Raw genomic sequence first — 61,879 nt, forward strand, 5'->3', positions numbered from 1 at the left:
GGACTGGTCCAAGGGCTACTGCGTGAACAATCTCCCGTTTAATTTGTTCAAAGGCTTGTTGTCGCTCAGGGCCCCATTTAAAATCATTCTTCTTCCGGGTCACTTGATAGAGAGGGCTTACAATCAGACTGTAATTTGGAACATGCATTCTCCAAAACCCCACGACACCTAAGAAGGCCTGTGTTTCCTTTTTATTAGTTGGTGGAGACATAGCTGCTATTTTGTTAATCACGTCCATTGGGATCTGACGACGCCCATCTTGCCATTTTATTCCTAAAAACTGGATCTCCCGTGCAGGTCCCTTGACCTTCCTTTCTTTTATGGCAAAACCAGCTTTCAGAAGGATTTGGATTATTTTCTTCCCTTTCTCAAAGACTTCTTCTGCCGTGTTGCCCCATACGATGATGTCATCAATGTATTGCAGGTGTTCCAGAGCTTCACCTTTTTCCAGTGCAGTCTGGATTAGTCCATGGCAAATGGTGGGGCTGTGTTTCCACCCCTGGGGCAATCGATTCCAAGTGTACTGGACACCCCTCCAAGTAAAGGCAAATTGTGGACGGCACTCTGCTGCCAGAGGGATTGAGAAAAACGCATTAGCAATGTCAGTTGTAGCATACCACTTGGCTGCCTTTGACTCTAGTTCGTATTGAAGTTCTAGCATATCTGGAACGGCAGCAGTCAGCGGTGGCGTAACTTCATTCAGGCCGCGATAGTCAACTGTTAGTCTCCACTCCCCATTAGACTTTCGCACGGGCAATATGGGGCTATTAAAAGGTGAGTGAGTCTTGCTGATCACTCCTTGGCTCTCCAATTGGCAAATCAACTTGTGGATGGGAATCAGAGAGTCTCGGTTGCTGCGATATTGGCGCCGGTGCACCGTCGTGGTAGCAATTGGCACTTGTTGTTCTTCAACCCTCAGCAACCCCACAATCGAAGGGTCTTGAGAGAGACCAGGCAGGGTAGACAGCTGTTCCGTGCCCTCCATCTCCAAGGCAGCTATACCAAAAGCCCATCGATACCCCTTTGGGTCCTTGAAATACCCTCTCCTGAGATAGTCTATGCCAAGGATGCATGGAGCCTCTGGGCCAGTCACAAGGGGGTGTTTCTGCCATTCATTCCCAGTTAGGCTTACTTCAGCTTCCAATACAGTTAACTCTTGGGATCCCCCTGTCACACCAGAAATAGAAATGGGTTCTGCCCCTTCATAACTTGAAGGCATTAGAGTACACTGTGCGCCGGTGTCTACTAGAGCCTTATACTCCTGTGGGTCTAACGTGCCAGGCCATCGAATCCACACAGTCCAATAGACCCGGTTATCCCTTTCCTCCACCTGGCTGGAGGCAGGGCCCCTCTAATTCTGGTCAGAGTATCCAGTACTCTGAGACTTCTCGTAAAATTGGCTCAGAAGTCCCTTCAAGAGGATCAGAAATAAGATCAGCCCTTCTACTCTGTTTGGAAACCGGAGCGGCATTTTTCCTGGTAGAATCCCTTTTTGTGGTGTTTTTTCCTCGCAGCTCACGTACCCGTGCATTTAGGACCGAGGTGGGTTTTCCATCCCATTTCCTCATGTCCTCTCCATGATCACATAAGTAAAACCACAGGGCACCTTGCGGTGTGTACCTTCTATATTCTCTCTCTTGGGCAGAGGAACACTCACTCCTAATAGCTGAGACATTGGTCCTTACAGGTGGGCAACAGGACATCTCCTCTTTGAATTGCTGGAAATCCTCAGACAGCTTCTCCACAGCCGAAATGCAGGCTTGTAGGGAGGAGGAGAGATTTTCTTCGTATTGACGGAGTTGGCGAGCCACTTCATCCACTGTCGGTGCCTCTTCGTCTTTCCAGGTCATTATTGCCAGTGAGTTGGCATAGGACGATGGTGCGCTCCGTACAAACTTCCGCCACATGGGTCGTGTGCATTGGACTTCGTCTGGATCTTTGGGTAATTGTGGGTTGTCTGGATCATGATGAATTGTCTCTAGCACAGCTAATTCCCTCAGGTATTGGATACCTTTTTCCATGGTTGTCCACTTGCTTGATTGACATATAACATCTTCCTTAAAGGGGTACCTTTCCTTCACACTTGACAGGAGTCGCCTCCAGAGGCTGATGGCTTGTGTCCCTCTTCCAATTGCCTTGTCAATGCCACCTTCCCTGGCAAGCGATCCCAGCTGCTTGGCTTCCCTACCTTCTAATTCCAAGCTATTAGCCCCATTGTCCCAGCATCGGAGGAGCCAGGTGATAATATGCTCACCTATACGGCGGCCAAAATCTTTTCGCATATCCCGCAGCTCACTCAAGGATAGGGAACGGGTTATTACCTCTGGTTCTGCCTCTTCTTCCTGTTCCCGTGATGACCCTGGTTCGCCTTCATCCTTCGCTAAGCGAACTGATTTTTTTGTATATTTCTTTTTCTGTACGGGGGCAACTGATACTGGTGCAGGTTGGTCCACTGGTTCAGTTGCAGTACCGCTCGCCGGGTCTTGGATAACCGCAGTGTCTGTTGCCAAGGTTTGGGTAGCTGCTGTGCTCGTTGCTGGGGCTGGAGGGACCTCAGTGCCCGTTGCCGAGGTTTGAGTGACCGCAGTGCTCATCGTTTTGTTGTTAGGTCCAGAGACCTTCTCTTCCCCTTGAGGGTGCTGAGTGGTGTCGAACAGGGCTCGATAGGCATGGGCCAGGCCCCAGCACGTTGCAGTAATTTGTATCTCTCTGGAGCTGCCGGGGTGACAGCATACCTTTTCCAAATATTTTACTAGTTCTTCTGGATTCTGCACTTGTTCAGGGGTGAATTTCCAAAACATTGGAGGTGCCCACTTTTCTAGGTACTTGCCCATACTACCCCACACACCCTGCCACTCATAATTATCCAGCCTTGGGGCAGATCTCTGGGTGATTTTCTTAAATAGTTGTTTAACCTTAAATGAGAGCTGAACCACATTCAGAAGCATGCCAATTCCTAGCAGTAGGGCTAGGACCATGCTGGTCCCAACATCCCAAGAGTATTCAAATTTTTCAAAATTCTCAAACACCATTGTAACTGGGCTGAAGGAGAAAGGAGAAGGGAAGAAAGGTATCCCACCCATAGACTGGTTTTCCAAGGAGGAAAGGTAAATGGTATAATTATTAATAGTTTCCCACAGATGGCTCCCACAGTATAAAGGTGACAATGCTGAGTGCAAGTACCAGATTAATCCCACATCCGACGACTTTATCATACCATAAACCAGTGTTATACAATACATCAGAGCGAAAACCTTAATCCACCTCCCACGGATGATAAGCAGCAGAAGAGGGCCTACATACAGCAAGCGAGGTGATACATAACAGAACTTTAAAAACCAGAGCAACAACTCTAAGAACACATAAATCAACATAATGACCAGCGACTATTAGACCGATATAATGAATGCTTATAACAAATTTGTTTTAACAAGCTCTGGTCAGGTTTGTCGTTATCTCAACCCTTCAGGCCCCACGTTGGGCGCCAAAAAGGACTGTCGTGGTTTAACCCCAGCCAGCAACTAAACACCACGCAGCCGCTCAATCACTCCCCCCCACCCAGTGGGATGGGGGAGAAAATCGGGAAAAGAAGCAAAACCCGTGGGTTGAGATAAGAACGGTTTAATAGAACAGAAAAGAAGAAGCTAATAATGATAATGATAACACTAATAAAATGACAACAGCAATAATGAAAGGATTGGAATGTACAAATGATGCGCAGTGCAATTGCTCACCACCCGCCGACCGACACCCAGCCAGTCCCCCGAGCGGCGAAATCCCTGCCCCCACTTCCCCGTTCCTATACTGGATGGGACGTCCCATGGTATGGAATACACCGTTGGCCAGTTTGGGTCAGCTGCCCTGGCTGTGTCCTGTGCCAACTTCTTGTGCCCCTCCAGCTTTCTCGCTGGCTGGGCATGAGAAGCTGAAAAATCCTTGACATTAGTCTAAACACTACTGAGCAACAACTGAAAACATCAGTGTTATCAACATTCTTCACATAATGAACTCAAAACATAGCACTGTACCAGCTACTAGGAAGACAGTTAACTCTATCCCAGCTGAAACCAGGATAAACACGAATAATTTGAAAATCCAGTGTATCCACATATCCCATGTTCTTTTAGTAGTAGTAAGTCCAAAGCTAACCAATTTTTTAATGCCATTTTACTAGTAGCCTGTACTTGTGCATTGAGTTCGTTTAGCCCAGTTTGAGTAGCATTAGCTAATGTTTCTACTTGGAGTGAAAGATTGTGGAGACTAATTTTATTTTGAAGAGTTGTTAACTGTGGTAAGAATATAGATTCCAATACCCATCCTATTTTGGTTCCAGTACTTGGTGATTGCCAGGAATCATCTTCTCGTTTTACTCGATTCTACCATCGGGGCCGTAAAGGGGATTTCTTCCAGAGAGGGCATAAGGTTAGTAAGCCTAAAGTCCATTGTTTATTCTTGTCCTTCATGGGAAGGTGAGTGGACCAGGTACCATCACTACTCACCCAAACAGTTAGTCCTAAACTTTCCACCTGTCCTTTAATACAGTCAATTCCAGGCTAAATTCTCCTTCCATTATTAAGAGGGGGCCAAGTATCATTTAAAACATTACTATAATTTCTACAAGCACATCCCCATCTTAGAGCTTTAGCTACTGGATAAAGTCTTTGAACTTCTGGGTCAGAAGAATTACAAGTATAGACTTTCATACAGTTCCATTTAGGATGTGTGATTTTCTCTCTTTGTCTAGTCCAATCCAAATTCCCATAGACAGTTCTGGCTCTGGGTGGATCTAATAAGGGCCCTGTAACTCCAGTAAATTCCAAACACCATTCTGTAATTTGAATATGATCCCAAGTTCCTCTCTGCACTTGTCTCCATGGTTTTGGCAATTGGCAGTCCCAAGGGGTGTTTGTACAAGTTTCTCCTGAAGGACGATAAATTAATTCTTTTGCCCATGAGGTGGATGGTTTGGTAATGTTACAATTCAGAATGCTATAATTCCTCCTTTCAAAGTTTAAAGAATAATTGCCATCCAAATCCATCCAATTTAATCTGCTAAACTGATTCTCATTGTCCCACATCTTTTCCCAAGTTTTGGTTAGATTCAATGTCAATATTCCCCATGGAACTGGATTTTCAGCTGACTTTGGAATCAGAAGGCAGGCTGTTATTGAGGTTAAATTTTGTACCTTCGCAAAACCTTGAATCAATTGCAAAATTAGATTGTCTTTTACCAAAATCACAGGGATGACTAATATCAGGATTAGTAATTCAGACAATAATCACTTAATTTTGTTTGTCTTATACTACAGATTCTCTTATCATGTCAATTCATGATTCTGCCTTTGTAATTTTACATCTGCTATTATTTATCTTATGTTTAGAACAACTTAAAAGAAAATATTTAAAACCTATAACACACAAAAAGATTACTGCCCCGACAATATCCCTAATAACAACCCCAATATTATGAGCTTTACACAATTGTTCTCCCAAGTACATAGCATGAAACTTATTTATAAATTTTCAATTTCAAAGGACCAATTTCTTGAGACTTCCAACTCCCTGTTGGTGCTTTCTTTAGTCTTGAATAGTGAAGCCAAGGTCCTTTTCCCCAAACCTTTACTGCTGTATATGTTGTTAAAATTACTTGATACGGTCCTTTCCACTTCTCAGCTAGTGGTTCTGAAGTCCACGATTTTACATACACCCAATCTCCTGGTTGGAAGGGATGCGCTGCTGTGTCCAATTCTAAGGGTCCAGCTGTGGAGACATACTGACGAAGTTCTTGTAAAGTGTTTCCTAAAGAAATCATAACACCCTTTAAAGACATATCCCCAAAAGCGCTCAAGGTATTTGGAACATAGGACCCTTGATATGGTCTCCCATATAACATTTCATAAGGACTTAAATTTCCTTTCCCTTTTGGCTGTACTCTGATTCTTAATAGAGCCATGGGTAATGCTTTAACCCATGTAAGTGAGGTTTCCTGACAAATTTTACTCAGCTGTTGCTTGAGAGTGTAGTTCATTCTTTCTGCTTTCCCACTTGCTTGTGGTCTATATGGGGTGTGATAGTCCCAATCTATAGACAATACCTTCCTTAACTGTCTTACAATCTTTGCTATAAAATGAGGGCCATTGTCAGATGAGATTCCTACGGGGACCCCAAATCTTGGTATTATCTCTTTGAGTAAGATTTTAACTACTTCTCTTGCTTTGTTGGTACGACAAGGGAAAGCCTCAGGCCACCCAGTGAAAGTATCAACTAGAACTAGGATATATTGATATCCTTCTTTTCGAGGCAATTTTGTAAAATCAATTTGCCAATATTCTCCTGGATAATTTCCTTGTTTTGTAATTCCAAAAGTAATTTTATTACTGGTTTTGGGATTATTGCATACACAAATTTCACATCCCATTGTAATTGTTCGAATAATCTTTGTCATATCTCTACTCAAAATACACTTTTGTAAATGCTTAACAAGGTTTTCTGTTCCCCAATGTACTTTGTTATGTTTAGCCCGGGCAATTTCTCTCATTATTGTGGGTGGGACTATTATTTGACCTGTTGGTGTTACAGCCCATCCTGTTTCATTTTTATTAGCCTGCAATTTGATAATTAATTCTTCATCCTTTTCATTATAATTTGGAGCATCTTTAGGTAAATTTACACTTTTCTCTGGAACTAGTGTTAGGATGCCTTTTTCTGCAGCCTCTTTAGCAGCTCTATCAGCCAATCGGTTACCTGTTTCAGGGACAGTCCTACCTGAGTGATGTGCTTTACAGTGCATTATTGCGACTGCTGTTGGCTTTTGAATGGCTTCTAACAATTTCAGTATTTGTTCTGCATGCTGAATGGTGGTTCCTTGTGTAGATAACAGTCCTCTTTCTTTCCATATTGCTCCATGTGCATGTACTACTCCAAAAGCATACCTTGAGTCTGTCCAAATGTTGACTCACTTCCCTTGACTTAGTTCCAGTGCTCGAGTAAGAGCTATCAATTCAGCCTTTTGGGCAGACACTTTTGAAGGTAAAGCTCATGATTCAATTACCTTCTCAGTAGTGGTTACCGTATATCCTGATAAGCATTTTCCTTCACGGATGAAACTGCTTCCATCGGTATATAGTTCCCAATCCGTTTCTTCCAATGGCGCATCTCGGAGATCCGGTTGGCTGGAGTAGACTTCTTCAATTGTCTGCAGGCGGTCATGTTCCAGTTCTCCTTCAACTTGATCAGTTGTTAAAAACACAGCAGGGTTAACAATTGTAGTAGTTTTTAAGTAAACATCATCTTGCTCCAACAACACCACTTGATATTTCAGCATTCTACTAGGGGATAACCAATGCCCCCCTTTCTGTTCGAGCACAGTGATCACCATGTGGGGAACATACACTGTAATTCTCTGTCCTAGGGTGAACTTGCGAGCTTCTTGGATCTATAGCACAGTTGCAGCGACGGTGCTCAGACAACCAGGCCATCCCAGACTCACATTGTCTAATTGCTTCGAGAAGTAGGCCACAGCTCGCCGACTTGGTCCCAGATATTGGGCGAGGACACCCAGAGCTATACCTTTTCTTTCATGAGTAAAGAGTTCAAATGTCTTTGTGAGATCTGGCAGGCCTAGGGCTGGCGGCTTCATTAAAGCCTGTTTTAGTTGTTTAAAAGCAGCTTTCCCAGCATCAGTCCAACCTATAAATCCATTGAGGTTTTGAGCTGCTCATATAAAGGTCGGACCAGCAAGCCATAATTTGCAATCCACAGGCGACACCACCCAACCATTCCCAGAAATGCTCGCAATTCTTTTAGAGTCTTAGGCTCAGGGAGACAACAAATTGCCTCCTTTCTCTCAGTTCCTAATTGTCTCTGTCCTTTCAGGATTTCAAACCCAAATAGGTTACTTCTCTCTGGGTTATTTGGACTTCTTCTTTTGACACTCGATATCCACTGATTCCCAAAAAGTTCAAAAGGCTAATAGTTAACTTTGTGCATTGTTCTTCCGTCTCAGCTGCAATTAACAGATCATCCACATATTGTAACAGGATTCCTTGATTATTTTCTTTCTTCCAAATCTCTAATTCTCGTGCCAATTGATTTCCAAAAATGGTAGGGCTGTTCTTAAAGCCTTGAGGCAAGACTGTCCATGTATATTGTGTTTTTCTCCCAGTCTCAGGATTTTCCCATTCAAAAGCAAAAAGCTCTTGACTATTGGGATCCAAGGGTGTGATGGGTTAACCCTGGCTGGATGCCAGGTGCCCACCAGAGCTGTTCTATCACTCCCCCTCCTTCTCAACTGGACAGGGGAGAGAAAATATAACAAAGAGCTTGTGGGTCGAGATAAGGATAGGAGAGATCACTCACCAATTACCGTCACGGGCAAAACAGACTCAGTTTGGGGAAAAATTAACTTGATTTATTACAAATCAACCGGAGTAGGGTAATGAGAAATAAAACCAAATCTCAGAACACCTTCCCTCCACCCCTCCCTTCTTCCCGGGCACAACTTCACTCCCGGATTCTCTACCACCCCCCCCCAGCGGCACAGGGGGACGGGGATGGGGTTTACGGTCAGTTCATCACACGTTATTTTCTGCCGCTTCATCCTCCTCAGGGGGAGGACTCATCACACTCTTCCCCTGCTCCAGCGTGGGGTCCCACCCACGGGAGACAGTCCTCCACGAACTTCTCCAACGTGGGTCCTTCCCACGGGCTGCAGTTCTTCACGAACTGCTCCAGCATGGGTCCTTTCCACGGCGTGCAGTCCTTCAGGCACAGACTGCTCCAGCGTGGGCCCCCCACGGGGTCACAAGTCCTGCCAGAAAACCTGCTCTGTGGGCTCCTCTCTCCACAGATCCGCAGGTCCTGCCAGGAGCCTGCTCCAGCGCGGGGTTCCCACGGGGTCACAGCCTCCTTCGGGAACCCACCTGCTCCGGCGTGGGGTCCTCCACGGGCTGCAGGTGGATATCTGCTCCACTGTGGACCTCCATGGACTGCAGGGGGACAGCCTGCCTCACCATGGTCTTCCCCACGGGCTGCAGGGGAATCTCTGCTCCGGCACCTGGAGCATCTCCTCCCCCTCCTTCTTCACTGACCTTGGTGTCCGCAGGGTTGTTTCTCTTACATGTTCTCACTCCTCTCTCCGGCTGCCGAATACCGCCGTCCCAACTTTTTTTCCTTCTTAAAAATGTTATCACAGAGGCGTTACCACTATCGCTGATTGGTTTGGCCTTGGCTGGCAGCGGGTCTGTCTTAGAGCCGGCTGGTATGGGCTCTGTCGAACACAGGGGAAGCTTCCAGCAGCTTCTTACAGAAGCCACCCCTGTAACCCCACCCGCTACCAAAACCTTGCCACACAAAACCAATACAGAAAAAGGCATCTTTTAAGTCTAACACTGTGAACCATTCTTGTTTCTCTGTTAGGGTTGTTAACAAAGTATAAGGATTTGCCACTACCGGATGAATATCTTGTACTATTTGATTTATTGTTCTGAGGTCTTGAACCAGCCTGTAATCTTTTCCATTAGCCTTTTTAACAGGCAAGATTGGGGTATTATATTTGGATTCACATTCTATTAACAATTTGTACTTTAGAAATTTTTGTATTATCGGTACTAACCCTTTCCAGCTTTCCAGTTTTAGGGGGTATTGTTTAATTCTTACCGGACTCGATCCTGGCTTTAAATCAATTCTCACAGGCTCTGCTCTTTTGGATTTACCGGGAACTTCCCCAGCCCAGACGATTGGAATTACAGCATTATTTACTTCGACTGGTATGATCCTCTGCTTTCGGTGACTGTCCTGTAACAACAAAGCCACTGCTTCGATATGTTTAGTTTCTGGAATTAGAATTTTAATCTCACCATTTTTAAATTTAATTTCTGCTTCCAATTTCTCAAGTAGGTCTCTCCCTAACAGGGGTTTAGGAGAATTTGGCAAATACAGAAACTGATGAGTGACCCATTGCTCTCCTAATTTCATTGTCAAAGGTTTAAAGAAGGGTCTAGTCTCTCGTTCACCTGTCGCACCAACAACACTAATTTCTTCAGAACTCAATTCCCCCTTTAAGGTATTTAAAACTGAAAAGGTGGCTTCAGTGTCAACTAAAAATTCAATTTTCTGTTCTCCCAGGTTAGCTGTAACCAGAGGTTCTGCTGGGAGACTCCCCTCCGGTCCCCATCAGCTACTTTCACTCAACTTTCCCAAGAAAGGGGGAACTTGCTGAGATTGTGTGGTCGAAATTGGGATCACTTGTGACCTTGTAGGTCTCAGGGGACATTCCCCTTTCCAGTGTCCTTCTTGTTTACAGTATGCACACTGATTCGGTCCCAGGGGCTGGTTTAATCCCACTGATGACCCCAATCCAGTTCCTCTCCCTTATCCCATTCTTCGACCGCATCCCCTTCCTCGAGGAATAACTCCTCTGCCTCGTCCCACACCAGCTCCTACTTCCAGAGCAGCTACTAACCTTGCATTCATTTTACTCTGTAATTCATCTCTATTTCTATATGCCACCCAAGCAACTTCTAATAATTTTCCCCAATCTCGAGAATCTGCTCCTTGTAATTTTTGTAATTTCCTTCTGATATCATCAGAGGATTGTCCTATAAATAAAGGAGCCAATTGAGCTTTTCCTTCTTCAGACTCAGGATCCAGATTAGTATATTTCCTAGCAGCATCTTTTAATCTGCTTAGAAATTCAGTGGGAGACTCTTTTCTGTCTTGTTTAATTTCATATAATTTAGACATGTTAATTGCCTTAGGCATAGCATTTCTGATTCCGAATAAAACCCATTTTTGATATTGATCCAGCAGTCTTCTCTGAGCCAAATTATTAGGATCCCATTTGGGATCAGTAGATGGAAAATTTTGTTCCACCGTTCCCTGTAATACTCCAGAAGCCACTTGTGCTTCTACCTGGGTTTTAGCAGCCCTCCGGATCATATCTCTTTCTGCACTATCAAAAAGTACATCCATTGTTACTTGTATGTCTTTCCAATCAGGATCCTGAGACTGAATCATTGTTTCAAAAGCGTGGGCTGTTTAATCAGGGTTTTCCCGATAGCTCCCAGCTGCTATTGTCCAATTATTTAAATCCACAATAGAAAAGGGTACTTTAATAGTTGCCACACCCTCAGTCCCAAGCGCCTGATGAAGAGGAGCTTGAATAACTTTGCTCTGTTTGTTTAGCTCTTGTTCGCCCTGCGACAGGACTATTCATGGGCTCTCTTTCATCACTATTTCTGGGAGCAGCTCTAGGTGGGGCCCTTTGAGATCCAATTATCATTTCAGTATCATCCTCTCGTTCTTGCTCGTATAACTTTAAACATCTTTGCCCAATACTACATGCAGAACAACACCTTTTGAGCTTATTATCACCCTTTTTGTTTCCTTCTTTTTCTAAAGATAGCACAAAAGGATCGCTGGGTGGCATATTAATTCCACAATCCTTTTGCCACTCAGGATGATTCTTTAAGGTAAAGAACAAATCACAATACATAACTTCATCCTATTTCTGCTCATGTCTCAAAAATAACATAAGTTGTAACATGGTGTTATAATTTAGTGTCCCATTCACAGGCCACTTTTCCCCTTCATCAAGCTTATACAGAGGCCACCAATGATTACAATTAAAAAATTTAGGGAGTTCACTTGACTGTCCTGTTCCCATTATCAATACCTTCAATATACAAAAATCAAAATCGGAAAATCAAATATCAAAGCCTAAGTCAAAATACCAAACAGAATCAATCAGAGATCTAAGATCAAGTCAAAAATCAATAGTCAAATCCCAAAGCCTTAATCAAAGTACCGAGACCAAACCAAATGAGTATCTCTGCCTTCAATCAGCGAGACGAATACCCTTTAGCAGAGAAGTACTTCTACCAGAATACCAGATTTTTAAGGATCCTTTTATATCTCTTCCTTGCTGACCTCTCTTAGCCAGGCTTACAGGTAAGAGTACCAGACCAGAATACCAGAACCAGGTTAATCAAAAGAATGCCTTTAAATAAAATCTTATCAGTGGCCTTGGCTTGTGAGCCCGGGGAACGGGGATCAAGGGTCTCCCCAAGAAATCTTGGTGCCGGCTGGAGGTCCTGCGATCCCACATCCGTCGAGTCTCAGAAGCCGTGTCCCATCTGGGTCGCCAAAATGATACCGAAAAGCCGGTCGAAGAAACTCTCTAAGACTCGTTTTGGAGTTTTAGAAAGCAGGCATTCTTTATTGCAGCACTGGATGCACGGGGGATAGTTCCACCTAGCGTGCATGCCACAGCTTTAGCACTAACAGGTTATATAGAATAACGAATTGCATATTAATCAGGTTAGTATACATATACATACAAATGATTGCAACTGATTATCGTAGTACTGCCTACATCCGATCATGCGCAATGAAGGATCCATTTGAGTCAAAGGGCTGCTTTTGTGACCACTGACCCATTTGAAGTTCTTGTTGGCTGTCCTTGAAGTCTTTGTTCTTGTCCTTGTTCTTTGATCTTGAAGCTTAATGCAGTTTCAATCACATGTGGTCAGTTTCAACATTGTTCTCATCTAGCGTACGGGAACATCTAGTCATAAGAGCCAAGAACTGCCAAACTTAGGAGTAACTACCTCTACTAGTTAATTGCTTGGCTATACTTTTGTCTATTGTTTCAATCATAGTGTTAGGATAAGATTTCTAATAATTATTTACCAAATCTCACTTTTACAGTCACCTAGCAGCAAACCAGTTACCACAGCTGGTACAAAATATTAAAACCATCAAAATATTTAGACATACCATACAGAATGTATGGAAATATGCTATCACTTGTGAGCCTCTTCTATAGTGGTGGAGGCATTGTAGATGGTGATACAGCATTGCCCTTCTGTCACATTTAACATTCCACATACTCCATGTTCTTTCAACAGTAGCATATCTAAGGCTACTCGATTTTGCAAGGTCATCTTTGACACTTGTTGGACTTGTACATTCATTTCCCCAAAAGCACGCCTTGTCCAATTACTCAGGACATGCATCTGCCAAGTAATATTTTCTAATACAAATTGGTGTCTTTTAAGGGTTACATAAGGAGTAAATATATTTTCCAACATCAGAGATGTTGTCATGCCCCAAGTGTAATAATCAGGTACTTGGACTCCATGTATCACCCATTCAGGTCGCGCCTGAGGGCTGCCAGCATCCTGGCACCTTCGACCCCAAAGGGATGTTGAGAAATTAAACACCCTATTTGGACACATCATTGGAATGCCAATTCCACATTTTAGACCAGCATGTTGTACTACATTAAGATGAGAATATAGTTTCCCATCTGAGCATCGCCACGCCATGCCCCTAGGGGCTGCATATAGTGTGGTCTGACATGTATTGATATCATCCCCCGGAACTCGAGTGGCCTGTATTGTTCTGTTCCATTCCCGTCTCAAGTCCAGATGGTGGTTATTCCACAATCCATCCAGGTTTGAGTATTATTGGTCATCTGATTACACAAGGGGTCCTGGATTAAATATTCATACTTGGGATAACCCTAGCAAGTACACATGTCCCTAATCAAGGTTCTGATTTTTGGTATCCACCATGTTTCCATTGGATTCCCTGCTCCAGTGGAGCAATTGATTATATGAGTACAATTTAACAACATAGAATCTTCCCAATTAGAGGTTTTTACAAATGTCTTATTTAATAACGGGAGCGGGTGGCCCAATAACATTTATTTCACTGACCATCCCCAGGCTAAGGACTTTCTCTCTAGGGATGAATATGTTCCCTTTCTATTGGGGAGTAATATACACCATGTAGGAGTCCATTTTTCAGTATATTGCAGTTCAAAAGGGGTTGTTTCTGGTGAGGCTGACCAGAATGGGACTTGACTGCAAGATATGTTGTGATAAGAGGGATAACCAGTTATGCTCCATCTTGTTTTTTGTAGACCCAATTCATTGTAGGCCTGTTCAAACCCTTGTGGGCAGGCCTGATTTGTTGTGTTTAGTACATTTGCAGAGGAGACTTCCAATCATCTCCATCACTTACATGTATCATTATAAGTGGGGGTGATACTTGATGGGACCTCATAGAAGGCTGCCTCGTCCCTTCATCCACCATAGCTTGCAAAATTGTTGTTAGGCTGATATTCAAAAGGAGATTTCAACATAAACCTCATCCCATTCTGTTCAGTCTGCAGGGAGTTCACCCAGATGGTTAAATTTACTGGTATAAGGGTAAACTTAATATCCTGGCTTGGGGCTTTTGGAACTGGAATACATATACCTTGGTCAGTGTGATTCCAAATATACATAAAACCATGATTTAATTCCTATGCTAAATTTGGGGATTTCTCTCCTCGAGTCCCACCAAGAGCAGTGAAGAGGAGAAAGACACAAACTTTCCAAAACATTTTATAATAATACAAACAACTTAACCTTAAGGCAAAGGGTCAATATCAGACATACCAAAACATCTTTATTTAAACATAAATAGAAAAAAGCTGAGATTAAACAAATAACACACACAATTATCAACACAGTCAACGTTAACATAGGTCCCACGTTGTTTTCTTTTCCTCCTCTTTAGATCTAAAATGTATAAAAAAAAGAAACAGAATAAAATAGGAAAATGTCAGAATGACGGGACAATCCACCTAGTGTGCATTTGATAATCCCTTCCATGGGCATCAGTAGCCATCTGTGGAATGATTGCTGGAGGTGGCTTATCGATATGACACCCCCCCCCCCTCCTCAAGGGAAGGTGAAACTCCAGGGTGGAATGCAATGGACACGAAAAGAATCGGTTCCATGGTAGTTCCCTAAGCAACATAACCTGCAACTTTAGATGTTAGCAACACCAGGGGAACTTGGTGTGCTGGCTCTGAAAAGTAACACAGAGGGTGGAGTGGAGTGGAGTGGAGACACCGCAGCCAGGCTCTGTGATTGCAGGGATAGGGAACTGGAACAATAGGAACAAGAATGGTTGGTCCCTGCATTGAATCCACTGAAGCAAGGAGGTAAAATAATGGGGGTGCTGTTGACCTACTGCACTACTTCTGATTTATATCACACGTGCCCAGTTCTGGGGTACTGACATGTAACACCATGTCCTTTGGGTGAACTTTGCTCATTATAATCTCATTATAATACCAAAACATACCTCCATCCCAAAAGTTATCCACCTCCAAGGTGCAACCACTCCCCCACGGAGCATGCGCTCTGAATTTTTTCTAGCATATACCTTTAAAAGCAAAGCAAGAGAACTTTATACCAATCAAAGTAAAGGTATGTATGACTAGAGTCACTCAAGCTCCACCTAAAAGGAAAAATAGGATAAAAAGACCCAAAAAGAGGAAGACTATTAGGGAAGATACCATCATAGACAAGTCAGGAGGACATTGCTGACTTCTGGGATCAGTTGACGGGCTGAGCCTCTCTTTCCCCCTATAGGGATGCCTATTGGGTGAGATTCGAACACTTGGTTGTACCGAGTGCTTCCCCGGGATACTTAGAATTCTTTAGAGCTCTTTTCTTTCATAATTTAATGCGCTTGTAGTTGACTGTATTATCATTTGCATGTGCTTTGCAGACAGTGTATTTATCACCGGCAATCCAAAAGAACCTGTACTGTTGCTTTAATAAACTGCGCTACTCATTAATCTAGTGTATTGGCTTTGTGTGGCAAGGCTTTGGTAGCAGGGGGGTTACAGGGGTGGCTTCTGTGAGAAGCTGCTGGAAGCTTCCCCTGTGTCTGACAGAGCCAATACCAGCCGGCTCTAAGATGGACCCGCCGCTGGCCAAGGCCAAGCCAATCAGCGATAGTGGTAGCGCCTCTATGATAACATATTTAAGAAGGAAAAAAGTTGCTGGGGCACACAGAAATGGCAGCCGGAGAGAGGAGTGAGAACATGTAAGAGAAACAACCCTGCAGACACCAAGGTCAGTGAAGAAGGAGGGGGAGGAGATGCTCCAGGCGCCAGAGCAGAGATTCCCCTGCAGCCCGTGGGGAAGACCATGGTGAGGCAGGCTGTCCCCCTGCAGCCCATGGAGGTCCACAGTGGAGCAGATCTCCACCTGCAGCCCGTGGAGGACCCCACGCCGGAGCAGGTGGATGTGCCCTGAAGGAAGCTGGACCCCATGGGAAGCCCACGCTGGAGCGGGTTCCTGGCAGGACCTGCGGATCTGTGGAGAGAGGAGCCCACGTTGGAGCAGGTTTTCTGGCAGGACTTGTGACCCCGTGGGGGACCCATGCTGGAGCAGGGGAAGAGTGTGAGGAGTCCTGCCCCTGAAGAGGATGAAGCAGCAGAAATAATGTGTGATGAACTGACTGTAAACCCCATTCCCCATCCCCCTGTGCCACTGGGGGGGTAGGTCGAGAATCTGGGAGTGAAGCTGTGCCCGGGAAGAAGGGAGGGGTGGAGGGAAGGTGTTTTGAGATTTGGTTTTATTTCTCATTACCCTACTCTGGTTGATTTGTAATAAATTGAGTTAATTTTCCCCAAGTTGAGTCTGTTTTGCCTGTGACAGTAATTGCTTGAGTGATCTCTCCTGTCCTTATCTCGACCCACAAGCCCTTTATTATATTTTCTCTCCCTTGTGCAGCTGAGGAGGGGGAGTGATAGAACAGCTTTGGTGGGCACCTGGCATCCAGCCAGGGTCAACCTACCACATCTAGTCATGATAGTTCATTAACACAACCAAACTCCCTAAGTCTGGTAATTCTTGTGTGTTGAATGCAGCTAAGCCAAGAGTGCAGTGTGCTATTAAGTGCATCCGTTATCATGATAGTTACGCGACCGGACTTATAGCGCTGAATTGGACATTACTCAGAAACTAAACCTAGCCGCCCCCAGCCCCTCTGACATCTGAGGATAAGCTGGAACGCAAGGGGGTTTATTTTATGCCAAATTCCATTACCCTTTAACGCAACACTGTCCACGCACGCACATTGACAGGGGCCTTCAAAGTCAGTGGTACTGGTCCCACAGTGGGTAAATCCACCAGGACTGGCTGCCCCGGGTAATGGAGGGGATTCACAGGGTCCTTGGTTTTCTTCTTCCCGCGAAGTATAGACGGAGCCTTGGGACAGAAGGCTGTGAGCCGTGGGCAACCATTGATTCCCCACTGGCTGTTTACTCTCATTACTGTGTCCGGCAACTGTTGTAGCCATCCTGGTCCATGGGTTTTTAGGGCCTGCTTTAGAAGCCTGTTGGTACGCTCCACAATCCCATTCGCTTGGGAGTAGTATGGGGCATGGAAAACCCACTGGATTCCTTAGTCCCGAGCCCACTCCTGAACCACCATGGCAGTAAAGTGGCTTCCATTGTCCGATTGGATCGATTTGGGTTTAGTTAAGCAGCTAAACCATTGTTTTAACCCCTTCACCGTACTTTCCCCTGTTGCCTGAGATGATACAGCTTCTGCTTGGGTTAGGCCCGATACTATTTCAACCCCCACCAATACATAGCGTTTTCTCTTGGAAACCCAGAAAGGACCAATATAATCTACCTGCCAGGCGTCCCATAGTCCCTTATTGTCCCTTAGGTGTAGGGGTTGGCCCTTAAGAGGGTTCTGTTCTACTAGCAGAGTACAGCATAGACCACATGTTGAAATAATGGTTTTGCACAATTTCCTGGTTACAGACCATCCCCTGCTTACTGCCTCTTTAAACAAATCTTTGCTCCGAGTGGCCTCGTTTTACATGCAACTATTCCAATAAGTGTTCCTATTTTTCGTCTTCACCCTCTACAGTCAACCTTGCTAAGCACGTCAACGAATCCACCTAATTATTCAAAAGGTGAGCTGCATGGTCTCCTGTCTGGTGCGCAGTAACCCATCCTACTAAAAAGGATTTCCATTTGGTGATGTTCAAGATTTCCTACTGACCTGGTTTCGGCCAGGATAGAGTTAATTGTCTTCCTAGTAGCTGGTGCAGTGCTGTTTTGGGTTCAGTATGAGAAGAATGTTGATAACACTGATGTTTTCAGTTGTTGCTAAGTAATTTTTAGTCTAAAGTCAAGGATTTTTCAGCTTCTCGTGCCCAGCCAGCAAGGAGGCTGGAGGGGCACAAGAAGTTGGCACAGGACACAGCCAGGGCAGCTGACCCAAAGTGGCCAACGGGGTATTCCATACCATGTGACGTCCCATCTAGTATATAAACTGGGGGGAGTGGGGGTGGGGGAATCGCCACTCAGGAACTAACTGGGCATCAGTCGGCAGGTGGTGAGCAATTGCATTGCGCATCACTTGTTTTGTATATTCCAATCCTTTTATTATTACTAATGTCATTTTATTATTGTTATCATAATCATTATTAGTCTCTTCTTTTGTGTTCTATTAAACTGCTCTTATCTCAACCCATGACTTTTACTTTTTTTTTTCTGATTGTCTCCCCCATCCCACTGGGTGGAGGGGGAGTGAGTGAGCGGCTGCGTGGTGCTTAGCTTCTGGATGGGGTTAAACCATGACAGTCCTTTTTGGCGCTTAACATGAGGCCCAAAGGGTTGAGAGAACAACAGATCTGACCAGAGCGTGTTAAAACAAATTTGTTACAAGCATTCATTATACTGGTTGAATAGCCACTGGTCACAATGTTGATTTAGGAGCTCTTAGAGTTGCGGTGCTTGTTTTTAGAGTTCTGTTATGTATCACCTCACTTGCTGTATGTAGTCCCTGTGCTGCTGCTTATCATGCGTGGGAGATGGATTAAGGTTTTCGCTTTGATGTATTGTGTAATACTGGCTTATGGTATGATAAAATTATCAGTCGTGGGACTAATCCGGTATTTGCACTCAGCATTGTCGTCACTTCTATACTTCGGGAGCCATCTGTGGGAAACTATTAATAATTACACCATTTACCTTTCCTCCTTGGAGACCCAATCTATGGGCGAGACACCTTTCCTCCCTTTTCCCTTCTCCTCCAGTCTAGTTACAATGGCGTTTGAGAATTTTCAAATATTTGAATACCCTTGGGATGTTGAAACCAGCACGGTCCTAGCCCTACTGCTAGGAATTAGCATGCTCCTGAATGTGGTTCAGCTCTTGTTTAAGGTTAAACAACTATTTAAGAAGATCACCCAGAGATCTGCCCCGAGGCTGGATAATTATGAGTGGCAGCATGTGTGGGGTAGTATGGGCAAGTACCTAGAAAAGTGGGTGTAGGGAAATTCCATGCGGGGATGGACGACAGCACACCAGTATGATGATCAAAGTCGCCAGTTTATTGAGCATAGCAGATCATTCTTATACAATTCTCTAAGTTCCTTAAAAGCTCTGATTGGTTGCCGCATGCAAGCATATAGTGTCCACGCGCATAAACATAAGACATAGGACATAATTGGTTATATCAACTAAAACATGCGAAACTTGTCTCAGTCTAATTGGTCAAGATAAACTGCCGAATTGAGGTTCTTTGTGCCAAGTTCCCTTTATCGTGGAATGCGCACCTGTGTTCTTCTAATCGGCATCTTTCTTTTTTCGTCTTCTTGTTTATTCTGTTCAAGGCCTTCTAAAGGCATCTGGAATGCTCTTGCGACCGTTAGCTAAATATGTGTCCGCAACAATTCCCCCTTTTTTGTTTTACATCAATTAACACAGCCTTACTTGATCTATCAATTAATTTTTAAACACATTGTAACATACAAGGCACACAAATTAAAATACAAAAAAACACTACGAGATAAATCAAAACTATCTTAATTAATGATTTAAGAGCAGCTCTATTTTGTAAGGTTGTGTGTCCAATACTATCTACATTTAACAGTAAATCAGATAATACCACACCAATCTGTATTCAGGGACCCCAGAATTTGTGATTCCTGGGGTGGCAATGAGGGTGAATGCCCGATCCGTGGAAACCAGGCATTCCCATCCATTGAGTCCATGACCTGCTGCACAGGAGTCTCCATCAATAAGTTCTTAAACTTCGTTGATGCCAGCGGAACCCCCTATTAAACATGTGGAAAAGGGATTGCTTGGTGTTGCTGTATGGAGGCATAAGCAATCTTGTCCGGTCATGTCAGCCAGGGTCATCCAGATGTTTTCTTTGGCTTGCGGCAGTATCCATGACTATGTCCATCCAAGGACTGTGAGGAAGATGGACCATCCGTACATTCTTGTGCCGTCTTGCGCTGCAAACTAAGCCCAGCAATCGGTAGGTGCCAGCTTTACGTGGGTGTCCCCATGGAGGCAACGATGGCCTTGCCATACACCAGCCCGATGCTCTTTGGAAAATCCCGGCATTTGTACATTTGCAGAGGAACGGATTTCAGCACACGTGGCCAGCGGGTGCCAAAATCCGCCTCGGTTGCAACATGGGGAGCCTATGACGCATGCGCTCGCTGGCCAGGCGTGCTGCACGAGTCACAGCCATCCTGTCTACTGGTTCATGGGCTTTGTGATGTGGTTGCAATGCACACAGAATCTTGACCTGTTATGTTGGCCAAGGTGACCTACACGTTAGTTTTTGGCTGAGGTGGTATTCATATTGCCGCACCATCAAGGATGTTCCAGATGATGGTCGTACAAATCGAGCGGGAGTCCATCATGGGCCTGTATCCCTAATTTCCGGCTGCTCCTGATATGTGGATAAAAAGTGTCTAAATATCGGTGGACCGCCTGCATCAGACCAATGATTTAGAAAATTTAAAACATAAGTGGCTTTAGCTAACTTTTCTTGTGGAGAGAGATTCCCTACTCCCTTTTTTTTTTTTTTCATCAATTAACACCTGCTGTATTGCCCTTTGGAAAGATCTATGGACACAATTAATTAAACACAGTAAAAGCAACATTATACCTAATAAAATACACAAGAATAAAAGAAACCCCGATTTTTAACAAAGATACAAACCAACTCCTAAGTCCCCATCCCGCAGCTAAATGCTCTAAGCCGAAATGACAGCTTTCTTAATTGCGTTAAAGCTCTTGCAGCCCCTTCTTGCCTCTGCAGTTCTATCTTGTTTATTAATTGCTCCACTGTCCAAGTTCCTCATGTCCGTTGTTTTTCTGGTGGTTCAAAGTCCGTTCATACTGCAGCTGTCATGTACTCCGGCCCACTCATGCTAACTGCGGCCTACTTATGCTAACTCTAAATAATCAGGCTCAAAGAAATTCCCCCATTTTCCATGAAATCTCCCACAATTCCCCCTTTTTGTTTTTGTGCAAGCCAAGTTACATGAAATGCTTTTGCAATCATATGTTCAACTATTTTTATGATACGTGGTACAATCATTACAACTGCTAATATTACAATTAAAATAACTAAGCCATGCATAAGCAAATCTTTCAACCATCCCGTAATTCCCAAACTTGCTAGTCATCCACTTAACCCTGTGTCAGTTATCGTGAGCCTTTTTACTGTGAATCATATTGATATCGGGTGTTAGTAACGTAAGTTGTCCGAGGCTACATGGCCTCCCGTTAAGTTTCGATGGAATTCACCCTCACGCTCTATCCCCACAAATTAAAAACATCCCTACAGGTAAAGCAGCTGGAATAGAAAAAAAGAGCGTGATATTCTGGAATAGATATAGTTACACCAAGCTGTAGCATTTCTATATACAGGCAAAATAGCATTTACATTCTGACCCTTTCGAGTGGTGTTACAGGTGTAATTAAACATCACACAGGCATTCATGATGACTGATCCTAACAACTCTAACTCTTGAGGTTCTTGCATTACTTGAGGCAGGTGTGCATACACACCGTCCCAATTATCGACACAGGATTGTGGGTTAGTACAAAGGGAAAATTCAGGCATTGGATCTGGCCAGGTGTCTAGAGGTAACTCCACCAAAGAGGTAGAAAAAGCGTTTTCAGGGGTAGCGACAGAAAGACATATAGCTTCTTGATGCATTATGTTCGTCAAAGTTACCCATACATTCTGGTTTGGTTGTTGGATCATCCATTCTTCACTTATGTGTGTCACCCATAACAGGCCAAATGCAGCGAGGAGGAGGAAAGCAAGGAGCGGGGGGGAAAGGGGGTGCATCAAAGGATACGGTTGGCGGTTTTTCTCGCTTCACAGCAGCCTCCAGCTGTGCCAGCTTTTCTATTACTGACTGCAACTGCTGCGAAGTAGGCTCCGGCCCCTCTTCATGTTCTTGAGGTGATCCAGGCGTAGACGGAGGCAACGGAGGGTATATGCTAGGTATAGTTTGTTCATGTTGAGCGGCAATATCTGGGGGCTGTTTTCTCGTAGGCAGATTTTTACTCGCTTCCTGATTTTGTAGGGTTTCCTTTAAGCGTACAGTTAGGGAGGCTTGGGAACTGTCAGATGGCTGATTAATATCGGCAGTCCCAGGGAGTGGAGCAGAAGTCAAGGGCACAGGAGCAGGCGGACAAGCTCCAGGGAAGCCAAAAGTCCCTCTCGCTGCATTATGTTTGTCTCCCCGCATTTCCCCTTTGCTTGCGGTTGGAGAGAGAGCAGCAAAAGCAGACGCAGCCGCTTTACGATCTGCTTTCATTTCTTGCAGAGTTGTCTTAATTACTTTCCATAAAGTTTCAAGACCTTTAACTTCTTTAGACCCGTCACTAATTTCATCCCATAGGGAGGTTCCGACAGCTTCCCAGGTACTAAGCTCAAAAGCTGTACCCACACTAATTAAAAGTTTTCTGTCCTTTTTAATATCCGTCTCTTTTTTCAACCAGCCTCATAAATGTCTTTATGGCTGCCTTTTCCTTCGCAGATGCTGCGATACCCATGCCGCCTTTTACCACGTAAGCTTACGATTCCTGCCTCTCTCGAGCAGCCTGGCGCTTTCTTATAAGCCCACCGGCATCCGCGGCAATCTCCCCCGCCTTTTCAGTTGTTAGTGTTCCCCTCTTGTTCCTTACCGGATCACGTCGGAGTCGCCAGATGTAGGGAAATTCCATGCGGGGATGGACGACAGCACACCAGTATGATGATCAAAGTCGCCAGTTTATTGAGCATAGCAGATCATTCTTATACAATTCTCTAAGTTCCTTAAAAGCTCTGATTGGTTGCCGCATGCAAGCATATAGTGTCCACGCGCATAAACATAAGACATAATTGGTTATACTAACTCTGTACACGCGCATAAACATAGGACACAATTGGTTATATCAACTAAAACATGCGAAACTTGTCTCAGTCTAATTGGTCAAGATAAACTGCCGAATTGAGGTTCTTTGTGCCAAGTTCCCTTTATCGTGGAATGCGCGCCTGTGTTCTTCTAATTGGCATCTTTCTTTTTTTGTCTTCTTGTTTATTCTGTTCAAGGCCTTCTAAAGGCGTCTGGAATGCTCTTGCGACCGTTAGCTAAATATGTGTCCGCAACAAGTGGGCACCTCCAATGTTTTGGAAATTCACCTCTGAACGAGTGCAGAATCCAGAAGAACTAGTAAACAATTTGGAAAAGGTATGCTGTCACCCTGGCAGCTCCAGAGAGATACAAATCACTGCAACGTGCTGGGGCCTGGCCCATGCCTATCGAGCCCTGTTCGACACCACTCAGTACCCTCAAGGGGAAGAGAAGGTCTCTGGATCTAACAACATGGTGACAAGCACTGCAGCCCCTCCAACCCCGGCGATCGGCACTGCGACCACTCCAACCCCCGCAACAGTCATTGCGGCCACTCCAACTCCGGCAACGAGCACTGCATCTGAACCAGCGAATCAACCCGCATGTTGCATTAAAGGGTAGAGAAGTTTGGCAGAAAAAGGACCCCCTTGCGTTCCAGCTTATCCTCAGTTGTCAGAGGGGCTGGGGGCGGCTAGGTTTAATTTCTGAGTGATGTCCATTTCAATGCTATAAGTCCAGTCATGTTCAATATGTTGAACTATCACGATGACAGATGCACTTAATAGCATACTGCGCTCTCAGCTTAGCCGCATTCAACACACCAGAATTACCAGACTTAGGGAGTTTGGTTGTGTTAATGAACTATCACGACTAGATTAATGAGCCGCGCAGTTTATCAAAGCAACAGTATAGCTTCTTTTGGAATGCCAGTGATAAATACACTGTCTGCAAAGCACATGCAAATAATAATACAGTTGACTACAAGCACACTAAATTATGGAAAAACTCTACAGAGATTTCTAACTTTCCCAGGGAAGCACTTGTTATAACTGAGGGTTCGAATCTCACCCAATAGGCATCCCTATGGGGGCGAAGAGAGGTTCAGCTCGTTGACTGATCCCAGAAGTCAGTGATATCCTCCCAACTTATCTATGATGGTGTCTTCCCTAACATTCCTCCTCTCAAGCCCTTTTATAGTTTATTATTTTTTAGGTGGAGCTTGAGTGACTCTAGTCATACATACCTTTACTTTGATTGGTATAAAGTTCTTTCACTTTTAAAGGTACATGCTAGAAAAAATTAAGAACACATGCTCAGTGAGGGGTGGTTGCACCTTGGAGGTGGATAGCTTTTGGGATAGAGGTGTGTTTTGGTATTATAATGAGCAAAGTTCACCCAGAGAACATGATTTAGTGTGTCACTACTCCAGAACTGAGCACTTATGATATAAATCAGAAGTAAGACAATAGCGTTGACAGAACCCCATTGTTTCACCTCCTTGCTTCAGTGGATTCAATGCAGGGACCTTCCATTCTTGTTCCAGTAGTTCCAGTTCCCCATCCCTGCAGTGATATCACAGAGCCTGGCTGCGGTGTCTCCACTCCGCTCCACCCTCTGTGTTGTTTCTCTTTGAGTCAGCATACCAAGCTCCCCTGGTGTTGCTAACATCTAAGGTTGCAGGTTATGTTGCTTAGGGAATTATTATGGAACGGATTTCTTGCATATCCACTGCATTCCACCCTGGAGGTTTACCTTCCCTTAAGAGGGGGGGTGTGTCGTATCGATAAGTCACCTCCAGCAATCATTCCACATAATCCACCCCGTGACTATAGTTACTCAAGCTTCACAATATTTAAATGGAATTGGGTATGGCGATTATATATATATCTCGTGGGGGTAACAGAGGAGTTAAGCTTTTTTCTATAATCCAGAGCTTAATATAAAAGGTCATTATCAAAACAAAACACAATACAGTGAATACTAATAAGACAATGACAGGATGAAGCATCTTCTTGAAGATTCCTGTGGCAGTTGGTGACCATTCAAAAAGAGAGTCCCACCATTTATGTTCGCCATCTTTCTTTACTCTTTCCAACACCTGATGTGTCTTCTCTACATCGTGATGGACATTAATCAGAGTTCTTTGCCCATTTTCTCAAACTCGCTTCAACAGCCGCTTCAGGTCTTCATGTCGTAGGAGTTTTCTCACCAAGGTGAGGTTCATTCCAATAGGGGTAGGCAGCAGATCGCAAATAAGCATGTAGTCAGATTGTAACAATTGATAAGAGGTAACAGGAGCTGAATAATCAAAGTCACATCCCATCATTTTAGTAAAGTTACAAACAGAAATGAGTTATTACTTGTATCTACAGTGATGTTATCTATGAATATAAAATCACGAAGGGTCCTTATACAAATACATCATTTTCCAATATATACAAGTACAGTTTCAGGGGTTTCGTTGGGATGTATTTCAAAATGGCAGACAGTCTTTTCAGTGTCAAGACAAACATCTTGGGCCTTGATGGTATTACTTTCACAAATTAATTCCTGTTGTTCTCGTACAATGCATGCATCAACATCAATCATTTGCCATTTGTTTCCATTTTGTTGGGCCCATACTCTATGTTCCAATGGATAGAGTATAGTTCCATCATGGTTTAATTCCAGCGCAATGATTGGGTATATGGTGTATACCAAAGCATTGCATTTTGTGAGGATAAAGGCAATAATCTTATCACTTTCTGCATGGTAGGTAAAGTTGACTAATTGCCACCATGATTGAAACTCCTTCTCAAATTCTGAGGCATTGTCCCAAATCAATTTTCAAATTTCAGTGGGTAAGATTCCTCCCTCTCCTTCTCTAATAATACCTGCTGCTATAGACTGTATCCATAACTGTGCTTGGATGCAGCTCAAGGCAAGGGAAGTATCACCTTGGGTTGCTCCGAGGGCTTTTACAATTAATTGATGATTATTTTCTTCAATTTGTTCCCAATGGGGTAAAATGTCTGATAGGAGCCATTGACTTGCTCCTAAGGCCAATAAGGATGATTTTAACGGATATTCCAATTTCCTTATGTTGTCTGTAGTAGCAGTTATTTTGTTCATTAGGATTTCAGCATCTATGCTATGTACTATTCCTAATCCTGTTCCCAATAACCCAGTGGCGTCTCGTGGCATGCATCGAGATAGTTTCAGAGATTGTCCATGTAACCATGCCAACCAGCCAGTGTGAGCACTTCCCAAAAAGGTGGAACAGTTTGGTTTAATTGCTGAGATATTAATGTGTAGTGCTAGCTCTACCCTTTTTAGAGACCAACTAGGGTTGAGGAGAACTTGTAGACCCATATTTTTAATTATGTAAGGGCCTGTGCTGAGAATGTAAGGAGTTAGTTCAATAAGAGGCCAAGTTGGTGCAAATGGCTGTTCAACTTCAATTTTAAACTGGAGTGTCATGCTGGAATGGATCTCCAAATTGGCCCAGAAACACGTTATGAGCGCTGAGCAAAATAGGGTAAAAGCATGCCAACATTTGCATCCATAGAGACAGGCATCTATGTGATCGAAGTTGTGTTTGAGCTTATTTCCAGCATATTCTATAGTAATTTGTGAGGCTGTTGCACATTCAGTGCTGTTTTCAATTCAGCATCCTATTGAAATAGTATCTCTGCTTTTCCCCATCAGAGACAAAATCTGTTTATCTCTATCTTCATCTTTTATGACCCATTTTTGCTTGGAAAAGGTAAAATTGTTTTGTAACACCACTACAGACAGACTTGGTGTGAATCCATTATAATCGGTGTAAGCATGGATCCATGGCCACTCCATTGTACATGTGTTCCATAAATGTTGTGTATTAATTATAAATCCAAATAGCAATTCGGTGTCTCTATAACCACAAATACAATATGCAATTATAGGTTTGGTGAAGGTGAAATTATGCCAGCAACCTAAATTTGGTTCCGATATTTATCCGGCAGCCAATTTGTATTTTCTCCCCTGGTATGGCCTAAAACCTGAGTCTTCACATCCACATGCAGTTCACTCAGGATTCCTGTGAACACAAAAGGGAAGAAAATATGCTCGGTTCTATTCAACTGGCAGGGTTAAAAGGAAGGTGAGATTCACCGGGTGGTATTCCGGTGTACCTTTCCTGAGCAATCTCTGGCTTCCCACACATAGGGATTTTTGGGTGTGGTTAGGACCGTTGGTACCGTTCCAATTTGAGGCATTTTCACCAGTACAGGTTGTCCAGTGTAAAATGCCATAGGATATTCTCCTGGCTTGGTATGAACTTTTGGGACAATTGTATTAGCAGATACACAAAAAGCTTTCATTTTTGGGGCAGCCATCTCCACTCCATCTATTATTCAACTGGTAGATGGCATTATACAATCGCAAATGCCATCCAGATTTACAACTCTTTGCAAAATGCTTGACCAATTCAGTTTCAGTTTCGCCTGGCTTATGGCCATAGCATTCTTACAAATTGGCCATCTGAATTGGATCAAATGGGGTTGTTTTTTGGGTACAGTCTCCTGCTCCACCCTGAGGTATAGTGGTTTCTTCTGGTTTTATAATGGGCCTGACCTCATATTCGGGGGAATCTAAAGGAGACAGAGGGTTATTTCCTCTTGCATAGCTATCATTGGGGTCACCCCATAAGTTTCCATCCCATTCTTCAGGGGATACAATTAGTTTCCTAATTTCCACGATGTCAGGGGGATGGGGAGCTTGCATAAGCATCGTTTCAACTCTTTCCTCCAACTTTTATATTGGCCCTGTGTCACGGTCCACTCGGTGGACTCGTGATGGTTCGTTTGCTACGATCTCAAAAATGCAAAATTAAGGTGACCAACACCAAAGGGGATAGCAATAATCACACAGTAAAACTTTATTGTATTGCCTGTGAAGAGGCACGCGATAGTTAGAGATGGGTGAAAGAAAGGAGAAAAAGTAAAGTTTAGAGAGAGGAGAAAGAGAAGTTATAGCTACCACCACTGATCTCAAGACGTCCTAACGGTCCTGGGTCCAGCTAATGCTGCGTCATCGATCGTCGTGGTCCTTGGTGGGGAAGCTTGAAATTTCCATTGTTCAGAAGTCATCTTTTATGCTTAGTAACACACCTTGCTCCACCTCTGCCTCAGGAGTCTCCGCCCTTTTCGAGCGAGGCTATCACGCAGGCGCAGGGTCAGTGTCCGAGGCGTGGTAAGTCTTGGAGGCGGGTAGCCTTCGACCAGGAGGTGTGTTTTGGTATTATAATGAAGCAAAGTTCGTCTAAAGTTCATGATTTCTTCATCGATGTTATGGCAACAGTTGCAATCCATCCTTTTTGACAGTAGCTATGCGGTTATCTCTAACGGCTTTAGCCAGGTACCTTCCAGGAGCCTTGTACCGCACGTTCCATTCTTGGGATCGGCCACTGCGCTCCAAACAGGCCATTGTCAGGTAACGTACTGTTCATGTTCCTGATGACAATGTTGAGACAATGCTGATTTTCTGACCGACTCCTACACCCTGGCCAGTTTTAGCTGTTCTTCAACAGATTTCCAATCATATCAGTTATCATGAGCCCATTCCTCTGAAAATTTGGGGCTCAAACTTATTCCATGCTTTGTAAGTAATCAGTGATACTGCTTGCCATCCTGTCTGTGATGCTAATTTGTTGCGAAAGGAGTGGTTTGGATCTCTTAAAGAATCACCTTTAAGGGTATTAGCAAAACTGATTTAATAGGAATTTATAAAAGTGTGACTTCACAGAATACAATGGCAAGGTTCAATCTAGTATTTAATACATGGATGAAACATACAAAGGAAAAGTAAGTTAGAATGAAACTAAAATTATGTATACAGAGACCAAAGATGCAATAAGGTGAGAGAGAAACATAAAAAGAAAAATTGAGTTAGAGAAAGGTAGGGGAGACCCTCCCATTGAGTCACGAGGTTCAGAGGAGACCCCCTTGCTTTCTAAACTCCTGTCGGAGTCTAGGTGTGGCTGGATCAACTCCTAGTCTCAGACTTGGTTAACAGTTTATATTTAAAGAGAGTATGAGTAGTCAAATAAAGTTCCCAACAGTAATTTAAGCATAGATTTTGGAAAGCAATATTTGTAATTGTCCCGATCCAATGTCGGGGAAGGTTTCAATATGATCCCAAGAGCGAGATTAAGACACAAACGAGGTCAAATGCCATATACCCAAAAGAGTTTTTATTATCCAAAGTATCAAAAGTAGAAAATAGCAGTGATAGGATAGAATGGAAGAAAAGGCAGAAATCAAGCAAGCAGTCGGGATAGAGTTGCAAGGATAGTCACCACCATGGATCCAGCGGTGTCCCGTTGGTCCTCAGTCTTCAGTTCTTCGGTGGTGGGTGCACACCATGGCTTGTCTCCACGGATTTTTATAGGGCATATTTCGATGAGGTATGCACATATGTATTGTTCATGCACTGTTCACATGCTGCAGGTTTCGTCTATCACATGACCTTTGCGTGATCAACACCAGAAAACAGTATCTTATCTCAAAGACTACAGTTTCCGTGAGAATGGTAGCCTCCACATTCTTACATGCTTGTCGGCTTCAGCCTGTTTCCTCTCCTGAATGCCTCAGTGGCCTAGTAATTGTCCTTATGGACAGAGGAATGTCCTGCTTAGGCCATCTCAGAGACAAAGGGCTCGAGATAAGCAGTCCACAATTCTTGAGATGAATGGCTTGAGAAGTCTCTCACACCTAACAAAATTTGAGACAAACAGCTCAAGATAACAATTCAGTCTCTCACAGTAATATACTTGCTATAGAATATTCAGGTTTTATCTAATAGCTGATTCACCCTTTCCAATAGTTGTTTAAGATGATTATTCTCACTCACAAGTTTATCAGCTGGTTTTTCTCCTGTCTCTCTTTCAAAGGCCCTTGATGACTTCAACACCTCATTTTTGGATTTCAAAGCTGCGTATTCTAAAACAGAAATTTGTTTGGGAGCAGGGGCTTCCTTAGCTTCTTGCTGAGCACAAGATAAACAGGCTCCTAAACCGCACAAATGCAGCCTGACACTGCTCAATGCGTTCTCATCCTTCCAAAACTTTTGAGCCCACTCCTTCCCAGCTGGGGAAGGGGCACAGTTATATTTTTGCAGCAGTTTATCCATGGCAATCCTGCCAACTATGCCAATTTTCTGTTGCGTTAAAGGGTAGAGAACTTTGGCAGAAAATAGACCCCCCTTGCGTTCCAGCTTATCCTCAGACGTAAGAGGGGCTGGGGGCGGCTAGGTTTAATTTCTGAGTGATGTCTAATTCAACACTATAAGTCTGGTCGCGTTCAATATGCTGAACTATCACGATGACGGATGCACTTAATAGCTTACTGCACTGTTGGCTTAGCCACGTTCAACACACTAGGATTACCAGACTTAGGGAGTTTGGTCACGTTAACGAACTATCACGGCTAGATTAATGAGCAGCGCAGTTTATTAAAGCAACAGTACAGGTTCTTTTGGATTTCTGGTGATAAATACACTGTCTGCAAAGCACATGCAAATAATAATACAGTCGACTACAAGCGAATCATTCCACTCCGCACAAGTATCAGTTGCCCCCATACACAAGAAGAATACAAAAAAATCAGTTCGCTTAGTGAAGGATGAAGATGAGCCAGGGTCATCATGGCAACAGGAGGAAGAGGCAGAACCACAGGTAATCACCTGAGTCCTATCCTTGAATGAGCTGCGGAATATGTGAAAATATTTCAGCCATTGTACAGGTGAGCACATTATCACCTGGCTGCTCCGATGTTGGGACAATGGAGCTAGTAGCCTGGAATTAGAAGGTAGGGAAGCCAAGCAGCTGGGATAGCTTGCTGGGGAAGGTGGCATTGTCAAGGCAATTGGAAAAGGGACACAAGCCCTCCACCTCTGGAGGCAACTCCTGTCAAGTGTGAAGGAAAGGTACCCCTTTAAGGAAGATGTTATACGTCAGTCAGGCAAGTGGACCACCATGGACAGAGGTATCCAGTACCTGAAGGAATTAAACAGCTGTCTACCCTGCCTGGTCTCTCTCAAGACCCTTCGATTGTGGGGTTGCTGAGGGTTGAAGAACAACAAGTGCCAATTGCTACCACAACGGTGCTCTGGCAGCAATATCGCACCAACCGAGGCTCACTGATTGACATCCACAAGTTGATTCATCGACTGGAGAGCCAAGGAGTGATCAGCAAAACTCGCTCACCCTTTAATAGTCCCATATGGCCAGTGCGAAAGCCTAATGGGGAGTGGAGACTAACAGTAGACTATCATGGCCTGAATGAAGTCACACCACCACTGAGTGCTGCCGTTCCGGATATGCTAGAACTTCAGCACGAACTAGAGTCAGAGGCAGCCAAGTGGTATGCCACAATTGACATTGCTAATGCATTTTTCTCAAACCCTTTGGCAGCAGAGTGCTGGCCACAGTTTGCATTTACTTGGAGGGGCATCCAGTACACCTGGAACCGACTGCCCCATGGGTGGAAACACAGCCCCTCCATTTGCCATGGACTAATTCAGGCTGCACTGGAAAAGGCTGAAGCTCTGGAACACCTGCAATACATTGATGACATCATCATATGGGATATAACACGGCAGAAGAAGTCTTTGAGAAGGGGAAGAAAATAATCCAAATCCTTCTGAAAGCCGGTTTTGCCATAAAAGAAAGTAAGGTCAAGGGACCTTGTCACATCCCAATTTCTCAGGATGACGACTCAGGTTTGCTGATTCCTAGGTCAGGATTAAGGTGAAACGACACCAGGGATCCTTTAAATCACAAAACTCAACTTTTATTTGCTCACAACAAGAATTGGCCTGCTCACCACCAAAATTGGTATGCTCACAACAAAAAATGGCATGAAACTACGTCAGTAAACTGTGTAACGTGCTAACCATACATCACCAAACATACTAGAGGCCTTGCTTATTTGGGGATCAGTTCAGGGAAGACAATAACGAGAGCCCTCCCATTGAGTCATGAGGTTCAGAGTGGACCCCCTTGCTTTCTAGACTCCTTCTCAGCGAGGAGCCTAGGGGTGGCTGCGGCTGGATCCACTCCTAGTCCCAGACTTGGTCAACAGTTTGTCTAAAGGGATGAGTGTTACGGATGCACGACTAACCAAATCCAACAGGTGTTAAGACTCAGATTTATTCTTCAGCAAAAGTTAGTTAGAAGTCCGGTAACATTTTATAAAACCACAGGTTCAATGATGTAAAGAGAATTAATACTACACGGCCGACTTAAGAATCCCCAAGATTTAAAGTGATGGCTCAAAATGCGCGTATCACTCACCTAAAAGCTGAGGGCTCTCTCCCTCGAGGAGTTACCTCGGGCGGTGCCCCGGCCCGAGGGGGAGTCCCCGACTGCAGACCCGCTGCTCTGAGGAGGACTGCCAACATGTCCTCCGGCGGGACCCCGTTTATACCCCTGTCGAAGATGACCTGTGGTCATTTAATTCTATTGGCCAGGAGGGTCACCTCAGTGTACCTGGTGCATCTCGATTGGCCAGTTCAAATTTCAACCTGGGGCCCCCAGGGTTTCCTTCCCCTTCTTCCTTCCTGGAGAAGTTTTGTTTCCTGCTGGCGGGATGGGGGGGGGGCAGGATGTACTGCCACAGTGGCGATGGGCGATGCTGCCAGAGCCTTCTACTACCTTCTGGAGTCTGCGGCTGCCTACCTGCATGTCTCCAACAGCTACGTGGTGAGTTGCCCTGCTTGCCAGCACCCACTGTGCACAGTCCTGCCTGGCTCTGGGCAGGACAATTTTGCCGTAGCACTAGGGCATGCCTTCGTGGGGCCTTGGAAGGGAAATGCTGGGGTCAGACCCTGCCTTTTTCCTCTGGTTTGCCTCTTCTGCGGCAAGAGACACAAGGCACTGTGCCCTTAGCACGAGGGGCATTAGCAGGGAGGCAGTCTGAAGGATCACTGGTGCCTGTCTGTGCTCTGAGACAGTGTGACTGTGTTTGGGCGGGCATCACCAGGGGGAGAAACAGGCCCTCCTAAGACAGATGCCAGAGGCAATGATGAGGGAGGACAAGGCTGGCCATGGGCTCTGCACCCACGCTCACCTGCTCTCTGTGTGCTTGCGCAAAGGCCCTCATGAAGCTGAACGAAGCGGAGGTCCTGAGGAACTCGCTGGAGAAGAAAGCAAATGTGATCGCCTGCTTTGAAGAGGCCACCTTCTTCAGCCTCAAAGGGGAGGTAAGAGACGGGCAGGTCTGGAGGGATCTCCTGGGGGACGGAGCTGGATGCCTTCCCCGGTTGCAGGGGATATCCCTGGCATCTCCAGCCACTTGGAGATTCCTGCAGTCTCCTGGGCAACTAGTCCATATCGGGATGTTTCCCTTTTCCTCTGCAGGTCTGCTGGCATATGGGGCACATGAAGCTGGCAGAGAAACTGCTCAGGAAGGCTTTGAGCCTGCTCGGAAGACAATTCCCCCAGACCTCCACTGGAACCTTTGTCAGGTCTCAGGTGGAAAAGTTGCCGTGTGCCACTTGTGTTGCCAGAAGAGCATCCTCCCTTCCGCAGGAGGCCCGGTAAGAAGCAGAACTGAGAAGCCAGGGGAGGAAGAGCCATTTTCCACCTGGTCCCAGGCATCCCGGCCCAACCTGCCTAGGCTTGAGGCCACCCTGAACCTGACACATAGGCCTTAGCAGGACCGAGGCAGTAAGGAGCCATGTGCGGGTAGACCAGGGGACGCCAGAGCCCCACACTCCCTCCCTCCTTGCGCAGTCACGGGAACAAAGCAGGCCCTTGGGTCAAAAGCAGCTTGCAGCTGGGGATGTGTCTGCCGGCACGTGGCGGCTGTGGCGGGGGGTTGGTGGTGGCTGGCAACAGAGAGCTGTAAACGGGGAGTAGAGGCTGAAGAGGGGCAGGGGGTCTGGAGGCAGGACCAGGACGTGGGGAAGGAGCAGTAGGTGGAGGTGAGGTGTGAGGATGAGGAAGCTCAGAGGGTGATACCCCTTTTCCTGCCGGTTCCCAGCTTTGCTTGGCCCCCCTGGCACTGCAGTGCCAACACGCCCTCTCAGGCGGTCAGCTTCCCCTGACACCGCTTCGTTGTTTGCCCCCTTCCGCTCCAGCAGCCGCCCCTCCGTCAGCTCCCTTTCCTGCGAGGAGGTGCACCTGGCTTGTCTGCCGCCCTGCTTTCCCCCGGCCCTGTCCCATTTAGCACTGCACAGCTAGAGCCTCCGGGCCAAGCAGTTTCTCTCGTGTGGCAGGAGGAAGAGGCTAGCCTGGCTGCTGCGGCAGAGCTGCTGTCTTTCCTTACTGGAGCACCTCTTCAGCCTGGAGGGCACTTCCAGCGGACAGACGTTCTCCCTCCTGGCAGCGCGCATGAAGGCCAACACGGACAGGGCAGCAGACTCCTATCGGGCAGCAGACTCCCGCCACAGATAGACTTAAAACAGAAGGGTGGAAATGAAGTTACCTCATTAAACAGCTCCATTATTATGACCTTTGCTATCGGGCCTTTCTTTCTTTCTGAGGCACGGAGTGATACACTGTCTTATCATTTCTGTTGATGGCTACCGTGGCTCCATCAGTGATGGCTACAGCTCTCTCACAGGCCCTGGTGCAGACTCCTGATGGAAGATGCTTCTGATTTGCGGTCACATTAAAACCAGAGACCCTCTAAAACCCTAGCCCTCTCTGTTGCTCTTGTTCCTCACCACCCACATAGTCAGCTGGCTACTGCTGCTCCCTGTCTTTCCCCCACTAAAGGAGAAGAGTTGAGGTGAGGCAACAAAAACTATGAATTCTGTTAAGCTTGAGTAAATCTTACACACTTAATGTTGTGGAGGGGGAGAGGCAGGGCTCAGCAGTGTGCCGAAAGGGAAGGGATGTCCTGGGGGCATGCCAGGGTGTCTGAACATGGGGCTCTGGGACACACCGGAAGGCAACAGGGGGGACATGAGGGCAAAGGGGGGCCTGGAGGTGCCCAGGGCTGAGCTGGCCCCGTGCCCCCCCCCAGGGGAAGGCCTGGCCCTCCCTGCCCGGGTGGTGGGTCACAGTGGGACCCCCCCCCACTGCACTGCCTGTGATCAGCACGGCTGTGGCCCCCAGCCTGCAGTGTCCAGCAGGACAGCGATGGGACAGGGCAGGAGCGCAGAGCCGGCAAGGAGCCCCCGAGCACAGCCCACATCTTTCCCCGCCACCCCTGGCAGCCCCGGTGAGGCCAAGGCGTTTCGCCGAAGCTTCCCCCTTGCCCAGCCCTTCCCTCTGTCCCACAGGATGGCGCAGAGACCCCCTCCAGCGTGGCCTGGGAGGAGGACGGGGCTCCCCAGGAGAGCAGGTCTCCACCGGAGCCCGACGAGCTGCGCATGGTCCAGCCGCTGCTGACTGGTGAGTGAGGTGCCCTGACGCTCTGGGCAGGGCTGGGGCCAGCGACCGCACCCTGCTCGATGCCAGGATCGCCGTTTCCCCGGCATGCTGGCAGCGCGGGTCCCACGGGTGGTGGGCGTGATGCTGCCTGAATGACTCAGGCAGCTGGGAGCTGGCCCCAGCACAGCCTCTCCCAAGGAGGGAGAGAGCAGAGGGGACCCCGCTCCTGCTCCGGGGCACGGGCAGAGAGAGGCAGCTGGGCTGGCAGCAGGCGGCGATGCTGTGGGATGGGGACCTTTCCTGCCTATCTGCAAGCCAGTTCCTCAGCCCGGTGCACTGGGGGCTTTCCCCGCCGCGCTGTGCTCCAGCATCACAGAAGCCTGTCTGCCCTGCACTCTCCGGCCCTGACACACATGGGAAGACTGCGCCAGGGGACCGGGCACGAAGCTGCAAGGAGGGCAGGGCTCCTTCCTCTGCTCTCTCCTGCCGCCAGACTCTCACTACAGCCCTCCCTGCTCTCCTCCTTTATTAGGTATCAGCCAGTTACCCATGTACGAAGAGGAACAGGAAATCGTGGACTTCATCCAGGCCTTTGTCAGCAGCCCAGAAAAGGTAACCGTGGCCATTTCGAACACGGCTGTGCCGGCGTCGGCTGACAGGGGCTCTGCTGCCGGGCTGCTGGCGGTGTGCTGGCTGGGCAGAGCTGCTTCTCCCAGGCCTCCCACACGGCACTGCACCCCCAGTGCTCTGGTCCCGCTGGCTGTGTGTCCCCAACTCTCACGCTCCCTGTTTGTCTCTCTGTCCCCCGGCTGCCAGGATGAGGGCCAGAAGATGAAGTTCCTGAAGTCCATTTGCAACTTGTGCACAAGCATCAGGTACTATACCTTGTCACAGCGCCTGGATGTCTTCTGCCACAGATAGGAGCTGGCAGAGAATATCAAGGTGAGGGGACACCTGGCGGCTCTGGGAAAGGGGGCAAGGCCCCCCGGCACCCTCTGAGGACAGCTGTTGGGCAGAGCTTGGGTCTGGTGGCACTGGGTGCTGGCAGCTGCCAGGTCCCATCCCGGTTGTGCTCTGCAGGTGCTGCTGGAAGAGGAGCCCAGGGGAGGTGTCCAGGGGTCTTGAAGGTCCCCAGTGAATCCACACATCCTGGGGGAACCCAGGCGTCCGGGTGTCTCGAAGGTCCCAAGTGAAACCAGAGATCAAGAGTGAGATCTAGGCATCCTGAAGGATCCTATAACACTACTTTCTGGCCCATTCCAGGGCCAAGCCTGCAGGCCTTGGGACAGGGGATGGTGAACCTGAGGCTACTTCAGGGCTCTCTCTCGCAGCTGCCAAGGAAAAGACAAACATGCACACAAGCTGCTGACACTGCAGATGCTCCCCACCCATGGTAACATCTCCAGGGGCTCTTTCCACAAAATACATTGACATTTTAATGCTAAAACACCCAATCTGGAAATGCCAATGTTGATTTGGTGCTGTCCCTTTGGAGCCAGAGAGTCTGACTTTTTTTCTTCTTTTTTTTCAGAAATCATTGCTGTTGGGGGGGGTCCATGTCTACTTATGTCAGAGAGGAGATTTTGAAGGACAAGGTGGGACAGAGCAACATTGTCTTTGTCCTTGTCCCCCTGTGCCACCAAAAGGCACATCGGTCTTTCCGATCCGGTAAAAGTCTCCCCATTGAACATTGACTCTACAGAAGACAAAATCTGTTGCAATTGAAAACCAGACTCCGAAGCTGGTTGCAAACGAAGACCCTTTATTGAACAAAATGAGTCCTTATATCTGCTAGCTGTATCCAATGCAGCAGCCAGCAATCATGGGCAGAAGCTTTTCAAAATTTTCCACTCAACAGCAACTATCTTATCTCTACACTATTCTTGGCTCTGTGTCCTTCCAGCATGATTACTTCGCTGGGAACTTCACTGTTCTCATGGTTTTCTGCCAACCAGAGCAATAATATTATTATTTCCACAGGTGGTCACTGAGTCAAGTGCTCCCACAAAAATCAACTTCTCAGTCTATCAAGGTCAAAGATATAACCCCCAAAAGTCCCAGATTTAACCCAAAGAATGGGTTTGCCACCTTTTGGCCACCTCTGGTCCCCACAGCCAGGCTGAAAAGACCAAATAGATGATATGGGACATTTTTGTGGTTTCTCCCAGGCAGTGGAAAGAACTGAAGGCTGACTGTCTTGAGTATATCATGCAATTGCTGGTCTTGCTTTAGTCTAAAACAGTCAATATTTGGGGGATTTTTTTCTTTACATACTAGTGGCCACAGCAGGTGGAACCAATAATTCCAGAAACACCATTTGAGTATGACCCACAAAATGTCAAGTTTCACATCCCAGTGCACATGGTAAGGGCTTCCTTTTTTTCCAGGAAAACCCCAATTTCCCCCCTTCGTGGGCCAAGGAAATTTTCCATTTAGTCATTGAAATGTTGCACTGAATCATTTTCAAAATTCTTTTTGGTTTTCCATCTGCCTTACACCTAACCTGATGTCTCTCCTTTTGTAGGAGTTTGTGGGAAAGGCAACTCCCAACCCTTCATCCCTTGTGGGGAACAGGGAATTTGGCCAATTTCAAAGGGCAATCAAGGAGAAAAGGGGAAAAGATGTAAAAAAATCCTTCTGCAGAGGAAGAGAAAGCAACGGTGTCACTGAGGGTATCCCCAAAAGAATAACTTTGCCCTAGCCTGCCTGCCTTGAGGGTTGAACGTTCAGTGGTTGAACCTTCAGTGGTTGAACCTTCTGATGCCTTGAACAAAGGCAGGAGAAGGAAAATTTTACTGTATCACTGTACTAACGAACTTTTGCTTGCTTGAAAACTTCAGAATTTTGGTATGTACTAATTAGATAAGAAAACCTTGAGCTTTGTCAATGGTATGCGCTAAAGGCACCAACAGACAGGAGGCCTCAGGCCTGATGTGCGTCAACAGACAAGAAGCCTTGGGCCTTGATGATAAGCTTTGAGTTCTGCTGAGATTTTGTAAATAAAACTTCCCAAGGCCAGCTAACTAGGAAAAAGAGATGACCCACACTGCGCATGACCAAAGGGTGGACACTATGTAAATGATAATATGAATATGCATATGACTAGAACAATATAAATTTTGCTTGCTGTGCACCCAGCGCTGCAATAAAGAATGCCTGCTTCCTAAAACTCCAAAATCAAGTCTTAGAGAATTTCTTTGATCGGCTTTTTCGGTAACACTTCAGTGGGTGAACCTTGGGAGAGGATTGAACCCTCACTGGTTGACCCTTCACTGGTTGAACCCTCAGTGTTTGAACCTTCAGTGGTTGAAACTCTAGAGAGGGTTGAACCTTCAGTGGTTGAAGGGCACAGAAGGCCACCAAAGCAACTAAGAGGATCATTCCCTCCTGTGTCCCAGGACTCATCCCAGGCTGACCACTGTTTTCCTGCACAGGGGGGGTAATATCACACCCCAACAGGGAAGGGAGCAGATCCCAGAACGCGCATCTTCAACACAGCCAGCCCGATTTCACCACTTTTCTCCACAAAGTGCAGCCTGTTTCCGTTCCACCCTGTGGCACCACAGCCATATCTGGCTCCAGGCAAGTGGAAGCACGACCACACTCAGCCACGCCGCAGCAGTTGGGAACTTCCTCCACTGAATTAAATGATGGTTTTGATTGTGACAAGGGTTTTTTTTGGGGGGTTAAGGTTCAAAAGGACCAGATGCCCCCAGACACCTGGGTCCTCTACAGACCCACCCTTGAACATCTTGGTCCTCTATGGATCCCTCCAGATACTAGGTGGGACCCTGAAGGACCAGAAGAGGATCCAGGTGTTGGGGCGGTGGACTTGTAGAGGACCCTGGTGTTTGGGTGGAATCAGTAGAGAAGCACCCATGGGTGGGGCTGCCTCCCCCCCCCAGGAGCTCTGCTCTCCAGCATTGGCTCTGGGGGGACCCTGGGACACACACACCCCAACATCCCACACACACACCAACACCACCTCACACGCACCCCAACAGCCCATCCTGAAACATCAGGCAGACACAACCAGTGCACCCCAACTACATCCCACCTGCTCCCATAAATCCCAGCTGCACACCTACAGCCCTACTACAGTCCAAAGTACGCCCCAGCTACACTCATACACCCCAACTGCACCCAACTACACCCTGACATGAACGAACACCCCCAAACCTGCATAACCATGCACCATCACGCCACCCCGGCACTCCCAAACCCACCCTCACCCCCTGTGCAGGGGGTGCCACCAGCATCAGGGCCCTCATTAGGGCCCCTCGTTACAGCGCCTCGTTAAGGCCACAGGAACTATAAAACCAGTGGTTTATTTCACAGCTTTAGCCGCCCATGACAGCGCCCGGACAGGGGAGGGGGGGGGCCTGTAGCCCCCCCACTTCTCCCCCAAAATGCCCCAAAACCAGGGCCTGGTCCCACCCCTCCAAGGCCCAAAATTCTCCCCAAATGCCCCAAAACCAGAGCTTGGTGTGCCCCCCCCCCAAAAAAGGGCCCCAAATGCCCCCCAAAATGCCCCAAAACCAGGGCCTGGTCCCAGTTCCCCACACCCAGGGATCCCCAACCCTCCCGAGACCCAAAATCCCACTGAAATGCCCCAAAACACTCTCCTGGGGCAAAGGGGGTCCTGCTGTGGAGGAGGACCCTGGATCTGCCCCGGATCCCCCCAAACCCTCTATGGGGAAATGGCATCCCCCCATACCCTCCCCCAAAGCCCCTATGGAGGGTTTGGGGTCCCTCTGTCCTGGTGGGGTTCCCCCTCCCAGCGCCCCCATCGGTGCCCCCGAATGGTGGGTTTGGGGTGCAAGGGGGGCCTGGGGACCTCTTGGTGGCAGGGACAGGCGGTGGCAGCGGGGGGGTTCCTGGTGGCCTCGTACCCCTCACTTCGCCATCATCATCTGCACGAACTCTACCAGGAGAGAGGGAGGGTCAGTGGGGACAGGGACATGATGGGGACAAGGACACAATGGGGACAGAGCAGGGACAGGGACATGACAGGGACAGGAACACAGCAAGGACAGGGAACGCATTGGGGACAGGGACACAGCAGGGACAGGGATGGGGACAGGGGACACTGCAGAGCCAGTGGGGATGGGGGACACAGTGGGGACAGGGGACAATGTGGGGTCCCAAGCTGGCAGGGACAGGGGACACGGTGGGTCTGGCCCCTTGGGGATGGGGGAACGTAGTGGGATCCCACATTTGTGGTGAGAGGGGTGACAGGAGACGTGGATGTTGTCCCCATCCCCATTCCTGTCCCTGCTGTGTCCCTGTCCCCAACACAGAGCTCTTGCCAGGGGTGACGGGACACAGTGGTGTCCCAGGCCGGTGGTGACAGGGGACACAGTAGTACCCCATGCTAAAGGTGATGGGGAACACAGCGCGGCACCAGGGGATGAGGAGCCCCGTGGGTGGATGCCAACGGGGTCCCATTGGGTGCCAGCAGGGACCTGTGGGCGACAGAGGAGATGCCGGGTGACAGCGGGGACCCCCGGGGTGACAGTGGCACTCACCCTCATAGTTGACCTGTCCATCACCGTCGATGTCGGCCTCTCGGATCATCTCGTCCACTTCCTCATCCGTCAGCTTCTCCCCCAGGTTGGTCATCCCATGCCGCAGCTCTGCCGCGCTGATGTACCCATTCCTGTCCTGGGGTTGGGGATACAGTGGTGACACCGTTGCCTCGCCTATTCCCCTGTCCCCATCCCTGTCCCTGACCCACCTTGTCAAAGACACAGAAAGCCTCACGGATCTCCTCCTCGCTATCTGTGTCCTTCATCTTCCTCACCATGATGGTGAGGAACTCGGGGAAGTCGATGGTGCCATTGCCTGGGAGTGGGACGAAGGGACAGTGAGCAGGGGGACAGAGGGACAAGGGGACACGTGGGGACAGGTGGGGCTCACCATCGGCATCCACCTCGTTGATCATGTCCTGCAGCTCAGCCTCGGTAGGGTTCTGGCCCAGTGAGCGCATGACAGTGCCCAGCTCCTTAGTGGTGATGGTGCCATCCCCATCCTTGTTGAAGAGCGAGAACGCCTCCTTGAACTCTGGGAACCGTCACCACGGAGACGGGGTCACGTGCTGTCACCAGTGGGGGCCAGGGACAGCCAGAGGGGTCCATGGGTGCCACCAGCTGCGCACCCGTGTCACCCTGATGACCAGCGTCCCCTCCTGCGTGCCCTGGTGCTACTCCCCTGACACACCAGTGGCCCCTCTTGGGTATCCCGCTGTCACACTGACACCCCAATGTCCCCTCCAGGGTGTCCCACTGTCACCCTGACACACTAGTGTTACCCCTCCACCCTGGTGTGTTCCCCTACCACATTGACCCCCCACGGTCCAACCCCCCTCCCCCCCAGTGTTCCCCCACTCCCCAGTGTCCCCCCCAAGTGTTTTCCCACCCAGGGTCCCCTCTAGGGTCCCCTCACCCGCTGTCACCCCCTGTGTCCCCCCCACCTGCAATCTGCTCCTCAGTGAGCTGGTCAGCCTGGGGGGGAGACAAGGGTGAGGGGGCACCCATGGGATACCCCAGCACACAACACCCCGACACCCACTGCCACCCACAGCCCCCCCCAACCCCAACATGCCCCCAGCACCCATAGGCCTCCCCCGAACCACCAGTGACCCGTTGTCATAGCAGCCCCTTGGTCGCCATAGCAACCCCGGTGGGGCCCCCCCGCCCCACAGCGCCCCCCGTCGCCATGGCAACTCCGGTGCCGCCCCCTGACCGTGGCGCTCCTGTGGCGGCGAGAGGCTCCTCCTCCGCAGCACCGCGGATCCCCCTCTGGCCCCGCCCCTTCCGCAGGCCCTACCCCCGTCAGGGCCCGCCCCCGGCGGAAGGATCCCTCTCGTTCGCTGTGCGCCGCCGCCTCATTGGCTGGGGAGGCGCGGCGGGATGAAAGCGCCGCCCTGATTGGTTTCCGCTGAACCGCAATGCGCCAAAGCGGCCGCAGGCGGAGAAAGAGCAGGAAAGGGGCGTGGCCCAGAGTCACGTGAAACGGAGAGCTCCGCCCCCCGCTCCTAGCCCCGTCCACTCTGCCGTGGGTGCCGTGGGGAGGTCGCCATGGCAATGAGCAGCTTACCCCCCCCCCCCCTCCCGCCAATGGTCACTCCCGCCGCCATGGCAAGAGCCAGCGAGTCACCGTCGCAAGAGCGGCGTTGCAACGGCCCCCAGGCTGCAACGGCAACGGGCAGCTGGTTGCTATGGAAACAACCCCCACCTACAGCCACGGGTCGCTATAGCAACAGTGGGGGCTGCTCCCCCCCCCGACGCCTGGGTCCCCGCCCAGTTTACAATAATTACTTTATTTTAACATCATTAATTACAGACGGTAAAATCGCCCGGGGGGGGTGGGGGCACGTCCTGGGAGGGACCACGGGGGGGGGGGGGGGGGGGGGGCCCAAATCCTGAGCACCCCCCCCATCTCCATTCACCTATTGCTTGTTGGGGGAGGGGCAACAAGGGGCAGCTCCCCCCCGGGGGGGGGTAATGCCAGCAGAGGGACATCCCCCCTGCCCCCAGCCCCTACCCAACCCCCCCCCAGGGTGCAGTCCCAGCTCCTGCCCAAACTGGGCAAACTAGGAGCACTGGAAGGAGGGGAATAAATACAATCTTCCAATATATTAAAACCCCCCTGGGGGGTGCTGGGGTGGGGGGGAGGCACCCGGGGAGGGGGGTCACATCATGCCCAGCTGCAGCAGGGTGTTGGCATACATCATGGGCTTGACATTGGGGTGAGGCTGTGGGAGAAAGGGGGGGGTGAGGGGACAAATCGGCTCCCTCCACCTCCCCCCCCCCAAAAAAAAATCCCAGCCCTAGGGCACCCATGGGTGCTACCACCTGTAATTACCCCCCAAACAGCCCCCCCAGCCCCCCCAAATAGCCCCTATGAACCCTCCCATAAACCCCTGAGCTCCCCCCTAGCCCCCATGAAGCCCCCCCCAATCACCCCAGGCTGGGGAAGGGGCTGATGAAGGGCTTGAGGGGGGATCTGGGGAACTATTGGGGGGGGGCTGAGGGAGGGTTTTGGGGAGTCCCACAGTTTGGGGGGGGGGAGGTTGCAGGGGGGGGCTCAGGTTTGAGGAGGGTCACTGGGAGGTTCAGGGAAGGTGTGGAGGTTTCAGGGGGGCTCCAGCGTGGGTTTTAGGGGTCCCCAAGGATAGTTTGGGGCTCCCAGGGTTGAGGGGGGTCCCTGGGGTGGGTTTTGGAGGGTCCAAGATTTAGGGAGGGGCAGGATGTCACCAAAGAGGGTTTGCAGGGCACAGATTTGGGGGTGTCCCTAGGGAGGATTTCAGTGGTCTTTGGGGACAGCTTTCAGGGACTGCAGGTTCAGGGGGTCCCCAGGTTTTTGAGGGGGTCCCAGATTCAACAGGTCCCCAGGCAGGGGGTAGGGGGGTCCCTAGACTCAGGGGGAGTATCCCCCCCCAGACTCACCACTGCTGTGAACTGGTGGAAGTCAGGGCGCAGGTCGCTGCCTCGCAGGTGAATGTAGGAGCCCTTATTGCCCATCTGGTCGCTGGCAGGGGGGACAGGGATGCTTGGGGACACGAAAGCATGGCCCCCCCCATGGGGACACCGAGGCTTGGGGACCCCCAGGGACAGGGACACTTGGGGACATGGAGGTACAGCTCCGTACACAGACAGCAAAGCTCAGGGACAACCAAGGCTCGGGGACCCTTGGGGACACTGAGGTAGAGCCCCGTGCAGGGGCACTGAGGCTCAGGGACACTTGGGGACGCTGAGGTATGGTGCAGAGACACCAAGGCAACATCCCACACAGGGATGCCGAGACATGGTGACACCCCAGTGATGGGAACAGGAGATGCTTTGGGACACCGAGTCTCAAGGGACACCAAGGGTACACATAAGCTGGGGAGCAGGCACAATGGGGCCACTCCTCCCCAGCAGCAGTGGCACCCCCCCCTCCCCGGGTGCAGGTGGCACTCACCAATAGTTGGGGGCAGAGAAGACGGTGACGCATTTGCCATCGTGGGCCACCTCGTAGCCCTCAGGCTTCACCTCGTGGCTGCGGATGATGTAGTCGAGGCGGTTGCGCTCCAGGAAGCTCTTGGTGACGTCAGGCCCGAACTGGCAGCTGACTCCACGTTTGCTGATGGAGCGGCCGTTCTGCGGGAATACCAGTGTCACCGGGACCCTGGGGACAAGGCAGTGGCCATCCCCAAGGCGGCGGGGCAGAGGGGGAGGTGTTGGGGACCCACCGCCGGGGTTCAACTCACCTGGGGCTGCGGGTCGGACCAGAGCAGGTCACACATGGGACCTGTGGAGGAAGCAGAGGGGGGGTCAGGGTCCCCTGTCTGCCCCAGGGGGGTACATCTAGGTCCCTCAGAGATGGCTGGGATGCCACAGCAGGGGATAAGGGGCATCTCTCGGGGTCCATCTCCCACCTGAGTCCGGGGGCTGCCGGTTCCTCTCGATCTTCCGGATGTCATCAAGGGTGACGCCATCCTCGCTGAAGAGACCCCCATGCATGATCTGGGACAGAAGCCACGTTGGTACGGGGACAATGGGGACGGCAGGGACCCGTCCCCATCCTAACCCTAGTGGGGACCAACCCCAGGGGTGAGGAGGGAAGGGACCCCCAGCCCCTGGGGACAGCATGGACCCCCCACTTGCGACAGGGAGCACCCCCAAGCCCCCAGAGACATGGATGGTGGGGGCCCCCCCAAGCCCCACGAGGGACAGGGACCACCCCAACTCCCTGGGGACAGGAATGGCAGGGACCCCCCAACCAACAGGGAGCTCACAGGCAAACCCCCCCCTGCACAGTGACATCCCAGGGGCTGGGCTGGGGACAGGGGGGACGGACACGGTGTCCCCTCACCAGCACTTTGCTGTTGATGCACTGGGCCAGCGGCAGCCACTCAAAGACCTCGCTGAAGAGAGCAAACATCTGCGCTGTGTACTTGGCCTTCACCTCCCCCTCGAAACCGTAGATCTGGTTCATGTTGTCCGTCTCGTGGTTCCCTACGGGGATGCGGTGGCATTGCCAGGCCTGGGGACACCGGGCAGGGGACAAAGCCCCACGGCTCACCCCGAGATGGGCAGGGAACAAGGCCCCATGACCCAGGATGGGGGACAAGGCACAAAGTCCCAAGGACATGTGACGGCCCCACGGCTCAACCCCAGGACCAGAGATAGAGAACGTGGCCCCACAACTAGGGACACGGTGCCAGGACCCAGGACAGGGCCCTGCAACCCAGGAGGGGACAGGGGGCACAGGACATGGCCCTACAACTAGGGAGAGGGGACCCGGCCCCACAACCCAGGACAGATGATGTGGCCCCGTGAGCTGGTCCCACGCCTGGGGACAGGGGACATGGGCGCAGAACGAGGCCCCACAACTGGGGAGAGGGGACATGGCCCCACAACCCAGGATGGGGGGATGAGGACTCGTCACCCACGGTGGCCGCGTTACCTCGGAGCAGGTGGAAGTGATCAGGGTAGAGGAGCTTGAAGCCGAAGAGTGTGAGGATGACCTCGACCGAGAAGGACCCACGGTCCACGAAGTCCCCGTTGAATATCTGCAGCCAGTTCAGGAAAACAGCTCCCCGGGTCCCTGTCCCCTCGTGCTACCCATCCCCACACCTGTCCCCACCACGGGGGTGGGATCAATCCCGGTGAGACCCTGGGGCAGGGGCGGCTCAACTCCACTCCCTCCTGGGGGATACATAAGGGTTCGTCTCGGAGGGCAGTCCGTTGAGCTCAAAGATGTTCAGCAGGTCGTAGTACTGCCCGTGGGTGTCCCCACACACCGTCACCTTCTCCGTCTGCATTTGGGATGAGCCAGGGTGGCACGTCACCGCTTGGGGACTTCACACACACCCAGCGGCACCGGCACCCGGCAAGGGGCACCCACCTCCTTCAACGTCGTTTCTACTAACGTGGGGAGCTTGGCCAGCACCTCCTTCACCTGCACCAGGATCTGCCAGGACAAAGGGTCAGCAGAGGTGACAAGGAGGAGGACATGTGACACTTGGGGACAGGGTAGATCCCAGCAGGGGACTGGTGGGAGTTTGGGGGAACTGGGGTACCTGGTAGGCACATTTTCTGTGGAGTTTCTTCTGCTCCTTGTACCACTGCATCAGCTCCTTCATGAAAGCCAACGTCACCTTGCCACCATCCAGCTTGGGGCCGCTGTACTCGTCCTCGATGGCTGCAAAACGAACCCCCCCCAATGGCCAATGACACGAGAGGACAGTGGGGACAAGTCCCCGAAGGGCCATCACGCCCCTGCTGTCCTTCCCTGCAAGCTCACAGCCCCTGACGAACCCCGGTAGCCTTCTGGGGATGCTGAGCCTTGGCTGGGGACACTCATGTGGTCCCCAAAGCTCTGCTGGGCACCTTCATGGGGACCCCAAGACCCTCATGGGGACCCTGACACCCTCACAGGGACACCAAGACCCTCATGGGGACCCTGACTGGGATGCCAAGACCCTCATGGGGAACCAGAGACTATCACAGGGATGGCAGGATCCTCACAGGGACCCTCATGGTGATCCCAAGCCTCTGCTGGGGATCTTCATGGGTGCCCCGAGACCCTCGTGGGGATCCTGAGACCCTTCCAGGGACCCTTCTGGGTAACCTAAGTCTCTGCTTGGGACTCTCATGGGGTCCCCCATGGTCCCCTAAGACCCTCCTGGAGACCCCCCACAGCTCCTCAAGGCTGTCATTGGGACCCAGAGCCTCTGCTGGGCCCCCAAGGTGCCCAAGACCCTCCCAGGTGACCCTGAGCTTTTGTCAGGGATCCTCACAGGGACCCCCATGGACCCCCCCAGACCCTCACAGGGACCCTGAGCCTCCACCAGGGGCTCTCAAAGGGTCCCCAAGACCCTCACAGGGACCCCAAGCCTCTGCTAGGGACCATCACAGACCCCAAAGACCCCCATGGGGGCCCCGAGGCTTTGCTGGGGTCACTCATGGTCCCCCTAAGACTCTCACAGCCCTCACCCCCACCCCAAAAATCTTTATGGAGACCTCCAAGACCCTCACGAGACCCCCAGAGCCCCCCAGAATCCTCCCAAGGGACGTCAAGCCTTTGCTGAAGACCCTCAAGGTCTCCCCGAGACCCTCACAGCAACCTCCAAACGTTTACTGGGGACCCTCACGGCCCCCTCCTCCTTCCGCCCTGCCTGTGGAGAAAGGGGTGCCTTGATTTTGAGGGGGGGGGGGACAAAGAGCAAGGGGGGGTCAGGGGGGCTCACTCATGCTCTCGATGTCAAGGGAGTCAACAACAGAGCGCTTGTGCTCGTCACTGGCGATCGCCCGCTCAAAGGCCTTCTGCTTGACGATCTTGTGACACTCCTGGTACTTCAGCTTGGCGTCCTTGTCATTGGGCCTCACCTTCACCACCTGGGGGGGGGACGGGACGATGACGATGACATGTCAGAGGACGGGGACGCCCAGGCTCCAGCACCCCACTGCCCTGGGATGTCCCTGAGAGGGGACAGGGACAGAGAGACCCTTGGATGTGAGGGCTGGGCTGATGCTGGGAGGGACGAGGGGGTCCCCAAATGTCCCCACAGCTCTGGGGCATGTGCTGACATGGGGGAAGGGGGGGACAAGGGGGTCCCCAAGCATCCCCACAGCTCTGGGGCACATGCTAACATGGTGGGGGACAGTGTGTCCCCAAAGGTCCCCCCAGCTCTCAACCACGGGCTGACATGAGTTTAGGGGGACAACAGTGTCCCCAAGGGTCCCTCAGTTCCAGAGCATGTACTGATGCTGAGGGGGTCGGGGGGACCCTGAGGATCCCTCAGCACCCTGAGGATCCCTCAGCACTGGGGCATGTCAGTAGGGAGACAATGGGGTCCCCAAGTGCCCCCACAGCTCTGGGGGATGTGCTGACCTTCAGGGTGGGGAGCAAGGGGGTCCCCAAGGGTCCCCACAGCTCTGGGGGACATTCTGGCACTAGTCAGGGGAAGGGAACATCGGGGGTCCCCAAGTGTCCCCACAGCTCTAGGTGACCTGATGATGGTAGGGGGTGACAAGAGGATCCCCAAGAGCCTCTCCCAGCTCTAAGAGCATGTGCTGACACCAGGGAGGGGACAAGAAGGTCCCCAAAGGTCTCCCCCAGCAACAGGGGACAGTGGGGGGATGGACACAAGGACATCCCCAAGGGTCCACCCATCCAACTCTAAGGGACATGCTGACATTGGGGAGGGGACAAGGGGGTCCCCAAACCTGTCCCAGTCTCTGGGGTGACATGCTGACACCAGGGAGGTGATGAGGGGGTCCCCCAAGCCTCTCTTGATCTCGGGGGGGGGAGGGGAAGGGGGACACACTGACACCAAGAGGGTCCCCAAGCCTCTCCTGAGGAACACGCTGACACCAGGGAGGTGACGAGGGGGTCCCCAAGTCTCCCCCTGAGCTCCACGGGGACATGCTGACACCAAGCGGGTCCCCAAGCCTCCCCCAATATCGGGGGGGACACGCTGACACCAGGGGTCTCCCCAAGCTTCCCCTGAGCTCCAGGGGGGACACGCTGACACCAGGGAGGCGATGAGGGGGTCCCCAAGCCTCCCCCAATCTCAGGGGGGGACATGCTGACACCAGGGAGGTGACAACGGGGTCCCCAAGCCTCCTCCAACCTCAGGGTGGGGACACGCTGACACCAAGGGGGTCCCCAAGCCTGCCCCAAACTCCAGGGGGACACGCTGACACCAGGGAGGTGATGAGGGGGTCCCCAAGCCTCCCTTGATCTTGGGGGGGGGGGCACTGACACCAAGGGGGTCCCCAAGCCTGCCCCAAACTCCAGGGGGACACACTGACACCAGAGGGGTGCCGAGGGGCACCTTGAGGTGCCTGGCCTCACCGTCTCATAGTCACGGAGGGCGGCCTTGAACTTGCCCAGGGCCATGTTGCTGGCGGCACGGCGGTAGTAGCCCTTGATGTACTTCTTGTCGAGCTCGACAGCGCGCGTGGCATCGGCCAGGGCGTAGCCGTAGCACTCGGTGCGCAGGTAGGCCAAGCTCCGGTTCCCATAGTAGATGGCATTGGTGGGGCTCAGCTTGATGGCGCTGCTGTAGTACTTCACTGCGTTCTCGTAGTCCTTCCCTGGGCGGCCGGTGGGCATCAGCGGGATAAGACCCCCACCCACGGGTGGCACCCCCATCCCTGTGGGTAAGCCCTGACTCCCCCTGGGGCCGACCCTTGCTTCCCACGCAGCTCCCAATCTCGCAGCGGTTCTCTTCTTTAATTGCCCCCCAACGGCTCGCTATACAGCAGCCTGCTCCTCTGACTGCCTCCGACACGGCTGCCGGTCTGGCAGCCCCCTATAGATCCCTACCTGGCAGCCCCCCGCCCCTTATGGCCCCCCCTCACAGCTCCCCATCTGGCAGCCCCTGCCCTTCATTGCCCCCCCCCAGCTCCCTATTTAGCAGCCCCCGCCCCTGGTTGCCCCCCCATGGCTCCCTATCTGGCAGCCCCTACCTCTAATTGCCCCCCACAGCTCCCTATCTGGCAGCCCCCGCCCCTGGTTGCCCCCCTATGGCTCCCTATCTGGCAGGCCCCCCCCGCCGCCGCCGGTACCTTTGAAGAACTCGTTCGCGCGGGTCTTGAGGGCCTCGGCCCGCTCCAGCTCGGCCGGGCTCGGGGGCCGCCCGGGGCCGGGGCCACCGCTGCTCTCCGCTCGCTCTCCCTCCGCCATCGCTGGGCCGTAAAGCGCCCTGGCAACCGCCAGGAGCGCGGCCCGCCGCGCCGCCAAGTACCGCCGCCGCTGTCGCAAAGACGGCAGGACGAGAGGGGGCAGAGTCGTAAACGGGCGCGCGCCGCGCGGGGGGGAGGGCGGAGCCGGGCGGGACCATAGAGAGGGGTGAAGGGGTACCAGAGCGGCCATGGTGCAGCCCGCGGCCTCCCCGTGTCCTCCAAGTCCCCGCAGCCCCGGGGGTCCCTACAGCCCCCCTCTGTCCCCATCGCCCTGCTGTGTCCCTCTCTTGTCCCCACAGCCCTCCATGTCGCCATCATCCTGCCTTGTCCCCCTCATGTCCCCATCACCCTGTCATGTCCCTCCAATGTCTCCATTGCACCCCATGTCCCCACCAAACCCTCCATGTCCCCCCCATGTCCTTGCATGTCCCCATTGCCCCCCGTGTCCCCCTCATGTCCCCATCACCCCCTCATGTCCCCCTCATTGCCCCCCATGTCCCCATGAACCCCCGTGCCCCCCCATGTCCCCACCAACCCCTCCATGTCCCCCCCATGTCCCCATCATCCCCCTGTGTCCCCCACCGTGTCCCCCCCCAGGCAGAGGCGGAGCCCTCGCTGGGTTCAGAGCAGGTTTATGGGGGGGGAGGGGGGGGTCAGCACGGTGGGGGGAGGGGCTGTGTGGGGGTGGGTGACACTGGGCGTGTCCCCATGTGACACCCCCATGGGGGGGGGGGCATGTGCGTGTGTCCATGCATAAGCCCCCCCCGCATGCCCCCTTTGCACAAGCGCGTGCAAGCACACGGGGGGGGAACAGCGGCAGGGGGGGCAGTATAGGGCCCCCCCAAAGCGACATTTTGGGGGGGCAGCAGGGAGGGGCACACTCGGCCTCGCATGGGGGGGGCTGGGGGTGTGCATGTGGGTCCCAGCAGCTCTGGGCAGCGGCGTCTGACCACCCCCCTCGTGCAAGGGCCATCGTGCAAGGGCTGGGCCCCTCATGCAAGCTCCCCCCCACACTGCCCAGGCTCAGGGGTGAGAGCAGAGCGAGGGTGGTTGGGGGCAGGGCTCTTGCACGAGTTTGGCTCACGTGGACCTCTCGCACGAGGGCAGCTCACCCCTAAGGCTTTTGCATGAAGACCTCACACAAGGCTCTTGCACAAGGGAGGCTTTCGCATGAGGCCCTCACATGAGACGGTCCCTCTCCAGAGCCCTGGGGCTGTGCAGGACGGAGCAGTATAAAAGGGGGGGTCCTCTAGGGGGGGCACTGCCCCGGTGGTCCTGGATTTGGGGGGGGGTCCGTGGGGCCCCCCGAAGGGGCATTTTCAGCCCAGCACCGAGTGGGGGGGATGGGCACCCCCCGAGCCCCCCCAGGGGGGCCAGGCCAAGGTAGGAGGGGGGGACTGTGGGAGGCCCCATGGGAGGATTGGGGGGGCCCCCCAAAAGTTGGGGCTGGGTGGGTCCCCTATGGGGAGGATTTTGGGGGGGGGGGCCTCTTGGGAGGTCCCCAGAGCTGAGGAGGGGGGTGCCCAGGTGGGGCCCCAAGGGGCAGGGTGGGGGGGGGTCCCCATGGGTGGGGGCTCCCATGGGTTGGGGGAACAGATTGGGGGGTTCCCTCCATGCCAGGGGGTCACTCAGAGGCCCCAGGGGTGGGGGGCTTGGGGGGGGTAAGGGGGGATAAATGGGGGGACTGGGGGGGGACTGGGGGGGCCCCAGGCAGGGGGGGGGACACTGGGGGCACCCCAGGGTCTGTGGGAGGGGTCATGGCTTTTGGTGTCATCTCCCCCCACCAGGGACATGGGGTTGGGGCCCCCCTGTTTGGGGGGTGGGTTGGGGGGGCTGTTTTTTTTGGTGTCCCCCATTGGGTATCAGGGGGTGGTGTTTTGGGCCCCCCCTCCTCCTTGGTTTTTTTTGGGAGAGGGGCTGTTTCGGGGTCCCCATCAAGGCGGGGGGGAGTCAGTGGTTTGGACCCACTGATGGTTTGGGGGGGGGGGGGCCCTTCCACATGCGGGCCCCCCCCCCCCTCAGTTGCTCTCCAGATGTGTGACCTGGAGGGGGCCCCCCCCTGGGCACCCCTCAGTCTCCTCCTGGGGGGGCCCCCGGGGGATGCAGGGAGGCCCCTGGCAGGGCCAGGCCAGCAGCCAGCAGCTCTGGGAGGGGGGGAACACACACCCATTATTGGGGTTTCCTCCCCCCACTTACACTCCCCCCCCCCGCAGCACCCTTGGTTGTGCCCCCCCCTTTTTGGGGACCCTCCCAGTTCTCCCTTCAAATTTGGGCTCCCCCTTTCTGGTTGTGCCCCCCCCATTTCACCCCTGTTATCGGGTCCTCCTATTTTCGCCCCCCCACACAGTTTTGGGATCTCCCCACATTCTACCCCCTCCCAGATTGGGGGACATCCCCCCCGGATTTTGGGTCCCCCATTATTAGACTAAACCCCCATTATCGGGGTGTGTCCCCCCCCCAAAGTTCTGGGACCCCCCCAATTACCACCCCCCTCATTATCAGGGGTCCCCCCCCATTATCGGGGTCCCCCCCCATTAAGGCCCCCCCCTCACCGAGGGGCTGCTTCTGCCCCGGGCGGGGGCTCAGTCCCGGGGGGGGTCCTCCCCACTCAGCAGCAGCCCCTGCGGGGGACACGGGGGGGGGGGGGCGACATGGGGACAAGGCACCCTGCCACCCCCCCACCCCCCAGCTGTCCCCCTCCCCCACCCCCCCGCCCCCCCCCCACCCCCACTGCCCCCCGTCCCCGTGTGTCCCCACGTGTGTGTGTGTCCCCCCGTGTCCCTCGGCCCCCCCTCCCACCCGTGGCTCCTCCTGTCCCCATCCCCAAGTCCGTGTCGTCCCCCCCTCCCCGTGTCCCCACGCCCCCTCCCTCCCCCATGGGCGTGTCCCCCCTCCAACCGTGTGTGTCCCCCCCACCCCGTGTTCCCCCGTACCAGGCCGAGGGGGGGCAGCAGGTGGGGGTCGAGCTCGGGGCGCTTCAGGGGGGCCCCCGCGTCCTCCCCGCTCGGCTCCCGCGCCCTGCGCGGCACCGTCACACCGCGCCCACGACACGCCCTCACCGCCGCCCACGACACGCCCCCTACCACGCCCCCCAGTCCTCACAAGCCCCCTCGCCATCAGCCTTACCCAGCAATAAGCCCCGCCCCCGGGCCCACTTAGCCCTTCCCCTAAGAGCACACCTCCCCAACAAGCCCTCTCCAACAAGCCCCTCCCCTACAAGCCCCTCCCTATAAGGCCCTCCCCAGCAAGCAGCAAGCCCTCCGCCAGCAAGCCCCTCCCTGAAGCCCCCCACAAGCCCCTCCTCAATCCGTCCCAGCCCCTTAGTCCCGCCCCCGCGCGGCGGCCCCGCCCACCTCTTCCTGGCAGGGCGAGGCTTCAGGGCGGGGCCGAGGGCGGGGTCGCTGCCCCAGCGCAGGAGGGCGGGGCCAGGGCGGGAGGGGACGGAGCCGCGCCCAGGAAAGCTGCGGGCGCGGGGCCGCGGAGGCGGGGCCGCGGCCGCGGAGGCGGGGCCGGGTGGGCGCGGGCCCCGCCCCCGCGGCGCCCTCGGCCCGCCCAGCTGGAAGTCGCCGTCCATGGGGATGTAGGGGGCCAGCATGGCCAGGTCCAGGGGGGACGCCTGGGGAGACAGGGGGGACAGGGTCACACACACCCCCCGACATGGCCACGTCTGGTGGGGGGGACAGGGTCACACACCCCTCCAGCATGGCCAGGTCTAGAGGTGACAGGGGGGACAGGGTCACACACACCCCCCACATGGCCAGGTCCAGGGGGGGACAGGGGGAGGTCCCACCTGTGGGACGTGGGGGTCCTACCCAGCCCCCCCGTACCTGCAGGGCTGTGCCAGGCCCCGGGGGTCCCCGTGAAAAGCTTCTGCACCTCGAACAGCAGCTTGTCCCCAGGGGGCTGGGGGGGCAGGGGGGTACAGCCATGGACCCCCAGAACCCCCCCAGGACCACATACCTGCCCCCCCTATCCTGGCCAGGACCCCCCAAGTTCCCCCCCAAGCCCAAACTGCCCCCCCATATTCTATCAGGATCCCCCCCAGCCTGGCCAGGACCCCTCAGGGACACCCCAGTCCCCAACGACCCCCCCAGCCCCCCCCATAGCTTGGGAAGGACCCCCAGGACCCCCCATTTTCCCTAGGGACCCTCCTTGACCCCCAAATCCTGGCTGGGACCTCCAAAGGCCTCCCAGAGACACCCCCCCATAGCCTGGCTGAGACAACAAGCCCCCCCCAAGGTAAACCCCCTCCATGCCCCCCCAAGCTTGGGAATGACCCCCCATGTTCCCCCAGGGACCCCCCATTTTTTCCCCAGGGCCCCCCTCTAGACCCCCATACCCTGGCTGGGACCCACTCCCCCTCCCCAAAGCCCCAAGGCCAGACTCACCGGAGAGGGGCTGCAGGGGCAGCGGCAGGGGGGCACTGGGGGGTTGTCGAAGATGGGGGCGAGGAGGCGGGCGAGTTCGGGGGAGCAGAAGCGCCGGGGGTCCCGCTGCAGTGCTGCCTCAGGGACGTGGGCTGGGCGCACGAAAGCCAGCACCCGCGGGCCCCCCACCCCTGCCCACACTGTCACATGGGGTGGGGGACCCCCAGAACCCCCACAAGACCCCCAGAGACCCCCCCAGCACCCACAGGCCCCTCACCCCTGCCCACACTGTCACATGGGGTGGGGGACCCCCAGAACCCCCACAAGACCCCCAGAGACCCCCCCAGCACCCGTGGGCCCCCCACCCCTGCCCACACTGTCACATGGGGTGGGGGACCCCCAGAACCCCCACAAGACCCCCAGAGACCCCCCCAGCACCCACAGGCCCTCACCCCTGCCCACACTGTCACATGGGGTGGGGGACCCCCAGAACCCCCACAAGACTCCCAGAGACCCCCCCCAGCACCCGTGGGCCCCCCACCCCTGCCCACACTGTCACACGGGGGCTGGGGACCCCCAGAACCCCCCCAGGATCCCCAGGGACCCCCCCCAGCACCCCAGGGATGCCCCCCACAGCCCCCCAAGATCCCAGGCCCCCCCAGACCCCCATGCACCAAGCCCCAGTGCCCCCATGATCCTCTCCCAGTGCTCCCAGTACCCCCATCACCTCCCAGTGTCCCCCCCCAGCATCACATCACCCCCTCCCAGTGCTCCCCGTTGCTGCAACTGGTGCCCACCAAGGCTGAGGTTGAGGACGGTGTCGGGGGTGTTGGGCCAGGGGCAGGGGGGGGCAGGCGGCGCCCCTCACCCTGGCGTTGGGTCTGCTCCAGTGACAGCACCACCCCCCGCTGCTCCACATGGCTGGGGGGGGGGGGGCCGTCAGCCCCCCCATGGGATGGGGAGGGGGGACAGACCCCCCCCATGGGGCAGCAACCCCCCCCCCAAAATGGGCTGGGGGTAATGGCTTGCAGGGTACCAGGTTTGGGGTGCTGACCCCCCCCCCCAAGCACTGGATACGGGGTATGAGATTTGGGGTGCTGACCCCCCCAGGCACCATTTATGGGGTGCACACCCCCACTGGGTATGGGGTATGAGATTTGGGGTGCTGACCCCCCCCCAGGCACTGGCTATGGGGTGCTGACCCCCTCCCCCCAGCACCGAGTACAGGGTCTGTGATTTGGGGTGCTCCCCCCCCAGCACCGAGCATGGAGTGCCAACCCCCCCAATACCCAGGTTCACACCGGCTGACTTTTGGGGTGCTGCCCCCCCACCCCCCCCAAAAGGCACCACTTCTGCAGCACCAACACCCCATGGGCACCCAACACTGTGCAGAGGACCCGTGTCCCCCCCTGTTCTGTGTGTCCCCTCCATTCCGTGTCCCCCCCACCTGAGGACGAAGTGGAGGCAGACGATGCCCTCGGGCTGGGCGCTGCGGCTGTTGGCGATGACGGTGGCCTGGGTCTGCGCCCACAAGAACCCCCCGCGCTTGGCCAGGAACCGGTACTGGCTCGTCACTGCCCTGTCCCTTGCTCAGCACTGCGGGGTGCCAGCACCCCACGGGTGACCCGCGGGGGGGGGGGCAGGGTGCCAGGGGGGAGAGTGTCCAGGGGTGCCCCAGGGGGATATTGGGGTGTTCAGGGATGCTGGGGGGGATGTTGGGGTGACCCAGGGGGGATGTCGGAGTGCCCGGGGTGCCCAGAGGGGACATTGGGGTGCTATGGGGTGCCAGGGGGAATGTTGGGGTGGCCCAGGTGTGCCCAGGGGAAGACGGGGGAATACTGGGGTGCCCATGGGTGCCCAAAGGGGATGTTGGGGTGCCCAGGGTGCTCCAGGGGGACATTGGGGTGCTCAGGAGTGCCAAGGAGGATGTTGGGGTGACCCAGGGGTGCTCAGAGGGGATACTGGGATACTGGGGTGCCCAGGGGTGACCCAGGTGTGCCAGGGGGAGATAGGGGGAATACTGGGGTGCCCAGAGGTGCTCCAGGGGGACATTGAGGTGTTCAGGGGGTGCCAGGGAGGATGTTGGGGTGACCCAGAGGGGATGTTGGGGTGCCCAGGGGGTGCCCCAGAGGGATATTAGGGTGCTTGAGGGTGCTGGGGGGGATGTTGGGGTGCTCAGGGGATGTTGGGGTGACCCAGGGTTGCCCAGAGGGGATGTTGGGGTGCCCAGGGGTGCCCCAGGAGGAGATGGGGGTGCTCAGGGTACAGGAGCGATGTTGGGGTTCATGGGGGGTTATTGGGGTTCCCAGGGTGATACTGGGGTGTAGGGGGGATGCTGGGGTTCCCAAGGGGATCTTGGGGTTCCCAGGTGGATCTTGGGGTGCCGGGGGGGAGTTTTGGGGGGCACTCACGGGTGTGCACACTCCTGCTGAGGGTGTCAGAGTCAAGAGCATGGACGTACTCGTAGAGGGAGCAGCCGAGCAGCTCCTCGGGGGTGTACCCCGCCACCTCCCCGATCCTGCACACCCCAACTCAGCCGGGCCCCCCGGGGCTCACCGAGGGGCTCCCCCCCTTCCCTGTCCCTGGGAGGAGGCCCTTGGGGAGGTTGGGGGTCCCCTCTGGTGTCCTGAGGTGCCCCTAAGGGGTCCTGGGGGGCACTTATTGGGGTATAGGGGGGCCCCAAGAGGGTCCAGGGGGGCTCTATGAGGTCCTGGGGGGGCTCTTGGGGGCCTGGTGGAGTCGGGGGGGGGCCTCAAGGTGTGCTGGGGGTCCCCTATGGTGCCCTGGGATGCCCCTAATGGGTCCAGGGGGGACCTTATGGGGTCAAGGGGGGCCCGAGAGGGTTGGGGGGGTCTATGAGGTGTGGGGTGGGTCTGGGAAGCCCCTATGAGGTCCTGGGGGGGCCCTATGGGGTGCAGAGGGTCCTCTATGGTGCCACTGGGGTGCCCCTAAGGGGTCCTGGGGGGCACTTATGGGGTCGAGGGGGGCCAAGAGAGTCCTGGGGGGGCTCTATGGAGTCCTGGGGGAGCCCTTGGGGGTGCTGAGGGGTCCTGGGGGTGGGGGTGCTGGGGGGGTGGAGGTCTGGGGGGTTCAGGGTGCTGAGGGGTGGGGGTCTGGGGGGGGAGGATGCCAGGGGTCCAGGGGGTTTTGGGGTGCTGGAAACTGGGAGGGGGGGGTCAGGGTGCTGGTGGGGGGGGATCTGGGGGGTGGGAGGGTTTGTGGGGGTGCTGGGAGTCTGGGGGGGATGTTCAGGGTGCTGGCAGTCCAGGGGAGGGTTTGGGGTGTCAGGGGGTCCTGGGGGGGTGGGGGGACAGGGTGCTGGGGGTCTGGAAGTCTTGGGGGGGTTGGGGTGCTGGGGGGGGGGGGCAGAGGTCCGGGAGGGGTGGGTTTGGGGTGCTGGGGTCCAGGGGGTTCAGGGTTTGGGGTGCTGGGGGTCTGGGGGAGTTCAGGTGCTGGGGGTCTGGGCGTCTTGGGGGATGGGGTGGGGGTGCTGGGGGGGGCAGGGGTCTGGGGGGTGGGAGGTTTTGAGGTGCCAGGGCTCTGGGGGGGCATTCAGGGTGCTGGGGGTGCAGGAGTCAGGGGGGTGGGCAGGTTTTGGGGTGCTGGGGTCCAGGGGAGGGGAAGGGTTTGGGGTCCTGGGGGTCTTGAGGGGGTGCTCAGGTGCTGGGGGTCTGGGGGGGGAGTTGGGGTGCTGGGGGGGGGAAACAAGGGTCTGGGGGGGTTGGGATGGTTTGGGGTGCCAGGGGACTGGGGGGGGGGCGCGTTCAGGGTGCTGGGGTCTGGGGGTCTGCATGGGGGTTGGGATACTGGGGTGCAGGGACCTGGAGGGTGCTGGGGTTTGGGGGGGTGGGGGGGTTTGGCGTGGGGGGGTCTGGAAGTTGGGGGGGGGAGGGACAGGGGACACCCCCCACCTGTCATCACAGTAGGTGAACTTCATGTCCATGGAGTGGCGGCTGAGGACGGTGCCGGAGCCCAGGGGGGTCTCGATGGCCCCCGGGTGGGGGATGGCCTCGCAGATCAGCACCAGGCAGCGCAGGGGGGGGTCGCCCCCCCCGGCCCCTACGTACGACCGCATGTGCCCCGCACAGTGCAGCACCTGGGGGGGGCCGCTGTAGTGGTGCCAGGGCCCCCCCCCGGAACCCCTATGGACCCCCCCCGTCCCTTCTGCTGTGATGCTGGCCCCCCATGTCCCCCCTGTCACTGTGTCCCTCCCCTCCCCGCTGCCCTGTCCCCCCTCTGCCCCCCCATGTCCTCCCATATTACTCCCATCCCCCCCATGTCCCCCCTGCTGCCCCATGCCCCCCCATGCCCCAATGTCCTCCTGTCCCCCTCAAGTCCCCCCTAGACCCCCATGTCCCCCCAAGTCTTGTCCCCATGTCCCCCTATCCCCCAATGTCCCCCCTCACCTCCCTGTCCCCCCATGTCCCCATGTCCCCCCATATCCCCCATCTCCCCGTCCCCCCAACATCCCCATGTCCCCCCATGTCCCCCCACATCCCCCCATGTCCCTATCCCCCATGTCCCCTCATGTCCCCCCACATCCCCTATTCCCCCCAACATCCCCCCATGTCCCCCCACATCCCCCCCCACGTCCCCCCACCTTCCAGGAGGCTGCCTTCAGGTTGAGGCAGCGCCGCGTCCCGTCAGGGTGCTCTTCATCCGCAGGGAGAAGCTGCGCCCCGAGCGCTCCCCCTGCCCGCCGTGGCACCGCTGGGGGGGGGGCTGGGGTCAGGGGGGGCTGCGGGGGGTCCCAGGAGAGACCCAGGGATACTGGGGGGGGGGAGCCAGAGGTGTTTGAGGGGGTCCCAGGGGTGCTGGGGGGGGCAGAGGTGTCTGGGGGGGTCCAGGGGAGACCCGGGGCTGCTGGGGGGGCCCAGGGGTGTTTGGGGGGGGTCTCAGGGCTGCTGGGGGGGGCAGGGGTGTTTGGGGGGGTCCCAGAAGAGACCCAGGGATGCTGGTGGGGGGGCCCAGAGGTGTTTGGGGGGTCCCAGGGGGTGCTGGGGGGGCACTAGAGGGGTCCCAGGGGTGCTTGGAGGGGTCCCAGGGGTCTCACCCTGCCGGGGGCTGAGCACGTCCTGCAGCTCCTCGTGGTCACAGGGGTGCACGAAGTCAAAGACGCTGTGGCCCGATCATCTCCAGCTGCGGGGGGGGGACAACATGGGGAGGGGGTGTTGCACCGCCTCACACAAGCACCCTTGCACGAGCGCCCTTGCACAAGCACCCTTGCATGAACACCCTCACATGGGGCCTCGTACAAGCACCCTTGCGTAAACACCCTTGCACGAGCACCCTGGCATGAGCCCCCTCGCACGGCAGCCTCACACAAACACCCTCGCACGAGCATCCTTGCACAAGCACCCAGGCATGCCTTACCCAAGCAGCTGCCTGTTTGCCCCCCCTGCCCCCCACCCCCCCCACCCATGGGTGCCCAGGGACCCCCTTGCAGGCAGAGTAGTGGCGTGCTCCCCCCCGCCCCCCCCCAAACCTGGCTGAGCCCCAGGAGCCGGTTGACGTTCTCAGAGAGGAAGATCATGTCCCCCGCCTCGCTCAGCACCATCACGAAGCCGCTCAGCGCCTTCAGGTAGCACCCATCCACCTCCTCCGCCGCTGCCGCCCAGGCGCCTGCGGAATGGGTGCATCACTGAGCCGGGGGGTGAGGGGGGCTCAGGGTGCTGGGGTGCTCGGGGGGGGGGGCTGGGGGAGCTGAGGGGGTCCCTAGGGTGCTTAGGGGCCCTATGGGTGCTCTGGGGGTCCCCAGGGTGCTGAGGAGGCTGAGACAATTGGGGGAGCTTAGGGGGTCTGGGGTGTTTGGAGGGTCCTGTGGGTGCTCAGGGGATCCCATGGGTGCTTGGAGGTCCCATGGGTATTTGGGGATCTCAAGAGGCCCCAGGAGGGTCCCATGGGTGCCTGGGGGTCCCAGGAGATCTGAAGAGGTCCCATGGGTGCCCGGAGGTCCCAGGAGGCCCCAGGAGGTCCCCTGGGTGTTTGGGGGTCCCAGAAGGTCCCACAGGGGTCCCAGAAGGGGCTCACCAGCGGCAAGGAGGCGGTGGACGCGCAGGTAGCTGATGGTGAGACGCATGATGGAGGCCTTGTCGAGGTGGGCGCTGACACCGTGGGCGAAGGGCAGGGTGTGCGCCAGCTGGTAGAAGACCTCCGTCTCCCGGCTGCGCCGGCATCGTGCTGCATCCCGCGAGCGTTCCTTCCGCAGCTCCAGCATCAACCTGCCGGCACCGCCAGCATCATGGGTGCTCGTGGGCATCCTCCGCTGTGCCCCAGGCACCCACACTGTACCCACAGTGCACCTGCCCTGCACCCACACTGCACCCGCCCTGCACCCACACTGCACCCACTGCAGCCCCACTGCACCCCAGACACCCACACTGCACCCCCAGCACCCACCCCCCACACACACCACGTCCCACCAGCTCTTCTCACACCACCAGCACCCCCCAGCACCCATGGGTGCTCACAGGCACCTGCAGCCCCGGCACCGTCACCATAGGCACAGGGACACTGTCACCGTGAGCCTGGGGACACCATCCCCAGGGACATCGTCACCTGGGGCACAAGGACACCCAGTGACACTAACAGCATCACTGTGAGTACAGGGTGCTGCTGGGACATGGGGGGACAAAGTGTGTGGGTGTGTGGGGGGTGGTGGTGGGTGTCTGTGGGTGTGTGCAGGTGTGTCCAGGTATGCATGAGTGTGCCCCGGTGTGCATCCGGGTGTGTGTCCTGGTGTGTGTCTGTGTGTGTGTGCGCGTGCAGGTGTACATGAGTGTGCCCTGGTGTGTGTGCGGGTGTGGGTGTGGGTGTGTGTGAGCGTGCCCTGATGTGTGTCTGGGTGTGTGCAAGTGTGTGTCCAGGTGTGCACGAGTGTGTGCAGGGGTGTGTCCCCGAGTGGGTGTGCGGGCACGTGTCCAGGTGTCCATGCGGGTGTAAGAGTGTCCAGGTGTTTCTGGGTGGGTGTCTGGGTGTTGGCAGGGGTGTCCACGTGGCTGTGGGTGTGGCTGTGGGTGTGTCCATGTGTCCATGCATGTCCATGTGTCTGTGTGTCTGTATCTGTGTGTCCGTGTCCATGTGTGTGTCTGTGTGTCCCTGTACACGTCTCCATGTGTCCATGTTGTCCATGTGTCTCCGTGTGTCCACCCTGCATGTCCATGCGTGTCCACATCTGTGTGTGTCTGTGTGTCTGTGTCCATGTGCATGTCCGTGTCTGTTGTCTCCATGTGTCCATCTGTGTGTCCATGCGTGTCCGTGTCTGTGTGTCTCTGTGTGTCCATGTTCGTGTGTCCGTGTGTCTCCATGTGTCCATCTGCATGTCCCCTGTGTGTCTGTGTGTCCATCTGTGTGTCTCTGCGTGTCTGTCTGCATGTCCGTGCATGTCTGTGAGTCCGTGTGTATCCATCTGTGTGTCCCTGTATGTCCCTGCATGTCCATGTGTCCATCTGCATGTTTGCACATGT

At 53.4% G+C, this 61,879-nt stretch overlaps 4 protein-coding genes across 4 annotated transcripts; 1 reads left to right on the top strand and 3 right to left on the bottom strand.

The window, feature by feature from the left end:
• The first annotated feature begins 32,918 nt into the window (after nt 1–32,918).
• LOC128138141 (adenylate cyclase type 10-like) lies at nt 32,919–34,498 on the top strand. Its single transcript, XM_052779459.1, has 3 exons — nt 32,919–33,246; nt 33,404–33,582; nt 34,264–34,498. Exons 1-3 carry the CDS (start codon nt 33,091–33,093, stop codon nt 34,439–34,441), a joined length of 513 nt encoding a protein of 170 aa, XP_052635419.1. The 5' UTR covers nt 32,919–33,090; the 3' UTR covers nt 34,442–34,498.
• Nucleotides 34,499–39,480: 4,982 nt separating this feature from the next.
• On the bottom strand, nt 39,481–41,916 carry LOC128138140 (neo-calmodulin-like). Its single transcript, XM_052779458.1, has 5 exons — nt 41,838–41,916; nt 41,285–41,428; nt 41,103–41,209; nt 40,894–41,029; nt 39,481–40,289 (listed from the first exon to the last, which is right to left on the bottom strand). Exons 1-5 carry the CDS (start codon nt 41,899–41,901, stop codon nt 40,261–40,263), a joined length of 480 nt encoding a protein of 159 aa, XP_052635418.1. The 5' UTR covers nt 41,902–41,916; the 3' UTR covers nt 39,481–40,260.
• A 1,035-nt stretch (nt 41,917–42,951) lies between these two features.
• On the bottom strand, nt 42,952–50,113 carry PPP5C (protein phosphatase 5 catalytic subunit). Its single transcript, XM_052779460.1, has 13 exons — nt 49,930–50,113; nt 49,214–49,455; nt 47,604–47,751; nt 46,434–46,555; nt 46,259–46,324; nt 46,071–46,169; nt 45,818–45,923; nt 45,224–45,366; nt 44,787–44,874; nt 44,619–44,659; nt 44,330–44,508; nt 43,816–43,897; nt 42,952–43,121 (listed from the first exon to the last, which is right to left on the bottom strand). Exons 1-13 carry the CDS (start codon nt 50,045–50,047, stop codon nt 43,059–43,061), a joined length of 1,497 nt encoding a protein of 498 aa, XP_052635420.1. The 5' UTR covers nt 50,048–50,113; the 3' UTR covers nt 42,952–43,058.
• A 1,712-nt stretch (nt 50,114–51,825) lies between these two features.
• On the bottom strand, nt 51,826–60,722 carry HIF3A (hypoxia inducible factor 3 subunit alpha). Its single transcript, XM_052779457.1, is given in 19 exon segments — nt 51,826–52,190; nt 52,599–52,667; nt 52,980–53,064; nt 53,400–53,662; nt 53,874–53,949; nt 54,435–54,613; nt 54,866–54,956; nt 55,211–55,334; nt 55,861–55,991; nt 55,993–56,009; nt 56,825–56,931; nt 58,325–58,509; nt 59,014–59,045; nt 59,048–59,097; nt 59,099–59,123; nt 59,467–59,539; nt 59,541–59,552; nt 59,899–60,035; nt 60,444–60,722. Coding segments are annotated over 19 exon segments (1,959 nt in total). The 5' UTR covers nt 60,673–60,722; the 3' UTR covers nt 51,826–52,116.
• Between the last annotated feature and the right edge of the window lie 1,157 nt (nt 60,723–61,879).

This window comes from Harpia harpyja (genome assembly GCF_026419915.1).
Source record: "Harpia harpyja isolate bHarHar1 chromosome W unlocalized genomic scaffold, bHarHar1 primary haplotype SUPER_W_unloc_2, whole genome shotgun sequence".
Taxonomy (NCBI): domain Eukaryota; kingdom Metazoa; phylum Chordata; class Aves; order Accipitriformes; family Accipitridae; genus Harpia; species Harpia harpyja.

Excerpts from the sequence above, each read along its gene's own strand:
- LOC128138141 (XM_052779459.1), top strand. The coding sequence starts at position 33,091 with ATGGGCTCTGCACCCACGCTCACCTGCTCTCTGTGTGCTTGCGCAAAG. Across the intron at positions 33,247-33,403 it reads TCTTCAGCCTCAAAGGGGAG|GTCTGCTGGCATATGGGGCA; the intron begins GTAAGAGACGGG and ends TTTCCTCTGCAG. Across the intron at positions 33,583-34,263 it reads TCCCTTCCGCAGGAGGCCCG|GAGGAAGAGGCTAGCCTGGC; the intron begins GTAAGAAGCAGA and ends CTCGTGTGGCAG.
- LOC128138140 (XM_052779458.1), bottom strand. The coding sequence starts at position 41,901 with ATGGGTGCCCCCTCACCCTTGTCTCCCCCCCAGGCTGACCAGCTCACT. Across the intron at positions 41,429-41,837 it reads CACTGAGGAGCAGATTGCAG|AGTTCAAGGAGGCGTTCTCG; the intron begins GTGGGGGGGACA and ends GACGGTTCCCAG. Across the intron at positions 40,290-40,893 it reads TGGACAGGTCAACTATGAGG|AGTTCGTGCAGATGATGATG; the intron begins GTGAGTGCCACT and ends CTCTCCTGGTAG.
- PPP5C (XM_052779460.1), bottom strand. The coding sequence starts at position 50,047 with ATGGCGGAGGGAGAGCGAGCGGAGAGCAGCGGTGGCCCCGGCCCCGGG. Across the intron at positions 47,752-49,213 it reads CCCTCCGTGACTATGAGACG|GTGGTGAAGGTGAGGCCCAA; the intron begins GTGAGGCCAGGC and ends TCCCCCCCCCAG. Across the intron at positions 44,660-44,786 it reads CCGGCAGCCCCCGGACTCAG|GTCCCATGTGTGACCTGCTC; the intron begins GTGGGAGATGGA and ends CTTCCTCCACAG.